The sequence below is a fragment of the Arachis ipaensis genome, chromosome B8 (genome assembly GCF_059453495.1).
Source record: "Arachis ipaensis isolate K30076 ecotype BB chromosome B8, ASM5945349v1, whole genome shotgun sequence".
In the NCBI taxonomy this organism is placed as follows: domain Eukaryota; kingdom Viridiplantae; phylum Streptophyta; class Magnoliopsida; order Fabales; family Fabaceae; genus Arachis; species Arachis ipaensis.
This window is the reverse complement of record NC_142443.1, coordinates 17093603-17165691: the sequence shown is the minus strand read 5'-3', so window position 1 is coordinate 17165691 and position 72089 is coordinate 17093603. Positions and strand designations below refer to the sequence as shown.

The window sequence follows — 72089 nt, the reverse complement described above, 5'->3', positions numbered from 1 at the left end:
GAACATAGAAACATCATATTTGGTTGGAGAGAAACCAAGCTTTTGAAGGGCTGATAAAAGCTTATGATATCAGGCCCTGGGTGCCAGTTTCAGGCCATAGAGTACCTTAGTAAGCTTGCACACCAAGGTACTATCACTTGAGACATATCCTGGTGGCTGCTTCATGTAAACATCCTCTGTGATCTTCCCATGCAGGAATGCATTGTTGACATCCACTTGTCTGATTGACCAACTTCTTGCCAATGCAACAGAGAGTATTATCCGAATTAATGTTGGCTTGAGAACTGGACTATAGGTCTCAGTAAAGTCGAAGCCTGGTCTCTGGGAGAATCCATGAGCAACAAGACGTGCCTAGTATTTCTGCAAGCTTCCATCAGCATTGTATTTGACTCGATAAATCCATTTATTGCCTATAGCTTTTCTACCAAGTGGCAGTGACACTAGTTTCCAGGTGTTGTTTCTTTGCAAAGCCTCAAATTCTACATCCATTGCCTTTTTTCCATTTTAGATCAGTTAGTGCCTGCTTCACACTTCTAGGCTCCATACTCACATGAAAGACTTTTGATTTCAAGGAGCCAGTTTTGCTTCTTGTTACCATATGGTGAGAATTGGTTATTGTATCATGAGGTTTAAGGGAGGTTGAAGTTGAGTCCCAGGGTAGCACAATTTCAAGGTCTGATATGGGGATAGGGATAAGTATGTCAGATGGAGCTATATGTGAGGTGGAGGTGGTGTTGGGTGAGGTTTGATAAGAGTTCTTATTGGAGTTTGAAGAGGGAACACTTGAACAGACAGGTACAATAGGAAGGGGTGAGAGATCTGGCTGATGATGGTTGGTGGGACTATTCATGAGTGATGTATTGTTATGTCTGGCTAGGATGGGAAAGGGTTGAGGTTTTGCAGGAGCCTTAGATATGATTTGTAGTGGTGGTAGAGTTGGATAGAAAGGTTATTCTTGAGGCTGCTGTGTTGTTTTGTTGAATTCTGAGTGTGGATCCTTAAAGGGAAAGTTGGTTTCATCAAACACCATATTTCTAGTGATCATTATCTTGCGTGAGCTGGTGAGACACTTGTACCCTTTATGACTAGTGCTATAGTCGAGGAACACACAGGTTGATGACCTGAACTGGAGCTTATTCTTGTTGTAAGGCCTCAAGTGTGGAAAACATTTGTAGCCAAACACTCTTAGGCTGTCATATGCTGGTTTCTTGTCAAGCAATCTTTCAATAGGTGACACACCATTCAGCACTGGTGTGGGCAAGATATTTATGATTTGTTTAGCTGTTGTAAAAGCATCTCCCCAAAACCTAATAGGCATTAATGCTGCAGCAAGCAATGTGAGTCCCATTTCCAACACATGTATATGCTTCCTCTCAGCCGTGCCATTTTGTTGATGAACGTGTGGACAGAAAAATCAATGAATTATTCTTTGTTCTTGTAGTGACTTAGAAAGGCTAGTGTATTCTGCTGCATTATCACTTTGAAACACTTTCGGTTTAGCATTTAATTGCAATTTAGCCATGTGTTGGAAATGCAAAAATACAGATTTTAACTGAGCTCTACTTCTAATAAGATATATCCAGGTAAATCTAGAGTAAGCATCAATAAAATTGACAAAGTAGTTATGACCATTTGAATTAGAAATTGGGATAGGACCCCAAATGTCAGAATACACAAGTTCTAAAGGCTTATTGTAAATAGATTCAGACTCAATAAAAGGTAAGGCATGTGATTTTTCAATGTAACAAGAGCTACAAGGAGACTTATTTGGTGAAAAGGAAAGATTACATGACTTTAGGAATTTGGAGACAACAGTAACTGAGGCATGTCCAAGTCTGGCATGCCAGAGCATGTACTTATTGGTGTCTGTGTTGAGTGAACTAGTGAGTGCAGAGGGTGAGTGCTCAAGACGAAAGTTGAAAGGCCTATACATGCCTCTTGCAACATCCCCTTGCAGGATTACTTGTTTAGTATCCTGAGATTTGACATAACAGCCGTGAGAATGAAATTTGTAATCTGATTGAGAAACATTCACTTGTACCAAATGATCTAATTCAGGCCTTCTGAACCTCTCTAGCATGCTTTCATGTGCAAACAGAACTGCCTCTAGCTCTCCAACTGTGACCCCTTGAGGCCTTGTTAGGATTGAGGTGAGAACTGGTGCATAATCTTGAATGAGGGCGTGAAGAATCGCATTCATATGTTCACTTTCACTTACCTTTTCTCCTACTGAAGTTAGTGCATCGATTGTGCTCTTGATTGTTAGCACATAATCATTCACTGAGGCACCGATCTTCGTGTTGCTTAGCTTGTTTCTCAGCTGAATTACTTTGGCCTTGACTTATGACGCAAAGTGACTCTCTAATCTATTCCAAATCTAGTAGGTGAAGACACAGCCAACCATTCGAGTTGTGTATGGCTTTGACATTGAGCCAGCAACCAGAATTTTAGCAATGCATCTTGCTTCTTCCATCTTTGAAATTTTGGATTCGCTTCTCCATTTTTAAGAAATCGTAGCAGAATTCCTGCTCCTGTAATGTGATCGAGTAAGTCATTTCCTTCTATCGTGGCTTCTACCTGATCTTTCCATTGTAGAAAGTTATCATTGTCAACCTTCATGTATATTGGATTCGCTGTAAAACTTGGTGCACTCGCCGTTTGAGTTGAGTGTGAATCAGCAGCTGGATTGTGTGGAGCAGCCATGGTTTGTTTGAGAGCCAAGCTCTGATACCATGAAAGGCATCACAAGCTTGTGATTCAATCAGAGAGCAGAAGCTCTGATTAAGTGAGTGAACAAAGAGAGTTGAAGAGAAACGGAAGAGGAATTTGTGATTGTTGTATCTTGATTATTCAAGAGAATACACGTATGAATATATATACAAGAAGTGTGACAGGGGAGTATAAGGGTGGTGAGTGAGTTGATTACTAACAGATTATGCCAACTCAGCACAACAGAAATGGAAGGTAATAACAGAAAAAGAAAAACGTGTATAACTAACTTCACTAACTGACTAACTGAATCCTGAGCTCCTGGGTTTCCATCATAAGCTTCACATGTCTTCTTCATTCCTTCTATCATGCCCCCGCAAACTTAAGGGTGCTGAATTTTCCAAGTTCTACATCTTGAATTTGTCCCTAAAATGAAGGAAGGCTAAGGAGTGGAGAGCTTTTGTGAAGGTGTGTGGGATTTGAATTGAGTTGGAGACATGACTCACCTGAATAATTTTGTTTGTGACAACTAAAAAATAATTAAAAAAATTTAATAATTTTTAGAATTTGAATATTTTATTAAAAAATCATATTTTTCATGAATGAATTTATCGAAATTAATCATTGAATATTTGTAAGTAAAAATAATTGTTTATCCAATTCAATTTTTTATAACTAACTTATATTTAATTTTATTTGTTGTCCATTAGGTTAAAGTTGCAAATTTTCAAACTCATGAAATGGACAAATTTGTCCGTGAGTGAATATATATATATAGTTACTCAAAAATGACCAAGATTGCGGTCATAGACCTACTTCCCGATCGGCAATAACAAAAATTGGGTGCTATCATGTAGCATAGTTTTGTATCGGCTAAGTTCACGAGTTGGAGATAAGCGGACTCGAACCGCTGACATCCGCCACAGGGTAAACCACCGTCTCTCAGGCCCCGCGGGATTATTAACAGTACCCTTTTTAGAGAATGTTAATAAATTTCAAAACCCATTTTGTCGTCCAGTATCAACAACCATCTTTTTGATTGGTACTGCAGTAGCCCTTTGGTTGGGTATATATATATATATATTAGTGATAGCTATAATATCTAAAAGTAGTTATTTAATTTATTAAAAAAATTAAAATTAATATTTAATTTTAAAAATATAAAAATAAGTAATTATTAAATATTTAAAATTTAGGGCAAAAAATCCTAATAAGCCAAGTCAAGAATCCTGTAACGTAAATACGCCAAAGCGAAAATGGTTTCAGCAATGAGCCAAACACTATTTTAATGTAATTCAAACCAGGGTGGTTCGAACTACAATCGTTAATAAATCGAACCAGGGTGGTTCGAATTAGGGTGAGAGAAACATTGAACGTAATTCGAACCAGGGTGGTTCGAACTCAGAATGAATGTAATTCGAACTGGGGTAGTTCGAATTATGCATTTGAAATGAACCCATGTAATTCGAACCAACCTGGTTCGAATTACCCTTGAAGTGGCTCCTTAGTAATTCGAACCAATCTGGTTCGAATTACTCGTGAATTGGCTATATAAGGAGTTCGAATCAGCCTCATTCGAACCATTCTTCCTTTGCCCTACCCCACCAAATCCCAGAGAAAACGACCCAGATTCTCTCCGACGAAGACCTGAACGGAATACTCTGCTGATGGGGGACGATCCGGCACGGTTATATCGCTTGGATGGAGTTGCTCATATAGCCGGGGTCATCAACGAGGAGGTTAGTACATAATTAACTTCGTGCTAGCGGTATATGTGACTTAGTGGTTTTGCATGCGGGTTAGATGGTGGTTTATGTAGGAGATTTATGTTAGTGGTTTATGTTAGTAGTTCATGCTAGTGGTTTAAGTTAGTGGTTTATGTTTGTGGTTTATGTTAGTGGTTTACGTTAGTGGTTTATGTTAGTGGTTTATGTTAGTGGTTTATGTTAGTGGTTTACGTTAGTGGTTTATGTTAGTGGTTTATGTTAGTGATTTATGTTAGTGGTTTACGTTAGTGGTTTATGTTAGTGGTTTATGTTAGTGGTTTGTGTTAGTAGTTTTATGTCAGTGGTTCTACTTAAGCTGTTCTATGTTAGCGGTTTAGTTGTGCGGTCTATTGGTTTGTTTTGCATGTGGTTCTTGTTGATGTATTTTGATGCGGTTTTACTTAGTATAATGTTTTGTTGATGATTTATCGTGTTGGTGGTTTTTGGCGTTGTTTACTAAGCTGGTTCTAACATTGCCGTGCATTTCATGCGCAGCCTCAGCGATGCATCAGGAGCATGCGGCGGCAGCAGGGCATGGGACTGGATGACAGATATGTTCCGTACTTGCAGATGGCCGGTCTATACCATCTTGCAAGGCTGAACGATAGATGGTTCCGGTTAGACGAGGCCCTTGTCAGTGCATTCGTCGAGCGATGGCGTCCGGAGACGCACACGTTTCATATGCCCTTCGGAGAGTGCATGATCACACTCCAGGACGTGGCATACCAGTTGGGTTTGCCAGTGGATGGGCGTTATGTTAGCGGCTGCCTATCAGAGTTCCATATATACATCCAGGGTGGGCGTCCAGCCTGGGAGTGGTTCCAAGAGTTGCTTGGAGTGATACCTCCTCCTAGCCAGGTTCAGAAGTACGCAGTGAACTGCAGCTGGTTTCAGGAGACTTTTGGTGAGTGCCCCGAGGGAGCCGATGACGAGACTGTGCGCCGATACGCCCGTGCGTACATCATGATGTTGTTGGGCACGCAGCTGTTTGCGGACAAGTCCGGCAATCGCATTCACATCAGATGGCTTCCGTTTGTATCTAGGCTGGAGGAGATGGGGACCTACAGTTGGGGTTCTGCAGCACTGACATGATTGTACCGGTGCATGTGCCGAGTGGCGAACAGAAATGTTATCAAGCTAGCGGGCCCACTTCAGTTACTTCAGTCATGGATTTTCTGGCGATTTCCTCGGTTTAGGCCTACAGGGTTTGAGACGTTCAGCTGGCCATTGGCCTCGAGGTACTGTACTAAGCCTTGTCTATTTCAATTTACTATACATAACTACGTGTTCATTTATAATGTATTGGAGGCCCTAAGCACACATTTAAGTAGCGGTAAGACATGTGTATGATGCAGGTGGTCAGGTTACAACCCTTCCAGTAGCGAGAACGGTCCTAGAGTTCAGATGTGGAGGCTCTGGATAGACCGGTTGCAGGATAGAGAGGTCAGTATATAACTTAATAAGTTTCTTTATTTAACCACACCTTACGAGTTGGGTTCATGAGTTGCCCTGACACTGTATAGTTCTTGGTGCAGTTTATCTGGATGCCGTACAGCAGCCCCGACGTTCTTCAGGTTGTGCATCCAGAGGTTTTGGAGCCTCGGCACATGGCGCTGTGGTGGTCTGTTACGTCGCTTATCTACTTTACCGTCATAGAGTGGCATCAGATAGATAGGGTTCTTCCGCAGTTTGGAGGGGTGCAGCCCCGTCCACATCCCGCCCTGAACATCGACTTTCTGATGTCGAAGGATGGCAGAGGCGGCGATCGATGGTTCCCGTACCATTTGCAGAAGTGGCATCTCCATTGGGAGTCCCGTGCGGAAAGCGTGCTGAGGTTTGATGTTGTTGCTAACCCTGGTCCGTCGCATGAGTTCCTGGAGTGGTGGAGTCAGCACGGGAAGAGGTTCTTGTCTCCGGATCCGCAGTTGGGGGATCCGAGAGCCGTTGCTATTCCTGTTGAGGCCTCACAGCGGGGACCTGGGCGAGTTCCTGAGATGGATCGTCCTGACGACGTGCCGGACAGGCGGCGGGTTGAGAGGCGAGCTCGCGTGGCGACACGGCGTAGCCAGCGTGACTGGGGGTGGCTTGAGCGTGCTATGGAGGATGATGACGAGCCCGGCCCCGCTGGGGGTCGACGACGAGGCCAGCGAGGCAGAGGTAGAGGGCGTGCTGCGGTTCATGCCGCTGCACCTGACTCTGAGGACGATGACGACGATCAGCATGGGCCCGAGGGCGGGGATGGTGCAGGGGCGGCTGCAGTTGCTGGTGTTAGTACCCAGGATGGGGGGCACGGAGGTGAGTGGTATGGCTCAGCTTTTGGTGACGGGGCTGAGCCTAGTGACGCTGGACTTGGGTCAGGACCTTTTGGACATTACTTTGTTGGAGTACCCGCCCATGACCAGCCTCAGCAGGACGGTACTCCATGGGTTATTCCGGGATCACAGTGGCAGGACTTCCTTGGCGCAGATACGCTTGATGCGGACTTCGGCAGTCCACGATTTCTAGAGGAGATTACGGCTATCATGCAGGAGGACGTGCCGGGCAGGAGGCGTGGTCAGACCCCCGGCACGCAGACACCCTTAGATGTTGATCTGAACGAGCCTGCTACGACACCTGTTGGTGACCAGTTTGGTTTGGGAGGTACCCCACCTTTCGCCTACACCACTACATCAGAGTCTGTCGCCGGGCCGTCTGCCGCACCCGTCCATTTTACGCCACCCGCACAGCCTGCCCCGCATGAGGACGCGGATGAGATAGAGGATGAGGAGCCGTTTATCCGCAGAGGTCAGAGGCCACGGGTACCCCGTCGCTGTGGGACGGGCTCCCACTTGTTTAGATGATTTACTTTTCATGTATTTTAGACGTTAGGGTTCATTCATGTATGATACCCATGTGGACTACTGTTGTTACTTTAGAGCTGTTTTTCCTTGTTGTTTGTTCATCTTATTGTACTTCAAAATCTGGTATTTACCTAGTGGATCAGTGAATATGTATTATCATTGAATCATATAAGACTTTAATGTTGACAATTAGTTATCAAGTTTTGCATTTATGTGATTTCTAGCTATACTCAAATTCAGAAACAACTTTTTCATTACTAGAAGGTAGAAAGATCAACAGATTACATAAGTCCTCTAACATAACATGTAACAGGAAAAATAAAAATCAATAAGCACTAACAGTAACAACATCGCTACTACCGGCCCCCCGTGTGGGACGATCCTCCAAGCTGTGGGCAACTCCGACGGGTGTGTCCGGGTTGGCGACAGAGGCCACACCTCTTTGGCCGGTTCGGATCTGCCTTGTCCATATTTGTTCGTATCCTAGTGGATCTCGGACGACCCTCTCTCGCACGCCTCTTGGCAGGGTCCGGAATCACGGTGGGCCCGTTGTAAGGTGGCCAGAAGCCCTCCGGTATCGGTGGTGTGAATCCCATCCGGTACACACTGAACACTGAACTAATCTGATACACGCTGTGAACATAAGAGGACCAGGTAACCCGTGAGTAGGCGTAGCATGCAAGTGCGTGCTGGCATGGGAAATGAAGCGCCTGGAAGTACCCGCAGTCACAGGTCTGAGAGGCAAGCGATACTCTGTAGTTACCCAACGAGAAAGAACCAGTAGGAGTGGTCTCTGGACGGTGAACTCGGAGTTATCTCGGTCATACAAAGTCACCGTGAAGCACCTGGCCGTCTTCAAGTTGGCCTCAATGGACTTCACCAAGTGCTGACTGAATTGTTGTCCGGTTCCCATCTGGGCCTCTGCCTCTCTCCCCTTGCGAACAAAGAGTTCCGCAAGCCTACCATATGTTGCCTTCACCAGGGAGGATACAGGGAGATTTCTGACACCCTTGAGGATCGAGTTCACACACTCAGAGATATTCGTCGTCATGTGACCGAATCTCCACCCCTCATCACGATGCTGAGTCCACAAGGAATAATCAATCCGGTTTGCCCACTCACACATCGCCGGGTCCTCAGACCGCAGAATATCAAACCAGTAATTAAACTCAACCTCGGTCTTTGCATACGCCGCATTCACTAGAAGCCTCTGTGCGTCCTTCCCCTTGAAGGTAAGGGCAAAGTTAGCCGCTACGTGTCGAATGCAGAATGCACGGTAGGCAGATGGAGGTAACCACCCTCCATCAGGAGCCTCAAGCGCAGCCTTGATGCCGTTATGCCTGTCCGATATTACCAGCAGACCCGGCTGTGGTGTCACGTGCTGTCGAAGGTGGGAGAGAAAGAATGTCCACGACTCCGCATTCTCACCCTCGACTAGTGCGAACGCAACAGGTAGAATGTTAGAGTTCCCATCCTGTGCAATCGTGATGAGCAACGTTCCCCCGTACTTGCCATACAGATGTGTGCCGTCAATGCTGATTAGGGGCTTGCAAAGACGGAATGCCTCGATGCACGGTGGAAAAGTCCAGAAAATTCTGTGAAAATATGCTTGAGACTCATCTACCTGTCCTCCAACTCGAACGGGGCTCGTCCTTAGGACTGCAATAGTACCAGGCATCGTCAGCTGGACTCCCAACACCCACCTAGGCAGCTCATTGTATGACTCATCCCAATCACCGTAGATAAGGACAACAGCCTTCTGCTTCGCCATCCAGACCCTCCTGTAAGTCGGCCGGAACCTAAAGTGTGCTGCCGTGGCATTCAGGTGCACCTTGATGCTGACGGATGCATCAGCCCTAACCATTGGCATAATGAACGATGAAATCACATGATAATCCAAACTCCTGTGATCACTCGAGATGGATGTGGCCAGACAAGTGTGAGGTCCATTGTACCGTTTGACCTCCCAAATGCCCTTGCGCTGCCGGAGACTCAGTCGAATCAACCATGTGCACCCATTCCCAAACTCAGAACACTTGCCCACATACCGACGATGATCAGACTCCACTACCTTGTACTGTACCCCTCGCCGGATGCTGTAAGTCTTCACACTTAACAGGGCCTCATCTTTATCCTGAAATTGCTGACCAACTTGGAACTCTGTCAGACCAGCAGTCCCTTCCGCATCTCTAGCTCCGAATCCAACAGAGTGCCCTGAAACCCCCTCCTGCCTCATGGCATCTAGGTCCAAAGAGGAAAAATGTGGTGGATACTGTTGTGTGCCAGAACTAGAACCACCGACCGCCAATGCAGGCTCAGTCGCTCCAACCTCGTCGCCGCTGTCATCGTCAATCATATCCGGCTCGACATCGTCCTCCTCTGCATCACCCAACAATCTGTCTCCGACGCCAACCGGTGGAACGCCCTGTAAAGTGTTCGACAGAATATCAAATGATCCTACCTCGTCGCCTACACCGTCATTGAGATCAACAGCAAAAGACGGGGAGGCGACAGGTTGGACTGCTGGCTCGTACACAGGGACGGAGGAAGAAGCAACGGCAGGCCTGGAACTGGAACCGGCCGCCGTGGCTACAGTGGTGGTATTCCGGTTCGAAACCCCTGAGCTGGATACCACATCAACCAGCTTTGCCAACAATTTTGGTGTCCTCACCTCCGGAAACTGCCTCCGACAAAGAAACATGACTTGCAGGTCCTCATCACTGCCAATGGTGAAACAATCATACTTCACGGTATTCTGCAGGACCGTGATTGGAATGCGGTAGAAAAACTTCTTCACCTGCTTCGCACCTTCCAGACCAAGTTTCATCAGAACAGATCTAACAATATCATCATAGCTCGTCGTTGGATTCACGACAATACAGAGAGGATCCTTATCTGTGAACTTCACACCGGAACGAGTTTTCCTCTTAATGGATCCTCTGTGGTGAACCAAAACAATAAAACTCTCCTCACTAGCCATCTTACACCCTCTAATGAGAGCAACTCACGTTTACAACCCTATATATACTGCTCTGTCTACCATTAAATCGAGCCATACTAGTTCGAATTAGTTGTTGTGTAATTCGAACCAGCTTGGTTCGAATTACTTGACGCAGCATCTCTCCCTATAATTCGAACCAGCTTGGTTCGAATTATATGTTGCAGCTTCTCCCTCTGTAATTCGAACCAGCTTGGTTCGAATTACTTGAACCAACTAATCTCCATGTAATTCGAACTGGCTTGGTTCGAATTATTAATGATTCGAGTTCGAACCACATTGGTTCGAATTATATAAATATATGATTTGGCTCATTGCTGAAACGAAATTCACTTTGACTTATTTAGGTAATTTGCAACTTCCCTTGGCTTATTCTAGTTTTTTTATAAAAAATAAATTAGATAAAAATTAAACACCATAGAATCTATATACCATATATATTTATTATATTCATTTCAATTTAAGGGTTGATGTTGCTGATGTTGAAAACTCGAAATAATGTTGAATCAATAATGACGATAATATATTGCACAAAATCAAAAAAGATATATCTGTAATATATTTATTCTTTCACGTGAAAAAAAGATCTTTGCATGTTTTATTAGGGAAATTCTATCTACAACTTTTGCAGGGCCAAGTGAGTGCTTTTGCATTTTTCTTTTTTCTCCTTTTTTGATAAATAATTAATAAATATCCAAATGGTCTTGAAAAGGCAACTCAATGATTGATGAATATAATAATAAATCATAATTCCAAATCAAACTCACAGTTTTCATAATTAATATAATTTGCAAATGAAAAAACTATCCAGGCAACAATTGTTTGAAGGGAAAAGGGCCGAACCAGAAAGGGGATAAAAGAAAGGTAGGGAGGTTTTTTTTTCATATTTTCTTCTGTTTGATTTGAATATACAGAAATTGATTTGAACATAAGAGAGTTTTTAGGGATTTTATTTTTTATTTTAAATGGAAAATAGAAATGTGAGGTCGTGAGTAATATTAAATCGTGTTTTTCTATAATTATTTGTTTGGATCTGATTAATTATTTATTGAGTAACAATTAAGCATTTAGTAGTACTAGTTTACTACTAATTATGTAATAATCTGTGTATTCAATTACAATACAGTTCTTTTCTTCTCTTTTTCTTCCACTTTCCGTTCTCCTTGTTTAATTAGCTCTTTCAATCTGTGATCTTTACTCTACTGTAAGCTACTGATACCTTATAGAGTTAGTAATGAACTAGTACTTATACAAGTTGAGTGAAATGCAAGGTGTGTGTGTGGGTGTGAAGCAGCAAGTTAGTTGAGAGACTAACAGCTGTAACTAACTCCAGCTGAGCTGGCACAAGCAGCTTCTAGAGAGTGAACAAAGAGAACTTCTAGAGAGCGACTACATTAACATACCCCCTCAAAACAAGGGACTATGATGATGCTGCATTGAAAACTCTTAGCAGTTTTTTGAAATTGTCAAAGGTTATAGTTGAGAGAGGTTTGGATAGGGTGTAAGCCAGTTGATCTTGAGTTGGGATATGTTGAACAAATCTTTCTTTTCTGGTTACATAGTCTCAGACAAAGGACTGGTTGAGGACAAAGTGTTTGGACTTGTTGTGCAGAATTGGATTGGCAAAGAGTAGGACTGTACTTTGATTGTCGCAGTATACCACAGGTTTTGTTGAGCACGAGACTCTGATTTCACTAAGAAGGTTTTGAAGCCAGATAATTTCAGTCACAGCATCTGCAATCCCCCAAAATTCAGCTTCAATGCTGCTCTTCGACACTGTCGTTTGCTTTCTGTTGCCATAAAACCAAATTTGAGCTAAGGTAAATGCCATACCCATTGGTTGACTTGCGATCATTAATATCACTGGCCCAATCAGAGTCGCAAAAACCATAGATCCTAAAGTTTGTGAATTTGCTGAACCTGAGAATTCTTTTTATTGCTTTCCCATGGGACTCAAGAGGATTGTAAAGAAACTGGGCTACTTTATTCACTAAAAAGGAGATCTCAGGCTTTGTAATTGTGGCATACTGCAGACCACCCACAATAGACCTGAACAGGGTGGGATTGCTGAAAGAGCCATCTCCAAAGACAGACAGCTTTAGGGAGGAGGTCATGGGAGTAGCTACAGGTTTTGCATGGGTCATTTCTGCCCGTTTCAAAAGGTCCTTAATGTACTTTGATGAGTTTAGAAAATTTCAAATTAAATTGATGATGATCAAACATTATTAATATAATTAATTACAAAATTATTAATTTGAGCCTTAATTTCATATTTGCTAATTAATAATTTTGATTATTTGCAGATTTTGTTTAAGGGCCAAAAAGGAAAGAAAAATTAGCAAACCCAATGTAAATATAATATTCAACCTTAGTTCAAAATTGTTTAAGGTGTTATGGCTAAATTGTCATTATACTTGTTGGGCCAAATTTAAAATATTAGTCCGGATCATTTTTGAAGAAGAGATCCACTAGCTTGGTCCAAATTGAAAAATGAGAAAGAGGGAAACTTGCATGCTTAGTTGGGTCACTCTCTTCCTCTCATCATAAGATGGATTTCAAATTAAATTCAACTCACATTAATTGCATTGGAATTATGAGAGAGAAATAGCAATTGATTTGATTGCTATCATTAATGATACACGCTACTCAACAAAAGGGAAGAAACAAACTCAATTAATTTCATTCTCTTTCCTAATTCAAAGTCTTTCAATTTCTCTCTCTTCTCTCTCTACTCTCTCTTCACTTTCGGTCACTTCACATAAAATATGAAAGCTTTTGCAAGATATCAGAGTAAAGAAGAATAAGCTAGAAGAAGCTAGAAGCCATTGTAATGATGGCATCAAGAAAAAGAAAATATGAAGTATGTTGTGGCTAAGATCTTTACCACAAAAGGCAAGATGTGGTGAAGTAATCTTAAGCTCTCCATACCCTAAAATGGAAGAAGATCCATTCGGTCAGAGGAAGAAGATCCTTGGAGGGATGGCTCGTCTCTACCTTTGCTCAACCACTACAAGAGGTAGCTACTGTAGCTACGTGGTGGATGGGGCAGAGGATAAGAGCAGGAGGAGCTGTCATCATCAAGAACTCATCAAGGGCTAGGAATCCTTCTTGGAGTGCAAGTCAAGATGGAAGGCCCGGATTGATGACGATTGGTGACAAGGGAAGACACAGAGGTAATTGCATGTTGGGTTTTACATTCGGTTTCCTCTCCTCTCTCTGGCCGAACCGGTTTTGGTTTGAAGAAGAAGAAGTTTAGCTCGGTTTAACAGTTTCAACCTTGGAGGCTTCCCCTTCTATAAATAAGGGAGAATAGCCAGGACTTGAGGCAAGGAGTTAAGAGTGAAAATCATAGAGTTCTCATAGCTACCCAAGCTAACAGAAGTTCTTCTCCTCCAATATTTTCTATTTTGTAATTTTTCTGTTTAATTTTGTCTGTCTTGAGTCTCATGGAAAAAGGAAAACAGTGAGGTTTGTAAGAAAAAGCCATAGAGCGAAAAAAGGCAGAGAGTGCAAAATTAAAAGAAAAAGCCATAGATGTCTTTTGAGATCCTTTGTACATCTGTGTTGTGTTTCATGATTCTGTGGGAATCCCCTTGCAAGTTGGGTTAGCACTTAGCAGTTGAAAGCTTGGCAGTGACCAAGTCAAGTTCAGGATTGGGGATTAGATTCTGGACTTGTCCCGGATAGGAAGGGTAGTTCCTAGGGAGAATTGGTGTATGTAATCATGATTATAGTGAAATTCCATCATTGTTGTGATGGAGACTGGATGTAGGCTGCATTGCACTTAGCAGCTGAACCATGATACATCTTGGTGTGATTTTCTCTCTCTTCTACTCCATTTCTGTTTCTGCTGCATAGGAGACAAAACTGAAAAAATATCTCTTAGCTGGTTACGAGACAAAAAGAAAAAGTCTCTTGACTAGGCACGAGACAAAAAGAAAAAGTCTCTTGACTAGGCACGAGACAAAAACAAGAAATATCTCCTCAAGTATTTCAAAGGACAGTAACTGTTATTAAGTGAAAAAGGGACTAATATTCAACCCTCCCCCCTTCTCTTAGCCACTAATAAACCATCATACTTTGTTTGCTTGAGAGTCACTGTGTCATCAGGGATTTTTACTTCAATGCCAAGGAAGTAGTTCATTTCTCCCAATTCTTTCAAGGCAAAAATGTTGTGGAGTTCATTCACGAGTGCCTTAATATCAAATTCAGAGTTACCAGTTACAAGGATGTCGTCTACATACACCAAGATGTATGTAGCTGAGGATGATGTGAACTTTGTGAACAGAAAGACATCTGACTGAGTGCTTGTGAAGCCAAATTTTTGAAGTGCAAAGCTGAACTTTGTGAACCAGGCTCTAGATGCTTGTTTGAGTCCATATAGAGATTTTTGGAGTTTATAGACTTGGAGGGAGTTTGGGGCCTTGAACCCTTCTAGTTGCTACATGTAAACAGTCTCGTGAAGATCCCCATTGAGAAACGCATTGTTGAAGTTGAATTGATGAATTTTCCATCCTTTTGCAAGAGCCACACTGAGCATGACTCGAACTGTAGCAGGCCGCACTACAGGACTGAAAATTTGGTCATAGTCAACTTCTTGGCGTTGGTGAAAACCTTTGGCTACAAGACTCGGTCACCCCTCCAACAATATCACCAAAGCCATCCTCAACAACCAACAAATCCCCTTCTATACCACTAAAATCACTTTTCCTTGCAATTCTTACTTCATCAGCAAAATTCACTAGCTCTCCTTTTCTCCCTCTCAATCTCAGTACACACAGCCCTTAGAACTAGTGTTCTTTAACCTCTGGGGCCCCTCACCACAACCCAGCAGGTCCGGCATCAGATACTATGTGTGCTTCATTGATGCCTACAGCCGATACACCTGCACCTATCTACTAAATACCAAAAATCAAACCTTCACAGCCTTTCTCCAATATAAAATCCTGATGGAAAAATAAATAGGCAACACTATCAAAGCCCTACAGACTGACTATGGTGGAAAATACCTCTCCAACACCTTTCAACAATACCTCAAGAACCAAGGAATTCATCACAGACTTACCTGTCCTCACACACACCAACAAAATGGGTGTGTTGAGCGTAAGCATCGCCACCTAACTGAAACAGCTCTCACTCTTCTCTCCCAAGTAGGGGCGGAGCCACATATAGCAAAAGGGGGGCAATGGCCCCTCCCAAACTTTAAATTTTCTTTATAAATTGTGTATAAATTTTACTTTAGCCTCCCTTAAAAATTTTATTTACTCTTTTTCTATTACAAAATTAATTTTTGGCCCCTCCCTAAACTTCAACCTAGCTTCTCCCCTGCTCCCAAGCCTCTTTGCCTCTCTCCTTTTGGGATGAAGCAATCCTAACCTCCACCTACCTAATCAACAGACTCCCCACCCTAGTACTGAACTTTAAATCCCCACTAGCTAGAAGTACTCTTCAACACCACACCAAACTATACCCTGTTAAAATCATAGTTATCAGAACCGAACCAGTAATCAACCCGGTGAGACTACTGGGTCACTGGGTCACTGGTTCAACCGTTGGGTCACAAGTTAAACCGGTTGACTCGGTTATAATTAAATAATTATATAAAATTTAATTTTTTTATAATAAATTTTTTTATACAAAATTAAATTATTTTAATATTTCAATAATTTATTAATTAATTATATTAATCAAATATATGTTGAAAAAGAGTTAATATTAATAAATATTATATAATTATCAATAACAAAAATATGGTATGATTAATAAAAATATTTTTGTTTATCTTTTAATTTAAAGAATATTTAACAATATTTAATATTTTTAATAATTATGTAAAATTAAAAAATAATTAATTTAAGTGAGTAAAAGAGTTAATAAAATAAAAGAGTTAATAAAATAAAGTTATTAATTAGGATATTGTTAATAAGTTATAATATATTTATAAAAAGGCATTAATAAAATCAAAAAAGCATGGTAGCCTGGTGGTCACAAATCCCTTTATTTTCCAGAAGTGCCAGGTTCGAACCCAGTAGGTGACGCCGTGTCAAACTGAACCTGTTCGTTTGTTTGTGTGGTTTTATTGTTAACCCGGACTGGTTAAAGGTTCGGTTCACCGGTTTTTTGTCAAATCGGACGGTCCTGTCCGGGTTTGATAACTACATACACTTTTCATATTCAAGAAGCGCAAATTTGACCAAGAATTTCCTATCCAACCCTCTTTCTCAATTTTTCCCAACCTAACCATACACAACCCTCAAACACTATCCCTCCAACTACATACACTTTTCATACATACACTTTTCATCCTCCTTACCTGAACATTGCTGAAACAGCTACTTAGAATAGCCACCACATGCAAACCAGGAGCAAAAGTGAAATCTTTAAACCCAAAGTTCTCAATGCAGTAGTGGATTCAGCATCAAGCTCAGTCAATACCCTACCCAAGTCAATCTCTGAAGCACTGGCAACTCCACAATGGAGAAGGGTCATAGAGGAGGAATACTCAGCTCTGATACCATGTAAGGTATCAGGAGTTTACAACAGAATAAGGATCAGAGATTGAAGGAGCTAATTAGATAAGGAGAACGAAAAATAGAAGAGAAAGAGAGAAGAAAGGAACTACATTGTGATTGAACACACAGATTATTATAGAGTCAGTAGTGAGCTAGTATTTATATATATAACTTAAATTTAAAAAAAAAAATAGTTCATAAAGATAGAAGATAAATAATCAGTTGAATTACTTAGTTTATGGATATTTCACATTTGAAATGTTTATATCTAATTAAACGTGAAATGGAGTATTATAATAAGTTTTACATCTATTAAAATTTATAAAATATAATCTCTATAATAATTTTTATAAATACAAGCCAACATTTATTTCTTAAGTTTTTTTTTTTCGATTAAGTTAGATGCACTCAATCCTATGACACATACTAATTAACTATATTGATTATTGAACAAATAAAATATAGAAGATAAACATTGAAAACAAAAATTATAATTAATGATATTTTTAGACATTATATTTGAAGTACAAAGGTAGGAACAATAATACAATATCTTTATTCAATACAAAATAACAGATAATTATTGTATAATTATTCATTATACAAGATTGATGACATTTTCCATATCTTGACCTAGCTAGATTTAGGGCAACTACTATATATAGTTTCACTCCTTATTATTCCAAACACATCTTCAGCATTTTATGTATGATTTATAAAAAACTAGTAAATAGCGATGGGATCTAAAAGTAGTTCAGAAACGCATTCTTTCATAAATTCTCCGTTTGTGAATCTATCTTGAAAGTTTGCATATGTAAACTCAGATATACGTCCCAAATTAACAATACATTCAAGCACTGCCTTTGGAATATGATTATTTGGATTGAGGCACACTTCATTTATATCCTTCCAAAAATCTTTGATTTCCTTTTGAATGAGTTTGTATGTCTCTTCTTATGAAATTCCATATTGCTTCATGCAACATTCAACTGCTGAAGCAACATGATCTCTTTCCCGCTCAAACTATAAAAATAAATTAACCAAACCCAAAATTATAACTTGTAAAACAATTAATATCTTAGAGATTATAATAATAAATTTGGAGGAAAAAGGATATGATATATTATTATTAAAAATTTAATTTTTTATACATTATCAATATAAAATAATTTTACACGTGCATTCAATTATATATTGTCATATTAACAAAAATAACTATTTTTTTATTATTAATAATCATCTATAAGATTAGATGTAATTGAATGACAGTGTAAAACATTTTAGGAGACATTAAAATTAAACTATATTATTAGTGAGAAATAACTCACCCTATGTGAAGCCAGATCATCCTTGAGTCTGCCAACAAGTGATACAGCTTTTATGATTGTTGTTGGATCACTAAAAATCCAATCAAAGACTTCTTTGGTTGCAAATTCACCAAGACCAACAAATGCTACTATGTGAAGTTGCAATGAAGAAGACATAGCTCCATTAACCTTGTACTCATCATAAGTTGGAACATAATCCTCATTGCACCATTTTGCTTCCAACAAGTAAGCTTCAGCCAAATTCAGAAACTGCAAGTATATACAACAATTATAATGACGATTAATTAACTAAAGTGGAGGTTAATTATTGCAAACTAAAGCGTTATTTTTTTTTTTTTTCACTATGGATACAAAATAAGCACTAGTTTTAAACCTACCGCTTGTTTAACATGTTTCGACACTAGGCTTGATTTTTCCGCATCTACTACTGCTGATTCAATTTCATCCACCACTTCTAAAATTGCGTTAAATACCACTTTGAAACATGTTGGAAGAGATTTGATAGGATTAGCATTCCATCTGATGAAAATGAAAATGAAAATAACATAAGAAAGTTAGTGAGGAAGATAGAAGATATATTTATATATGAGAAATTTTTTAAGTCATTCTTTTTTATCAAGTTCAAGATAAGGTTTTTTTTTTTTCTCTTCTCGCTTAACCTTTTGATTGCCTCTGTGAAGAGTTCAAGTTCTTGAAGTGTGCCATAGGCATCATAAGTATCATCAAGAAGACAAATACATGAAATCAATTGGCCAACAATCCTTCTATGAGTGCTATATTTAGGCTCTGAAGACATAGAAAATGGCCAAAGGTATGCCTCAACCACCCTTTCTCTAGCGTAAGGAACCTTAGTTGCAAAATCTGATTCTTTCCACCACCTGCAATTGTAACAATAATAAATTAATAATAATGCAAAGTTAAGTCATAATGTTGGTTGATAGAAAATGGGTTCATGCTTATTTTTATTTTTAGTTATGATATTTCATCTATTTTTTACCCTTTATTTTGTCCAAAATTTCATTGATTATCTTTTAACTTTTTTGTCATTACATTACTCATACACCCATCAACCCACACTATGAGATTTTTAAACCATATTCTAGTCTTAGCTGAGTTTTGTTTTTTTTTTATTTTGGTATAGACTTTTCACCTTCTATATTTCCATGGTATCTGTAAGATAAGTTGCCAAGTTGTTTTGGTTTCTTATTTTTTGGTCTTGGTCTAGTATTGTTATTACTTGTTCCTTTTTTGTCACCCTAAAAGCCCTATAATGATAAAAAAAAAAACCTACTACGCTGTTGGACTTGGGCTTCGTATAATAATAATTTTGCCATTATTCTTTGCTGCCCAGTCCAAGAAAGCAATTGTAAGTAACCAAAAAAAAAAGAGAGAGAAGAAATACTACCACTTGGTTATACCCTATCTTATGTGTAAACTTCAGTCACTTAAGCACGTACCTGGTGATATTTCCAAGTTCTTTTTGATGCATTTTCTGTAAAACATTAAAGTCTAATTTTGCAAAAGTTAGAAGGACTTTGTCATGAGAAGGATCCTCTTCATAGAAAGACATGTAACGTCTTGTCTCTATCCTTGGAACTCCCTTGTGAATTGGTAGCGTTAAGCTTTGATCAATTTGCTTAGCAAGATATGTGCTCAACTTATTATTGGTGATCATGTACTTGAGGTTAGTGTAAGCAAAATCATGTGCTTCATCTAGTGAATCTTCACCATGAGTGCTTAATTGTGTTGCCTCATACAAACTCCATAATCCTTCAACATCTTCCACAATGGTTTCATTGAACTTTCCCTCCTCATTCTTGAATTTGTTGAATATGTCTATATAAATTAATCACAAACAATATTATATATCAACATAGGTGGTGTGTATATAAAAAGAAGCTATAGTAGATTATAAATATATATGTACCTGATGAAATGTGATATCCTTTTTGTCTAAACAATCTAAAGAGTAATCCAATAGAGTGTAAGTCACCTTCTCCTATGTCGAGTGCATTATTGATGGAAATCTTTTGGATTTGTTCTAATGCTTCGTCAATTTCACGTTCAAAATGATAAGATATACCCAAACGTTGCATTGAGTCGATGATGTTTAATTTTTGTGAGATAGTATTGCTAGAAGATAGAAAAATCTTCTTCACTTCCTCTTTACATGTTTCAAGTTGTTGCCTCATATTTTCATTCACGACATCCTGCAAATAGTTTACATGAATCAAATGTTATATATATAAGGGTTTGGATACTTTATATATATATATATATATGAGGGAAAATAATATTTTTTTAAAGCTCTAAATTTCATGTCAAAATAATGTATGAAACTTAATTTGATATTTCCCGAGTGTAAAAAACAAAAACCAAAAAATGTTAAACTCATATTTAATGATCATGAGATATCTTAGCTAAGTAACATATATATACCAATGGTGAATTATGATATTGAAGGAAAATATCCCCCCAAATGTTGGGACGAAAATTTGCACATGGTCGTGCAATGTAAGATGATGCATGTTGATCAGAATTAGCTGTAACAGTCATTATTATATTTTTATTGTAACTGGCTTTGAGATATATGGTAATGTGGAAGCTAAGGTCTTAATTAATGTAAGGATGTGTATATGATTATGTGTGTGTAGCAATGAGAATGATATGATGAAGGATCTTCGTTAACTGGGTCTATTTATAAGTTATTTCTGATTCATGGAGTTGATTGCGTGGCCAAACCGCAAAGTAATAAGATTGATATGGATCATCATTCAACGTGGAATTCCTTTTACGAGTTTTAATTTCTTTTCATCTGTTCAACATGAATAACGAAGGCAATGTTGACATTGTTACGTTCTGGATTTCGTACTTATATGTGAAGAACAATTTCCAATTTGCACGGAGGTTCAACATGGGACAAATTGTTTAATTTTCATTTCTAACGAAACAAAATTGATAGATTAGCTTTTAAGCATTAAGACGTATTAATGTCTAGAACTTAATTTTAATGCGTAATTTTACACATCAGCAAAAATGATTATTTCTAATAAAAAAAATTTAAAAATAATTGTCTTTTTTTAATTTTATTAAAGATTAGTTTGTTGGAAATATATATTGTTTGTCTATGTGTAACATGCAGAGCAATTTCTTGAAATTGAGGAAGAGAATAGGCTTAGAGAGATGAGAAGAATGGAGAAAATTCCAAAAGTGCAAAGTGTTTTACTAATACCATTTAATTGAATTTGAATATTGAATCCACAAAACTTTGGGGGGAGACCGTAGCTGACTATATATTGCTCATGTAGATTTCAAATTTAAGCGCACATTATTGTTGATCAATGTAAGAATATCAGTCGCATAGAGTTAGAGGAATGTTCACATGTATTTTCCTCCAATCTATGCTCCAAATCTCCAAATCATTCACGTTAACTGTTTTTCTTTCTTTCCTTTTTTTTTTTGAAAACTAGTAGTAATAATATAAGAGTTTGATCTATCCTTCGATTAATCACAAGCATCTAAACACTGAAATGGTTATTGAAGGGGCAAAATTAGAAATTCACAAATTTAAATATTTAATCAAGATTGAATTGAGTATAATCCAATAATATATTTTTATATAATAAATATATATTTTCTAAAAAAATATTTTTTAACCAAATTTTCAATAAAAGAATGGACTATTATTTAATCAATTTAGGTTTAATTACTCTGTCGTTTTCTATAGTTTCATTGAATTTTCAATTATGTCCTTATACTTTTTTTCTTTTCAATTAAGTTCCTATATCATATTAGATTTTGTAATTAAATCTCTACCGTGACAAAAATATTAGGATTAACGGAATATTTTATTAAACAAAACGAATATGCCTAACACTTGACTGAATATTCTGTATAGTTAAACAAAATATTCTGTTAATTCCAATATTTTTGTCACATTATGAATTTTATTACAAGATCTGATATAGTATAGGTACCTAATTTAAAAAAAAAAAAAACAAATATAAAAACCTAATTAAAAATTCAATAAAATTATAAAGAGAAACAGAATAATTAAACTATTAATTTACTAGTTTTTGACTAATTTTATCATTTTTGACCTTTTGATTGGCTTTTCCTTTGCTTAAGCTAGATTGGTTAAGTGACTGGTTTAGTCTAATTTTTTAAACTATTGTTAACTAAAAAACAATAATATTAGATATAAAATCGTTTATAATTTTATAATTTTTATAATCAATCAATCTAGAATTCGATTTTTGTCATTGTAAATAAAAAGTCAGAATAGTAAAAATACAAATATAAACCTTTTTCTTTATAGCAAATACTTAACTCAATTTATGTTTATTTTTGTGAAAAACAATGGGCTCTTAACGAAAAAGAAACAACAAAACAAAAAAACCACTACTGATAAAACATTATTATTTGAGAGTTTGTTAAATTAATAACCATAACCACTTTCTGTTTATGGTTTAGTGTGTATTTGGATTACAGTTTACAAACGGAAGTTTGTATAGAATTGATTTTGCAAATTTGATTTTGATGAAAAATAAGTTTGTATTAACGTGATTTATGTTTGGTAATCTTTATGTCAAAATGGATTATAGTAAAGTAAATGTTGTTTAGATTATACTACTCAAAATCACTTTTAGATGAAAAATTACTAAAAGAGACATCAATTAAAATAATTTTTATATTATTCTATTATTTTACTTTAGATATTTGAATAAATCTTATTAATTAATTTTATAATAAAGTTAATATTTACTTACTAAATTAAAGTAACATATAAAAATTGACAAAATATATTTTAATACATAAAAACACTAATAAATATTAAATTAAAAGATAAAATACTAATGAAATACATAAAAAATAATATCTTATATAAAATTAGTACATAAGAACACTATTATTTCTACTGCATGTGATTAATAATTTGATTCCTAATCAAATCTCGAACACGGTCCATTTCTGCAGAAGAGCTGATGGTTAGAGTTTGATCTGAGTTTTCACCAACATAACTATTATCTTCTCCACCAAGAATATTTGCATGTTCATATTGATTAAACTCAGTATCTGTTTCAAAATGTCTTTTAATAAAATTATGAATAGCCATTGTTGCACACACTATCTGCACTTGAGTTTCAATTTTGAACTTGGGCATGTGTCGCAAGATAGTAAATCTATTTTTTCACACTCCAAAAGTTCTTTCTATTGTGCATCTTAAGCTTGAGTGATAATAATTAAATACTTCATTATGATTTGTAAATCCATAAGAACGCCTAAAATCTGCAAGATGATAGCGCTCACATTTATATGCACAAATATATCTTTTCGGTTGGATAATCGGCATCTACCAAATAATATTTACCTAATGAAGAAAAAAATAGTTACATGATAACCAAGTAAATATAGTTTATTTGTAAGAAAATGATAAAAATTAACCTGGAGGAGGATGCGGAAAATTCATGGTAGGAGTTGTAATATCATTATCAAATACATGAGCATCATGCGCAGTAAATGGCCAATATCGTTGGTCATTTTTTATTTTGCTATGAACATTCTGAAACTTAGGATCCGATGGCTTAATATATTTAATAGATAATCTCAAGTAAGCAACCAATACCTCATGAAAATATCTACTTATGGTCTCTCCAGAATGTTGAAACATTTCTTGTATCATCCTATTACCCACTGCATGACCAACAGTATTTAAGAACATTGCAACCATTTTCTGAACTCCCATTTGTCTTGTACATTTTAATCCTTGTTCAACTAGTTCATCACAAAATTGAAAAAAAAAATACGTTTTTCCATCCGAAACATTTCATAACAACGAATGCCATGGCCACATAAAATTTCTTGCACCCATAAATAACCTGTTTGTTCACTAGTTCTGCATGGTTTTTTGCACAGATAATTGACTGCATATTGACTAATTAATGCAGAAATATTTTCCATTTCATCTATTTCTTCTTCTATAATGAAAAGTAATTTTAATTCTTTATATTGTTCCTTTTCATACTCTTCAAACAAATACTCCATATTCATTCCAAATTAATTAACAAAAATTAAGTCCCACATAAGAATATAAATAAATTCTTATCAATACCAAGCTAAGAAATAAATTTTATATAATAAGAACAATAATTAAGTACCACAAACATTATATAAAATGATAAATAACTAAATAAAAATACACAAATTTTTTTATTGTCTTATCCTAGTATAACAAAAAATTCATGGATAAATTAAAATGGAGTACAATAATAACTTAACTAGTTTTACATGAAAATCATAAAAAAATATTAATTTTGCATGAATGGTGGTGAATTATATGTTGCATGTTTGAGCCAATCCAACAATCTTTGCTCATATCCTTGTAAGGATACAAACATTTCTCTAGCAGGTTTAAACATCATTAGTTGACAACAACAACTATAAAAATGTGGACACAATAGTTGACAACAACATCATTAGTGATCGTTTCCATCTTTTGAATCTCAACCATTACTTTCCCAATAGATACACCGGGTACTAGAAATGTGGACACAATAGTTGAGCGTGATTCAGATGCAGAGACAATTTTACTTGTTGCATCGGCAATTTGCTTTGAGGCAGGGACTTTAAAATTTTTCTTCTGTTTTGTTGTTTCAACAAACCACATCTCTCTTTCTTTTTCCCGTACTCTTTTGACTATTATTTTCTTGAGAAGAGTTAATATTTATGTGTTGAAATTCAGAACTAACTCCCACACTACACCTATACCTTCTTCACTATCTCCAGAACCTTCTTCTATATCAACATACCCTTCCTCAAAGTATGGTTGATATCCATCATCATATTCTTCTATGCCACTAGGTAATATCCCAGATGAGGGAGCCCAAGCAAATTTGTCATCGGCCATAATACCTTTAAATAATATAGTTAACTCATCTTTAAAAAGAAATCCTTTATTTCTGAATTTTCCATATAAGGAATTTTCCTGCATGTGTACAACTAATCAACACAAGACTTATTACCAAAATTAAAGTTAAAATTTTTGCTTTAATAATAAGTTACTATGTACCAATTGTTTTCTCTCCCACCATTCATTTGGTGCATCAACAGTATGTTTAGTATAATCCCGTCCTAAACTCATTTCTTTGCCAAAAAACTTGTACCATGCTAATGATTTCTTCTTAAGATTGTCCCACTTATTTTTTAATTGAATCTTATCATATTATTTTCCAGTTTTTTCATTAAATTGAAACAAAGCATCCTTCCAACCTTCTTTTATAAGAGTGGTTCCATTACGTTGCTGTTTTTTTAAACAGATAATAACGTGAGAATGTTAATTTAATATTATTTTTATACCGTACTCTCAATAATTTTATTTTTATAAGACCTTTTTTGGCATCCAACATTCATAATTTTATTAATACTTATGAATAATTTTTTATTTAATTTATATTTTTTAATGGGATCAATTAATCTATATTATAAAAAAAATTACAATAAAATATAATATATGAGAATTATAATTATAAATTTTACATAGTCGAATAAAAAATAAAAAATTTCAGCCGAAACAAAAATCAAGTATAATAAAATATAAAATAAAACGATAAAAATTTTATAAAACCAACCATATATATCATATGAATAAAAGAAATATAATAAAAGATAAAAAAAAATTATATGAACTATATCAACTAAAAAAATAAAATAAACTTCGTATAAGATATAAACATAGTGCATAAAAGAGAAAAAAATAGAATTCATATGAACAAGAAATAATAAGAATACCATAGAAAAAGTAATAACATACCTGAGGGATTAGAACACTGAAAAAAAATAATATAAAAAAAAGTTAATGATAAAAATAAGTAAAAAATAAAAAAGAACAAAGTCAAATAAAAATAAAAAATACACTTTACATATTAAACATAAAAAACAGTAAATAATAAAAAAAATCATATGAACTAAAAAACAATAAGAAATAAAAATATAAAAAAGAGTACTATATATTTTATAATATTAAACAAAAAAATATTTTATAATTTATTTTAGTGTCGTTAGTACTCTTTAATTTAGTATCATTTATATAAACAAAAAATAATAAAAGTATCATAAAAATTAATAAAAATAAAAATTTATATCAACAATAGTTGTCATATAAATAAAAAAATACAATAAAAATATAACAATAGAAAATTAAAAAAATAACATCAGAATACTAAAAAAATGATATGAAAAATATTTATCATATAAATAAAAAATACAATAAAAGAATATAAATATAAAAATCAAAATATGAAAGAAAGAATTAAAAATAATAAAAGAATTAAAATCTTTACCTTGACAGTGATAAAAATAAATCTGAAAAAAAACTATAAAAAAGAACATACAAAGAACTAATGTGAAATGATGTGATTATGTGCATCCTTTTTATAGAAGAAATGAAGGATACAGTTGGTAGATATAGAATAAATTTTTTATATAATTCCTCCAACGGTAATTAATTTTTCCAATGTGAACGTAAAAGTTTAAATTTGTAACTTCACGTGAACGTACATTCAGAGGTAAAAGCACTTCTAGATTAGAGATTCTAAAAAATTGCCAAACATGACAATACGTTTAAAGAGACTTTTCTATTCTCCAACATGATCTCCAAACACACCCATATATCTAATTTATACACATACAATAATCAATAATCGCTTCTTCTTTTTCTCTGAATTCTATTCTCTCTAATCTTCTCTTTGCATAACTCTCAGAGAATTGAGTGCAACCCTTTTAGTTAGAGGATTGTTTAACCATTTTTATTTTGTTAAAGCCGTAAGATCTTTATGAGAGAATTGATTTAAAAGTTCAAAAGTTTAACTAAAGTCAACATGAGTTGAATTGGATATAATAAAATAATATATTTATATATTAAATGTATTTTTTAAAATTAATTTTTTATAATTTATTATTTTAAATTGATTAATTACTAAAAAATTATACTTGATACGTCACCCTTATCCTCGGTTGCACAAAAGCTCGGCACGTGAGCCAATAATCTCGGCCCCGCATCGGTCACCCGAAATACTCGGTGAGCAAATCTCTGAGGCTGGCGACACAGTAAACAAGCTCGGAACAAGAGCAGGTAAGCTCAACCTTACCTGTCCGAATAAAAAGACACGTGCATCATAAAGCTCGGTCCCGTATCAGCCGTCCGCAAATCTCGGCACGTGATCGGGACCAAAACAGCATCACTCAACTGAAAATAGGAAACGTGCTCAACTAGTTTACAGCACCAAAACAGAATATCTCAACCAACCTATAAACTAGGACTTATCCACTAACGGGCAGAAGACAACTTCTATAAAACCTAGCTAATATGCTTGGCTAGGTCTCAGGTTCTATCACTCTTATTCACTCACTCTTTTCTATTAACTCACTCACCGTGAATCACTACTGACTTGAGCGTCGGAGTATCTTGTGCAGGTATTCCCGCCGCGGTGTTTGACTTCCGGCCGACGTCAAGCTCTTCCTCCTCGGTGTCAACTCACTCGGAAGCGCTTAAGCTCGGCCTCCCCAGTGTTCGGACGAATCACTTGGCGCCCACCGTGGGGCCCGGAGTACATCTAACCCCATCTTTTCCTTCGTTTAGTCTTCTACTTTATTTTGCAGGATTCCCAATCCTCGGACATGGCTGACAAGGAAAATCCACAACTCTCACAGGATGACCTCCTGGCTCAGATTACTGAGCTTCAGGCGGAGGTACGGAGGATAGCTGAGCTCTCAACATAAAATAATGGAGAAAACTCCAAAGGCTCGGCTCAAAGTGCGGCGGACCCTTTAAACGTCATCCCGCCAAAGGAGAAGTTCACCCTTGACAACCCTTTCTCAGAGGAAATCACAAACTACCAGATGCCGAAAAACTTCACACTGCCCACCGCGCTAGAACCGTACAAGGGGTTCGGCGACCCTCGGGCCCATGTGAAGAAGTTCCAATCGATGATGTTTTTCAACGGCCCTAACAATGAGCCCGTTCTCTGCCGAGCATTCCCCACGTACCTAGATGGTGCTGCGTTGCTATGGTTTTCCAAACTTTCTGCAGGTTCGATCTCATCCTTTGAAGACCTCGCCAGATCATTCATTGATTACTTTGCCGCATCAAGAATCTATGTTCATGGCTCGGACTACCTCGGCACCATCAAACAAGGTCAGCACGAGAGCCTGAAAGACTACATGACCAGATTCGCGGATGCCACTATGGAAATCCAAGACTTGGACCCGGCCGTTCACCTGCACGCTCTCAAGGCCGGCCTCAGGCCTGGCAAATTTCGGGAGACCATTGCCATAACAAAGCCGAAGACGCTAGAAGAATTCCGAGAAAGGGCGGCAGGTCAAATGGAGATCGAAGAACTCCGAGAAGCTCAAAAGCCAGACAAACAACCACATCGGAGAGACGAAGAAAGGACATTCAGATCGCCAAGCAACAGGGACACTAAGAAACCTTCTAAGCCCGCGTCCAAGTACAACACATACACCAGATTCAACACTAGAAGAGAGAACATCATCAGAGAAATCCTCAACGCCAAAATCATAAAGCCACCAGCCCGAGCAGGGAACTACCATGATCAAAGGTTCGTGGACAAGACGAAGCACTGTGCTTTCCACCGGAAGTTCGGTCATGCTACGGATGACTGCATCGTTGCAAAGGACCTCCTAGAAAGGCTAGCACGCCAAGGGCTGCTGGACAAATACGTCGAGACCCGGAAAGGCAGAGGAGGAAACGCGGACAGAGTAGAACATAAACAACCAAAGGCCGACGACAAAAAAGAGAGGACGACTCCTGATCCACCAAGAGGAGTCATCAACCATATATCAGGGGGATTCGCAGGCGGAGGAGAAACAAGCTCGGCCAGGAAGCGAAGCTATAGAGCAATGCTGGCAATCGAAGGAACTATACAACCAAAAAAGGACAAAGAACCAGATGTCACAATATCCTTCAACCAAGCAGACTTCAAATCGGCAAGCCCTAACCTCGATGATCCCGTGGTAATTTCAATCCAGGTCGGAGAACTGTTGGTAAGAAAGACATTGTTAGATCCAGGTAGTAGCGCAGATGTTTTATTTTACTCTACTTTTACAAAGATGAAATTATCAGAAAAATTAATACAGCCCTCCTCCGGAGAGCTAATTGGGTTCTCCGGAGAGAGAGAGTCCCCATCATGGGACAAATATGGCTAAAGACCACAATGGGAGAAATCCCTATGTCAAAGTCAATCGATATTCAATACCTGATAGTAAACTGTTACAGCCCTTACAATATTATACTTGGGAGACCCGCCCTGAATGTATTCAGGGCAGTGGTGTCCACATTACATTTGTGTGTCAAGTTTCCAGTGCAGGGAAACAAGATCGCTACGGTGCATGCCGACCATCAAGAAGCTCGGCAATGCTACAATGCTGGCCTAAAATCAATACAAACAAAACAGGAAGCTCGGTCCCAGGTTCAAGCAATCCACACGTCCACCACCACAGCAACACTAGCCGATCTAGACCCGAGAGAAGACCTCGGCGAAAGACCTCGGCCAATGGACAATCTTCAACAAATAACACTAACGGCAGACGACAAACAATGCACATATGTCGGAGAGGCATTAGAAGGGGCAGACCGAGCAAGACTCATTCACATACTGCGCCAGAACGCCGACCTTTTTGCATGGACACCAGATGACATGCCCGGAATCAACCCAGAAGTCATCTGCCACAAGCTAGCAACCGACAAAACAATCCGACCAGTTGCACAGAAGAAAAGGACCCTCGGAGAGGAGAAAAAACAAGCAGCACTCGAAGAAACTCAGAAGCTCCTCAATGCAGGTTTCATCAAAGAAATTCGCTTCACCACATGGTTGTCCAACGTGGTAATGGTAAGGAAGAGCTCAGGTAAATGGCGCATGTGCGTCGACTTTACAAATTTAAATAAAGCTTGCCCTAAAGATGCATACCCATTGCCTTGCATTGATAAATTAGTTGATAACGCCTCTGGCTTCAAAGCTTTGAGTTTTATGGATGCATACTCTGGCTATAACCAGATTCTAATGCACCCAGAAGACCAAAGCAAAACAGCTTTTATAACAGAGCATGGGAACTTTTGTTACAAGGTAATGCCCTTTGGCCTAAAGAATGCAGGTGCAACATACCAGAGGCTGATGGACAAAGTATTCCAACAGTAGATAGGCCGCAATATGGAGGTCTATGTAGACGACATGGTAGCAAAAACACCTATGCAGGGGTCACACTGCGACGACCTAGTAGAAATCTTCAAACAACTCCGAGCATATAACATGAGACTCAATCCAGACAAATGCGCGTTCGGAGTACAAGGAGGGAAGTTCCTCGGGTTCATGTTGACATCTCGAGGCATCGAGGCCAACCCGGAAAAATGCAAAGCCATACTAAACATGACAAGCCCAAAAACGGTAAAGGAAGTCCAACAACTTGCAGGAAGAATAGCTGCTCTATCACGCTTCCTACCAGCAGTAGCAAGCCGATCTTATAACTTTTTCCAGACATTTTCTAAAGGCAGAAAATTCACCTGGACTGACGAATGTGAGAACGCTTTTACCGAACTTAAACAACACCTCACATCACCACCAATCCTCCAAAGGCCAGAGACAGGTAAGCCACTATATTTATACCTATCAATATCTAACCATGCTATAAGCTCGGTCTTAGTAACAGAAACAGGAAAAAAGTAAAGCCCGGTATACTTCATCAGTAGGGTACTACAACCAACAGAAACAAGGTACCCGAAGATAGAACAACTGGCGCTGGCACTAATCACCACAGCAAGGAGATTACGGCACTACTTCCAAAGCCACACAATCATAGTGCGAACAGACCAACCGCTAAGACAAATACTAACCAGACCCGAGCTCGCCGACAGATTAATAAAATGGTCGGTCGAGCTCTCCGAGTTCGACATTCAATACGAATCAAGAAAAACACTGAAGTCACAAATGCTAGCCGACTTCATATCAGAAATGACCAATGACACACATAATACAGAGGTCAGGTGGAGCATACATGTAGATGGAGCATCCAACAAGGAAGGCAGCGGAGCGGGGATACTACTCAAGGAAGGAAACAAAGTGGTGGCCGAGCAATCACTGCAGTTCCGCTTCAACGCAAGCAACAATCAGGCGGAGTACGAAGCCCTACTCGCTGGACTAAAGCTCGCCTTACAACTACAAATACCTCGGATAACAGCCTACTGCGACTCTTCATTAGTGGTACATCAAATAAAGGGCGAATTCCAGGTAAAAGATCCTTTGTTAGAGAAATATTGGCTCGTAACAAAGGATCTAATTTCAAAATTTAAAGAATTTAATATTATCCATGTAAACCGAGAACAAAACACCAGGGCCGATGTGTTATCTAAGTTAGCCACAACTCGGCAAGCCGAAAACACATCGGCACTGTCCCAGCTAACACTCGACAAACCAAGTTTTGAGCAGGATACAATTTTGAGCATTACACAGGTCCCAGATTGGCGAATACCTTTCCTCAATTATATAAACACAGGCACCATACCAAATAACGAACCAAACTTGCCCCTCTTTCGAAGAAGATCAAGCTTCTATACAGTGCTCCGAAACACCCTATACAGGCGAGGATATTCACAACCACTGCTCAAGTGCATCAGCAAAGAGGAAGCCGAGGAGGTTATGGCCGAAACACATGAAGGAGCCTGTGGCAACCATATTGGCGGCCGAGCACTAGCAGCAAAAATCTTGCGAACAGGTTACTATTGGCCGACGATAAAACAGGACTGCATCACAAAGGTCAAAGCATGTGATAATTGTCAAAAGCACGCCACCCTCTCAGAGACTCCGGCCGAGGAGCTCCATACCACAGAGGTAAGCTGGCCTTTCGATAGGTGGGGATTAGACATCCTCGGACCCTTTCCGAAAGCGCCAGGCCAGGTAAAGTTCCTCTTAGTGTCAATTGACTATTTCTCTAAGTGGATAGAGGCACAACCACTAGCCCACATAACAGCAGAAAAAGTGCGATCTTTTCTATGGAAAAATATCATATGCAGATTCGGTATTCCAAGAGAAGTAATCTCGGATAACGGAAGACAATTTACAGACCATAAGCTCGCCACTTTTCTGACACACTTCAACATCAAACATCACTTCAGCTCAGTTGAGCACCCACAAACTAACGGACAAGTTGAATCAGCTAACAGAATTATCTTGCAGGGATTAAAGAAAAAGCTCGGGCAAGCTAAAGGAGAATGGGCCGACCTCATCCCCGAAATCCTATGGGGCTACAACACCAGCATTCAATCTGCCACAGGGGAAACTCCCTTCAAATTGGTATATGGCGCAGAAGCGCTCATTCCAGTAGAAGTCAGCGTCCCAACGTTAAGAACCGAGCTCTATGATCAACCAAATAATCAACAAGCTCGGTTAGCCGAATTGGACCTCATAGAAGAAGACAGAGACATCTCCACCATAAAGCAGCGGGCCAGAAAACGATACCTAGAGCAAAGACACCACAAAAGAGTAGCTCACAGGTCATTCAACAATGGAGACCTTGTACTCAGACGAACAGAAGATGCACGGAAACCACCAGCACATGGCAAATTAGCAGCAAATTGGGAGGGACCCTTCCGAGTCCTTCAAAACCTCGGAAAGGGGGCTTACAAACTAGAAACCCTTAGAGGAGAACAACTTCCAGGAACATGGAACGTCTCTTCTCTAAAGAAATATCAGTCTTGACATAGCCTGTATAATAGCGAATGATGGTACTCTTTTTCCCTCCGAAGGTTTTTCCCAAAACGCAAGGGTTTTACTCGGAAAGGGTTTTAATGAGGCCGGACGCAACAAATCATTGTACCCATACAACTTATGTGCAATCAAAACAGTTCCCGTTTTGACAGTTAGCATACGTTTCAGTCAGTAAACATTTCAAGTATCCGAGCATAATCCTCGGAACCCTGACATCACAAGCCAAGTTTTTTTCCAATGAACAAACTAATCTGAGCTTCATACTCGGAATTCAACATACGCATACCGAGCATAATACTCGGACAAGTAAAAAACTAACACCTTTTTCTCTACTATGCATTCCAATAAATGAACATTTAAAAATTAATCCGAGCTCTATAATCGGAGAGAAACGCGCACGTTCCGAGCATGATTCTCGGAGAAGAAGAAGATAAACAAAATATTTCGAGCGAATCCTAAGGGATTACTTTACCATAACCCTTATATTTGAGCTACTGCTCTCTTTACCAACAATCATCAAACGCAAACACACATATAATTGCAATCACGGCACAACATATGATTCTCATTACGATTGTAGGAGCACCATATTTTATAAAGCCAAAGTTATAAATCACAACATTAGAGCGCCCGCTCTTATTTTTAAACAACTTCGTTCAAAAGAAATGGCTTATACATACATTTCATCATCATACTCAAAATACCAGAGAGCCATCATTAAGCTAAGCTATAAGCTCGGAAGCCAGAGTATCATCAAAATATTCAGGAAACACCCAAAAAGACAAAACAAGAAAATTCTACAAAACAATACTACACACAAAGTTCACAAACTTAACACCTATTCAATTTTGTCACCAATACTAGATCCCTCGCCCTCATCAGCAGCGGCGGCCTCATCGTCCACAAGTTGCCCACCCACAACCACTTTCGTCGCATCAAGTTTATCAACGTCTGACTCAGGAAATAATACACGGACTTGAGAAGCGGCACGCTCAAATCCCTGTGCAAAAGCCTCATAGACTTCGGCTTGCAACTCTTTAATCCGCAACCCTAAACGATCATTTTCAACCTTAGCAGCTTTCACCTCCTCTGCAGATGAAAGCCGAAGGCGTTTCTCCTCAGACAAATCAGCAGACAGCTCTGCGATGGTCCTCTCTTTCTCCTTCAAAGCCAGGGAGAGCTTGGTAACATCCATAGCAGACTTATTTTCCTTCTCAAGGGCAAGCTCCTCAGCACGACCAACAGCCACTATGCGCGCACCGATCACCTGAGAAAAGAGAAAACAAATCATAACAGCATCAACAACATTAACATACAAAAACAAGCTACAACTCTTACCTGTAGAAAACGGCTGACTCCTACATGCCCGATGTCCTCAATCATCTTCATATCGTCCGGAAAGCAGCAGAGCTCATCCGCCATAACAGAAAAAGGATACAACTTACCCCATAAAGACCGACTATGTACATCCTCTGAATACCCATGCAGTTTCTTCTGAGACTCATAAGCAGACTCCACTCGCTGAAGCTCCATAGAAGACTCTCCCTCCTTCAGATAAGCCTCAGCAATCTTCTCTTTCGCAAGACCCCTCTTTCGTTTAGACTTAAGGGCAGGCTCCGGCTGAGTCACAAGACCTTTATCAGCATTGGTAGCCGAACTTTCTTTTTCAGCTTTCCTCCGCTGACTAAAGAATGACTTCAGACCAGCAGTAGTAATCGTAGGCGCCTTGTCACCTGCACAGAGAACCAACAGAGTAAGAACAAACTAGGGCAAAACAGATGAACAAAGCAAAAACTACTAATTTACCTAGATATCTCAGAACCGCCTCTCTATCAAGATCCCATTTTAACAACTCGGACACAGATAGTAACCCCCTTGGGCCCAACTTCTCAAACAGAAATTCCATCACAAGTTGATCCTCAACAGACCTATCATCCACGTCTAAGGCTTGCACAGGTTCGGAACACCAGTATAGAGGGAACTTCTCAACAAGAAACTCATTTAGATAGAATGGAAACTCCTCGGGTACACTCCTCACTTTAACATACATGGTTTTGAAATCCTTAAAAGAAGATTTATAAAGACCAAAGATAGCGCGGCGGGGGTAGCTACTAAGATTGACCCAAAGACCCCGATTAACCCCTTTAGCTTGAAACAAAGAGAAGAACAAACGAAGAGAGGGCGGCTGCTCAAGGAATTCCATCAAAATCTCAAACGCCCTGACAAATCCCCAGGAATTAGGGTGAAGCTGGCTCGGAGCACAATTTAACCAATATAAGACGCCACATTCAAACTCAGTGAAGGGAAGTCTAACTCCTAGTTCGGTAAATAAGCAACTATACATATAGAAAAAAGCCCAATCACTACGACAATGGAAGACACGATCATCAGCATCACAGGGCAGTATCTCTATCTTAATCTCACCTCCACTTTTAACCCAAACATTAGAACCCAGCACTTCAACAGACTCCTTATCACTAAACTGAGAAACATAACCCCTAACCTTAGTATCAACCCAACTATAGCGATCACCCCCAACAGCCTCAACCTTCTCTTCTTCCATGGAAAGAGCACAAAACAAAAATGAGATAGGGAGAGGGAAGGAAAACGCAAATCAGCACTCACCTTTTTTGCTCATACTCTCCAAATTGCAGAAATCACCAACACAGAAAAAGAGACAATGAGAAACAAAGGCAACCAAGCTTATTGCAAGGAAGCAGTTACATATGAAACGTTGCCCTTTAATCAAAACCATCAAAAACCCACGATCAGCAATCTGCAAATCAGACGGTCAGGGATTCCTTGGAACGCGCGAGCACAATCAAATCAATCACTCATGAGGGCGCGAAAAATCAGAGTAACCATTTAATGCATTTAATGCTACAAAAAACGCTTCAAAACCAACACCCCACTAAGACAAGCTCGGGGGCTCCAGGGACCACATAAGAGACATAGTCAGCAACCGAGGATTCAGCACTCTTGGTCCAAAAGCTCGCCTTAGTCTTGTCCGTACCAAGGCAAGCTTGGGGGCTATGATACGTCACCCTTATCCTCGGTTGCACAAAAGCTCGGCACGTGAGCCAATAATCTCGGCCCCGCATCGGTCACCCGAAATACTCGGTGAGCAAATCTCTGAGGCTGGCGACACAGTAAACAAGCTCGGAACAAGAGCAGGTAAGCTCAACCTTACCTGTCCGAATAAAAAGACACGTGCATCATAAAGCTCGGTCCCGTATCAGCCGTCCGCAAATCTCGGCACGTGATCGGGACCAAAACAGCATCACTCAACTGAAAATAGGAAACGTGCTCAACTAGTTTACAGCACCAAAACAGAATATCTCAACCAACCTATAAACTAGGACTTATCCACTAACGGGCAGAAGACAACTTCTATAAAACCTAGCTAATATGCTTGGCTAGGTCTCAGGTTCTATCACTCTTATTCACTCACTCTTTTCTATTAACTCACTCACCGTGAATCACTACTGACTTGAGCGTCGGAGTATCTTGTGCAGGTATTCCCGCCGCGGTGTTTGACTTCCGGCCGACGTCAAGCTCTTCCTCCTCGGTGTCAACTCACTCGGAAGCGCTTAAGCTCGGCCTCCCCAGTGTTCGGACGAATCAATACTAATTCAAATGATTAACTAATTCTTTTCCTGATTTTTTTATTCTTTAACTAGTTCACGGTCAAATAATATTTTCATTGAATTAGACCGGTCTAATTCTTGATTTATCAAGTTAAATCGACCAATTCGATTTGATTTTTAGAACTATGATCAATACTATTTTTTTTTCTTATAAAAATTTTTTTGTATTGGTATTGGTATACGTATTGGTATTCATTTACAAGTATATATATATATATATATAGGAATACGAGAGGACGTAATAAATTATACTAGGTATAATAGAATTCACAACAAAATAAAAAATAGAAAAATGGTATGAAATAAAGTTTATTATTTTTTACATGTTGAAAATAATAACAAATGTAATTCGAGAATAATAATTATATTGTCGTTCATAAATCATAATGCATCGATCTAGTAAAATTATTGATGATCTTATGCTTAAAATTCAGAAAACTAGTTTTCTTTAATTCATCTTAGTAAAAAAATCCTAAGTTTTGTTTCCAATATAATGTTTTAAATTTTAGTCTTTTAACATTTTTTAATATATTAACAATTATTTCTATCGGATTTTCATGGAAAGACAAAAAGTAAAATATCGAATATAATTAAATTGTAATATATCTATCATGACAATGAAAAATATACAATGATGAGAATTGAAATAGTATTTGGAACAAAATGATATGGATAAAGAAAGGTGAGAATATAAAATAAAGATTTACTTTTATGATATAATAAAAGATATCGAATAATAACAACAAATGCTAGAATATTTTAAAAAAATTCTCTCAGACCAAATAAATTGTAACCACAACCTTATCCAGATTTTAGTTCCCAATAGATATCTATCTATTATGTGTGTATGATCAAATGATGTCAGATTCATTTCCATCAAAAAATGACTGGCCAAGTGATATGCATATCTGATACAGTACCATCAAAATGAATGGCTCAATTATTTCATAGTGCTTTTGGCACCTGATGATGATGATCTGGATAAGGTTCTTGAGAACGGTTTTAGCCGTTTAGGTAATCATTGATTATTGAACTTTACATCTGTCTCGAAAGATGTGATGTAGTTTACCCAAAAAAGAGTGAGAAATAGTGAAATACAGAAATAACTCGAGGAATGAGAGGGAGGTATGGGGTGATACAGCATTATAGAAAATAGGGGTATTTTTTCTGTACGTGGTGTTAGCAGGCTGAAATCGGACCGAGAATTTAGAGTAAGGAACTCGGACGGTCCGATTAGAAGAGATCTACAAAAAAATATTTTTTTAATAAAATTCGGAGAGTCCGTTTTAATTTTAAATAAAAAAAATAAAAAAGAGGGTCCGTTTTCATTTAAAGGAAAAATTAAAAAAAAAAAACAAAAATGATAAACGGATGGTCCGTTTTGAATTTTTTAAAAAAAAATAAAATAAAAAATATAAACGAAGGGTCCGATTTCATTTTAAATAAAAAAACAAAAAATAAAAATTAATTGGATGGTCCGATTTTGGGTCAACGAATTTTTTAACAAAGAACTCGGACGGTCCGATTTCTCCCTGTCTCACACCTGTGTCTAGCACCTGTATACATTATAACCAAACATAACTCATACACTCCTCCAATATAAAAAAAAATTAGCCGCTCATAAGGGAGAAAATTTTTCAAAATACTATCCTCACCAAAAAAAATTATTATTAAATTAATTATTATATATTTGTGTATAAATATATATTATTTAATTTATTTTAAATATATATTTTAATGACATAAAGTACTTACGAAAGCCCATAACAACAACAATAATAATCCATGTCATTCTCTATTACATGGTTTATCATTCTCTGTTGCTCCAGGAACAATTCTTTTGCTTGGTGCTCTTCCTATTTTTAATTAAAACTCATAATTCATCTATAAAACAAGAAGTTACAATAAATTATTATTTATAGTAAAACATTTACATAACAGACAGTTCTATCATAGAAAGTTATAAAATAAATTACTATTTATTAAAAAGTAAATCAATTTAACATAATTTATTAACATCATTTTAAATAATTGTTAGGTATTTTATTTTTTTATGAATATAATTTAATGTATATCTTTTATAGAGAGATTTTTTATCATTATTTGACCAGTACAAATATTAAATAATATTTAATAAATATATTTTATCAATTCATGTGTATAAACTCTAAAAAATATAAATATAAATTGTATTAATTTGTGTGTACAAATTTTAATAAATATAAGTATAAATTATATGTCTTTTGTGTACAAACCCTTTATAAAATATAGATACAAATTTTTACTAACAAAATATTAATCCAAAATAATAATATTTATTAATTATATAGCATTATTCTTTTTTAAATGATTTGACTGATTTGACTACATTTTCATCTAACAGTCAAATATCAACTTCACGTAAAATCTGACTACATCTGAGGTTTTACTTTTTTATAAATAGAACTATTAAAGTGTTTAAATGTTCTATGATTGAAAACAATAGTTTACTTTTTAAACTAGGTTTGTAGAACAAAAGACATGATAAAGAAAATCCAAACAAAAGTACTAAATATGGAAAGAAAAAATATTCTTTTCTTGGAGTACCCACTAGAACATTATAATTTAGTCTCTGCGTCTCACCGTATTATTGTCTCTCTTTACGTTTTTTGTTAAACCAATCATTAACTCATTTATATCCATTCATATCTTCATATTTTGTGATCTTAGACCTTATTCAGCTTCACAAACCCTCTAGATATAGCGTTATGAATAGCAATTACTATTCAGTCAAAAATGGCAAATTCAACGAAAAAAGCTATGTAGTTGAGTTACCATTTTCCCGATGCAAGTACCAACATCAACTTGAAGAGAACAACTGCCATAACCTAAAACATTCTATAAAAGAATGGTATTAAATAAAGCATGACTAGTAAATGAGACTTTTATGGACAAAAATTTAATTTAAGAACCTAATAAGGATACATGGCATTGGAAATCTAAAACCTCAATCAACAACATATATAATTTTCCTAATACTACAGCAATTATTTCCTATATATATATAATCCTTTTATCAGTGCCATGCTGAAGCTGATATCAAATTTCTGTTCTTCCAGGCCAACAACATGGCTCCGTCCTTCTCCACCAAGGAATAGTGCTCAGAATAGCACCTGAGAAGGCCTCTTATAACAGAATTCACATAGGAGCTCAAAGGACACTGCCGGAATCCGGCCATAGTCAACCTCGACTTCCACTTGCCGAAGAGTTCGTGGCGCTCGACCCTCTCCTTCCCTTCACAAGCCACAATGTTGACAATGTCCCTGGCCAGACAATGCTGCTCCACATTGATCCTCTCCTTGCTGTTTCTTGGGAGTGTGACATCAATAGACTCGAAGATCGCCAAGTAGTAGTCCAAGGTCTCCATGAATCTGTTGAAAAATGGTGTTGTGTTTGTGTTTGATTCCTGCTCCACCAATGTTACCACCTTGGGCGAAAGCGACTTCACCAGTCTAAGGATTCCATCTCTTGGGTTATTCACATCAACACTCTCATCGGCGGTATGGTGAAGTTGCAAAGGAAAGTTCACAGCCAAAGCCTCTCCGGACCTGATATTTAACATCTCTCTGGTCACATCCGGAGCATAAACCGGCACTCCATGAAACTCCACCGGGATGCGAAATTTCTCAGACATCATGGCCAGCCTTTTCCCAACTACCTCTAGTCCTTCGCCACGAGCATACCTGGAAACAGGGTCATCAATCCCTGTGATCCTCACATGGGGCGGTCCACGAGGTCTTGCCGCCAGAGCTTGGAGGAGAGTCATCCATTGAGTTCCTTGAGCAATCTGAAAGTCTATTATGTGTATGTGATCCTCATCTCGGCATGCTTCGGCTATGGCTCCATTGGCTGCCATGTAACCAAATTTCAGATAGGGACAGATTTCAAACAGCATTTGCATGTATGAAAGTAAGTCTTTGCCTTCCGGCTCTCTGCACTTAAGGGCGCGATAGATGCCGGTCCCTGATGCTTCCTTCCTTGCAACAAGCCCTTCTACCATGTAAGCACCGAGCCGTTGCAATGGCTCACCGGTTATAGATACAGCACCTTTAGCCTTTGATATCAATTGATCAAAATCATTCATGTTGCCATCAGCCATGGCCTCTGCACAAGCAACCAGCAATTGTTTCAAATTTCCCGATGGGAAACCTGGGGGCGATGATGCTTCCACTATCGATTTCTGGCGCTTCATAACATGTTCAAACTCACTTGTTTGCCTGCTTCCAGTTACATATGATCCCTGGCTCTGAACAAATTGCGAGCCGTAGTGATCATGACTCCATGACCTGTTTCTTTGGCCAGATGTTGTTGGTCCACTGCTCTCAACCATCGAAGCATTCGATGTAGTGACTTCTTCTTCGTCCGGGGCCATCAGAGCAGATTCTAATTCCAGCAACACGTTTCGAATTTTCTGGTTACAATTTGCATTCTGCAGAAGAGAGCTCCTGGCAGAATAGAGTTGAAAACTGCCCCTATTACTGTCTGCAGACGAGACTGATGTATGCAAGTAATGATTGGTTTCGAAAGGCGAGTTGCACGAGGTGCTGACGCCGGATAGGATTTCTCCAGGGCTGTGCTGCTGGTCCTGGCTATCACTAAAAGCTGAAAGAGTATCAGAATCAAAATGAGTCGAAAAGGGGGAATTGGGCGAGTTCCCAGTGTCAAATTTCAAGGATCCAAGAAGCCTGTTGGGTTGCGACGACGGAATTGCGGGGAAGGATGGAATATAAGGTAGTCCTGCACTTGTCACACCAAAACTATATAGCTGTTGTGAATCCATACTCTGATGATGGCATCACCAGTTACACCAAATTTCTGCAATTATAGAGAGGAATTTGTTAATATTTATGGAAGAATCAGGACACAAGCATAAGGAATAAAGAAACTAACCATAAACTGGAACATCCAAGCTGATCAAACCATACACTTACCATAATAAGCTAACAACAACATGTGCAGGAAACTTTAAACTTGTGTATAAATTTTCAGAAACAAATAAGGAAACACAATCTTTAAGAGTGTGATGTGTTATTTATACACATCTTTTCCGCTTACAGCAAAACGAGCACACTGTCCACAACTAGATAAAGTGGATAAAGATGAGACATATGTAACGGCATCATTCATGTGACCTCTTCCTAAATTTATGGGTAGAACAAAACATTTCACCCTTCAAAAAGAAAATACAGGTAAAGATGTAATACTAATTGATCTCATGTGGATGAGAACAAAAAAACAAAAAAACAAGCACACATTTCTAAAAGATTGTGACTGGCAAGAATAATAAGGAAGCAAACAAATTCAACAGAAGAAAAGATTAACACAAAACAAGGGCAAAAAAGTCAAGATTCTCTCATTGAATCCCCAGTTCATTTGCTCAAAAGTTCAACAACGTGATGTAGCTGAATCACATAGTCAAAGTAATCATCTTTATTATTATTATTCCAATTAGTCAACAAATATACATATTTTTTTACCCCTGGAAATTTCTTACTTTTTCTGTTTTTCATTAAGAAACAGAATACAACTCTTCTATACCAATCAAAGCGACAAGAAGAAAGAGTTGAACTCAAAATTCACCATCACAATATTGATAGGAATAAGCAGTGAAAATGGATCAAAGTTGAAGAGGAGAGAAAAGTTTGTTACCTCAAGGAAGCTGCAAACGCACACAGCTTGAAGACTTTGAGAGCTAGACTGGGTTCCTTGGGATTCGTGTTGAATACGAAATTGGTTTTCCTTTTTCTGGGGGTTTTCTATTTTATGAACGTTTCCTTGTGTGGTGGTTTTGATGAGTTTCCTGAATGTGTGTTTTGGTGTGGATGGTTATATATAGGGAACACGCAAGTGTGTTATGTTCTGTGTTTTGTGGTGCGGATATAAATAAAGAAAAAGAAGCCGCAAGCCCGCAACAACTTGCAACAGTAACATAATGATGATGACGGTAACGATGACGGAAGAAAAGGCGTGTGTTTTGTATTGGAAATTTGGAATATTGGGGGATACTGGAAACTTAACGGAGCCGACCACACACACATTGGGTTCGGACTTGAAAGAACATTCGTGGCATTTTCTACTCTTGACTGAAACGCGGAACTCATACTGGTATAGTCGTATTTATATATTTACGTGGTATTTGGATTAAAATTTACAAACAAGTATTTATATCAAATTAATTTTTTAAATTTAATTTTAATAAAAAAATCAGTTAGTATTAATATAATATATCTTTAATTTTTATCTTTTATTATTATAAAGAATACGGGATAAATAATATAAATCAAATATTTTAATATTTTTTATATATATTTAAATAAATTAGTGAATAGGAATATAGGATATTAATAAATATAAATTCTGTTGTCATCTTTAATACTACAAAAATAGCTAATAAAAATATTTAAATTTATGATATATAATTCATTTAAAATAGAGAGAGCCGTTAACTAAAATAGAACTAGATCGATTTTATAAGGAATGCATAAAGAATAACTATGCTACATGTTTATATGAAAATTAATTATCAATATAAACTAACAGTTATAATTTAAATGACATAATTTTTTATTCTCACTTAAAAGTTGGGTTGGAATCTCACTCTTAATTTAAAAAAAAAAATTATCAATTGATTTGATTTTTTTTTGTGTTTATATAGTTTTATATTTTTTTTTAAGAAATCAATGAAGTTGCTCAACTACAACTCAAAATTAAAACTTAGATTTTACTTTTTATACATTGAAGGCATGAAATTTAAACATATATATGCTAAGAGATGCCAATGAGTTATAGCTCAAATGACATAATCTTCCCATACTCAATTAAAATGTTATAGGTTCGAGTCTTCTATCTTTAGTAAAATATATATATATATATATGCTAAGGGATTCAAATTCTTATCAGTATCACCGTATTGTTGTGTGAGAGAATTACTTTACTTAAATATTGTAAAATAATTATTACAACTAAAACAAAAACATAAGGCTACTTTAACTACTTATATATATAATGACATCCTAATATAAAACATTTTAGAGATGTTGGATTATAAACTGAGTTTTTTTGGGAATCACATTCTTTGAGAGTTGCGTTTTTTTAATACTAGCCCATATTTTTATAATTCAAATTCATTTATACTTTCAATACAAATTATTATCTGTTCTTTTTAAACAATTATTTTTAAGGAGTTTTAATCTATGATTTTAACAGATAAAAAAGAGTAGCACATTGTTAGACAAAGACACAAGAATAGTTTATTATGTAACTAAAAAGTAAGCATGATGTTCAATAATTTCAGGAGAGGAAGTATGTTTTTTAGCATCTGAAAGAAAAAGAGTCTAATTAACTTATCTAATTTGTAACGGGTTGCGGATGATTAGTGTATCGAATTTCGGCTTAAGTTTTAAACTTTATCTATGACAAAACAAAAAATTATTTTTTCAGTGGATCTATAACGTCCCTACATATTCAGCACACTAATGTTACTGTTCTTTATCCTTTATAAGTTTGAATATCTAAATCCTAGTCACATCCTTGTTGCCAAAGTTAAAAAAAAAAATTAATTAACATTTTCTAATATTTTAGTCTTCAATTATGTTTGTCCAACCTAAATAACTGATAAATTACATTTGTATCTTTTTTATTATAACTAATTTTAAGTAATTGATAAATTACATTTGTGTTTCTTTTATTATGACTAATTTTAAGCGATAAGTGAATGATAATAAGAGAAAATTATTAGAAAAGAATAAAAAATAAAATAAAATATTAGAAAAGATAAATTCTATGAAATATGTTAAATAAAAAAATTAATTACATCAATAAAAAAGAGAATATTTATGAAAAAATAATTTTAAGGTTAATAAAAAATTAAATTTGATTTAAATTAATAAAAAAATTAAGTTAAATCAAACTAATTTTAAATAAGAACAAATTACTTATTAATTATTTATAAAAGTAATAAATTAGTTTTTAAATAATTAAAAAAAATAATTTTTTAATTAATTTTATTTAAAAATCAATTTAAAAATCAATTTTATATAAAATAAATTTTAAGAGAATTGACAATTGATATTGTTGATGTGTTTGACGGTGTAACTCACAATTTGTCGGTGAAGATTCTTATTGTGTTTTTTAGTTCAAAGAGCGTACGAGAGTATTAACATATCACTGATACTACTGTTTCTCCTACACAACATATCACTAATACTACTGTATTTTTTTAATTTAAAGTGTTTGAGAGTACTAATATAATATTAATCTGTCTCGAAGTCGCATAGGTGTCCCTTCCATATCATATCACTCATACTACTGTGTTTTTTAGTTCAAGAAGCGTGAAAGTACCAACATAAAGCTAATCTATTCTTAGAACCAAGAAACGTCTAGGAGTATCAAGTGATCAAGATAATAACAATCTGTCCTGAGAGTCGCACAAGTAACCTCCTACGACATACCTTAGATTCTTTTTACTTTTGGTGGTAACACATGTCTCTCCCACAAATACTTTAGACTCTTGTAATTTTATATAGTAATTATTTACACATGTCTCTGGCAATTTTTTCTTCTATTATTTTCTATGATATATGAACACGTTAATTTATTATTTATATTTATTTTTATTTGATTAAATTATTTGTAATTCTATTAATTTAACATGAAATTTACATTTTTATGAAATAAAAATTAATAAAATAATAAAATAAACGAGCAATTATTATTAAAAAAAACGGTTTTTTCGAATTTTTAATTGGTTGTTGTAAAATTTGGTTCGGTTCTGCGATAATTTTCGGTTCGGTTCGGTGACTTACACGGTACACCCCTATTGTAAGGGATTCCCACAGAATCATGAAACACAACACAGATGTACAAAGGACCTTTAGGACATCTATGGTTTTTTCTTTTAATTTTGTATACTCTGCCTTTTTCTACTGTATGGCTTTTTCATACAAACCTCACTGTTTGCCTTTTTCCATGAGACTTAAGACAGACAAAACTAAACAGAAAAATTACAAAATGAAGAACATTGAAGAAGAAGAATTTCTGTTAGCTTTGGTAGCTATGAGAACTCTGTGCTTTGCACTCCTAACTCCTTGCCTCAATCCCTAGCTGTTCTCCCTTATTTATAGAAGGGGAAGCCTCAAGGTTGAAACTGTTGAACCGAGCCAAGTTCTTCTTCTTCATGCAAAAACTGGTTCGGTCAGAGAGAGAGGAGAAGAAACCGAATGTAAAACCCAACATGCAATTACCTCTGTGTCTTCCCTTTACACCAAGCTTCATCAATCCGGGCCTTCCATCTTGACTTGCTCCCCAAGACGGATTCCTAGCCCTTGATGCGTCCTTGATGCTTGACAGCTCCTCCTGCCCTTATCCTCTGCCTCATTCTCCACGTAACTATAGTAGCTACCTCCTGTAGTGGTTGAGCAAAGGTAGAGACGAGCCATGCTTTCAAGAGATCTTCCTCTGACCGAAATGGATTTTCACCATTTTTGGGTATGGAAAGCTTGAGATTACTTCACTACATCTTGCCTTTTTTGGTAAAAATCTCAGCCACACCATACTTTTGATTTTCTTTTTCTCGATACCATCATTACAATGGCCTTGCTACTAGCTTCTTCTTCTTTCTGATAACTTGCCTTAGCTTCTATATTTCCTCTGTGAAGTGACCGAAAGTTTGAGAGAGAAGAGAGAAAACTTTCGATGCAAATGAAGAATGAAATTAAAAATGAATTAATTTCCTACTTCCCTTACTTAGTAACGTGTGAAGCAATAAAAGCAATCAAATCAATTTCAAACTTTTTCTTTCATTTTTCCAATGCTATTAATGCTAGTTGAATAAATTTGAAATCCACTAAATGATGAAGATGGATATCCGTTGCAAGCATTCCTTGCTTTCTCTCTTAATTTTTAGACCATGCTAGTTGGTTTCTAACCAAAATTAATTTGGGCTAACAATAGTGATTAAATCTGGCCCAACATCATAGCAATAATTCAACCACTCATCATATATAATTTTGCATCAAGGCTGATCACTATCATATTGGACTTATTTCAACAATATACTGATCCAACTAACCAAGCATTTTCAGCCATAATAAATAAAACATTTTGTTTCAAGGCTGAATTTTAACTTCACATTGGGCTTGCTCCTTTTCTTTTCGGCCTAAAACAAAATTTACAAGAAACAAAATTATTAATTAGCAAATATAATTTGAAGGTCAAATTAATAATTTTGTAATTTATTATTTTAATAATGTTTGATCATCATCAATTTAATTTGGAATTTTTCAAATTCATCATATGTAATAGATAATAAATTTATTTTTTATATTACTCTATTTATGTGATTAAAATGTTTAGTATTTTAACTCATCTCAATTAATATCTTTTTTAGGAAATTGTAATAATGTTCAAATAAAAAAATTGTGATTTTTTTATAGTAATTGTAATTTCAGTTTTTTTATTCAACACGTTTTGTTCCTTTTATTATGAGTTATTTTAAGTTACCAGTCGACGATAATGGGAGAAAATAATTAGAATAAAAGAAAAAAAATAGAAAATATATATATATATATATATATATATATAGTAAAGATAGATTCTATTAAATGTGTTGAATGAAAAAGTTAATTACATCAACAAAGAAAAGAATATTTATAAAAAAATATTATTGTGTTTTTTAGTTTAAGAAGAGTATCAGAGCCACACAAGTGTACTCTCTCTCACACACGACATATTACTGATACTATTGTATTTTCAGTTAAGAAATTTATAAAATTACCAACATAATAATAATTTATTCCAGAGCCATGTATAGGTGTTTCTCTCACAATATATATCACTGATACCACTGTGTTTTTTAGTTAAAAAACGTGAGAGTACTAAAATAACATTAACCTATTATGAGAACTAAAAAATATCTAAAAATACCAAGATAACACTAATCTGTCCGAAAGCCGTATAAGAATCACTCACACCACATACTATGGATTCTTTTAACTTTAAGTGATAACACGTATCTCTCTCATAACATACTTTATATTATTTTAATTTTATACAGCAACATATCTTCAGCATTTTTTTTCTATTATTTTTTATGATCTATGAATAATGGACACATTAATTTATTATTTATATTTATTTTTATTTAATTAAATTATTTGTAATTTTATTAATTTAACCTGAAATTTATATTTTTTAAATAAAAAATTAATAAAATAAAAAATAAATAAATATTATTAAATTTATAATTTTTATTATTTTAATTAAAAAGAATTAAATATTTATTTTCTAATTTTATTGGAAATAAAATATTCTTTTAAGTCTTTTTTAGGTTTAGTAAAAAAATTTTTAAAAAAATAAATAAATAATATTAATATTTTAATTAATTAATTTTTTTATTTTTTTTATATTACTCTATTTATGTGATTAAAATATAAACTATTTTAATAAACTGATTTTTCAAATAATTGATTTTTCAATGTTTAAAACTTAGTTTATGAAAAATCAATTTCATATAAAAATAAACTTTAATTTATGAACTAACTTTTTATACTTTAAACAAATAAGTTTAGTCTTTTTGTCTATCTATTATAAAATTAGTTTAAGTTTATAACAAATTTATATTAAAATAATTAATTTTAAAATTTCAAATCGTGAAACCGATTTTGGTTTAGTTAATCGATTTACAAATTAATTTTTATCAATTTGATTAATTATTTTTTAAAACTAGTTATAGCTTATAAACTATTTTAAATTTGGTTAAGATTTTTTTTATAGCAAAATAAATTATAATAAATAAATTTTATTTTAAAAATTATTTTTAAATAAAAAATTATTAAAAAATATAAATTTAAATTATTTTTTATATTATTTTATTATTTTATTTTAAATATATACATAAAAATATTAATTTTGTATTTTTTTTTAATGTATTTTTTATTATATTTTTTCAGTATTCTCAATGCTCTTATTTTTTAATATGTTTTAGACTATTTTTTATTAATTATAATTTTATTATTATTTATAATTAATTTTTTATTTAATTTATTTTTTATTAGAATCAATAATATATATTATAAAAAATATAACAATAAACCGTAAAAAAAATTATAATTACAAATTTTATAATAAAAATAAATTATATCTTTTTAGTATTCTTAATATTTTTTATTTTATTTTATTTTTTATTATAATTTTATTATTATTTTATGATTAATTTTTTATTTTTATCTTTTTTTTTTTATTTATAACACTTGAAGGTGAGAACAAAGACTAGATCCATATAGTAAGAGATCCGTCTAAGAAATAATGATGGAGTTCACGTGGGTTTCTATTGAAAGGGTTGACAATTGACACCGTTAGTGTGTTTGATGGTGACAATCACGTGATTCAGTCATGATGTTATACTATATTATTACTGAAAATATTATTGTGTTTTTCAATTCAAGAAGAACGTGAGAGTATTACTAACAATATTATTATACTACTATATTTTTCAAAGAAATAAACGTGAGAGTACCAATGTAACACTAATCTGTCTTAGAGCCGCACACATGTTCCTCTCACAGTATGTCATTGATAGAACTGTGTTTTTCAATTCAAGAAGAGTAAGAGTACCAATATAATACTAATTTATCGAGAGAATCGAGGAGCTTGTGAGAATTCCAAACATAACATTAATCTATATCAAAAACTAAAAAACAATCGGTCCCAAAAATCGTTCAAGTGTGCTTCTCATGATATACTTTAAATTCTTTTGACTCTACCTGATAATCATGTGTCTCTCCCAAAATATATTTTAGACTCTTAACCTTTCATGCAAGTGCTCACACATATCTCCAACAATTTTTTCTTTTATTATTTTTTATAATATGTGAATAAATTTTTTATTTATATTTATTTTCATTTGATTATATTATTTACAACTCTACTAATTTAATATAAAATTTTTATTTTTTAAAATAAAAATTAATAAAATAATAAAATAAATGAGTAATTATTATTCAATTTATAATTTTTATTTAATTTATAAATAATTAAATATTCACTTTCTAGCTTTATCAATCTTTTCATTTTAAAAGAATTTTTTTTATATTACTCTACTCATGTAATTAAAATATTTAGTATTTTGACTAATTTTAATTAATATGAGAATTTAATTTTAATGTATTAATAATATAAAATATTTTATATAGCTATTTAATTATATTTATTTTTTTATATAATTATTTATGTGATTAATATTAAAAATAATTATTTTTTAATATGATATTATATAATTACATAGATATACAAAATTATTTTATACGAATCATTGTATTAAAATTAAATTAGATTTAATTATTTTATTGGTCTTTATAGTTTCACCAAATTTTTATTTAGGTTCCTGTACTTTTTTTCGTTTCAGTTGGGTCTCTACACTACTTTTAATTTTATAATTACGTCCTTTTCATGTTAAAAATGTTAAAATTAACATAATATTTTTACCAAAATATATTCGGTCAAAGATTTAATTAAGTTTTTAATTATAAAATACCTTTAATTTGCAAAAAAATATTCCGTTAACTCTAATATTTTTTACACTAAGAAGGACTTAATTACAAAATTAAAAAAAAATACAAAGACCTAATTAAAAATTTGATAAAATTATATACATAATAATTAAATAATTAAATTATTGATATAATATTTATTTATTTGTTAAGGTCATAAAAATTCTATACTCTGTGGACCGTAGGTAATTTAGTCATTTTTTAAAGTAATTTTAATGATTTTTTTTTAAAGTTAGGAATAAAATTTGAATCCATTACCTTTAAACGAGTATAAGGATACTATATAATAATCTTATATAACTGTTAGTTTTAATTTAATTTATATTTTTAATAATATTTATAATTGTTTGAATCTTAAGTTTTAATTTTATATGCTAAATTTAAATATTATAAAAATAAAACAAAATTCACAAAAATGAATTAAGATATAAATTTTTACTAATCATAAATAATAACAAAATAATTTATATATAATAAAATAGGATAATACAAAATTCTGCTCCTATTCATTCTGTTATTATGACTATTTTTAAGTGTTGCTGTAAATAAAAGCAATTACTTTGGATTTAAAAAGATAAAAAATTGAAGTGAAGAAAAGTTAAACAATTAATATTGTTAGTGTGTTTGACGGTATTAGTTAATATATATGCTGAAAATAATATTTTCAAATGTAAAAGATTTGTTAGTATATTTTGTTTGTTTGTTAGATTGTTCAGCTGACTAGTTTGTTAGGGCTAGCTAATATATAGTTTGTTATTCCTTTTTGTTTTCATACTTTTTGCACAGCTATATAAACCATATAGCATAGTGTGAAGTTCTTATGATGTATTATTCAATTGGAATCAGAAACTTCATCATCACAACACTCCTTTTTCTCTCTTTCTCAGTTTCTTCTCAATCATTCTTTTCTTCCTCATTCTGCTGCAGCCATTTCACTAGCTGCTAGTAACTCTTTTTTACTTTCTCCATTTATTGTAAATTTGCTACTTAAGATTGATACCATTTTACATGGTATCAGAGCTAGGTTACATCAATGGCGAGAAGCGAAGAAAACAGCTCAAATGCCAATATTCAAGTAGATTCCGCTGCAGTTTTCGAACGATTCACAGCGTTTATGCGCCAGTTCTCGCAATTTCAAGTTCAGCTCAACAAATCAAACTCTTCTTCTACAATCTCTGACCCCATCAGCACGTATTATCTGCATCCAAGTGAAAGCTCAGGTACGGCTTTGATTCCGCTTCAACTTACTTCTCAAAACTACTACCAATAGTCACATGATATGTGGAGAGCACTCAGATCGAAGAACAATGTGAAGTTCTTGGATAGTTCAATTCCAAAACCAGTTGAGAATCAACCTTTGTTTGAAGTTTGGGATCGCTGCAATAACATCTTGCTTTCATGGCTCAACCTCTCGCTCTCCCCAGAAATTGCTAAGAGTGTGATGTGGATTAGCAATGCTTCAGATCTGTGGAAGGACTTAAAGAATCGTTACTCACATGGAGATGTCTTCAGAGTTGGAGAATTGAAAGAGGAATTCTACACTATCAGGCAAGGTGATTTAACTGTTACTTCCTACTTTGCCAAATTGAAATCTGTTTGGGAAGAATTAGAGAACCTTCGTACAATCCCTAGCTGTATAGCTTGTGTTAATGGCTGCAACTGTGGATTAAAAATTATTAGGGATTATGCTTCTGAGAAATACGTTGTGAAATTTCTTAGAGGTCTGAATGAGCAATATTCTACTGTGAAATCTTAGATTATGTTACTAAAACCTTTGCCTGATATCAATGCTGTTTTGGCAATGCTAACTCAACAAGAGAGGAAACTAAGTTCAGATTTCTTGGATACAAAGATAATCACAAATTCTATGGAAGTACAACATCAACAAAGAGGTAGTTATTCCTCGAGAGGCAGAGGAAGAGGTCAAAGTGGTGGCAAGGGAAATACTTCTCAGAAGACTTTTGGTAAAGGATACACTTCCAAATTATGCACTTACTGGAACAAATTGGGCATTTGGTTGAGAATTGCTACAAGAAAAATGGTTTTCCTGCACAGTGGAAGCAGAAAAGTGCAAATCACATCAGCACTGAAGGTGAAATTGAAGATTCAGGTGCTGGTGGTGACATTACTGATTCTGGTCAAGAAGAAGGTGGTAATGAAACTGCTCTTGTTTTGACTCCAAACCAGAAGGAAACTTTAATTGCACTTCTCCAGCAACCACCCATGACAGCTTCAAGTAGTGTGAATCATATCACTTCCTCAGCCACCTTAACTCAACCAAAAGGTAGACATATTTTGACTGCATATTTTACTAAAACCTCTTGGATACTAGACAGTGGTGCTACTGATCATGCCTGTTATCTTCAAAAAAATTTTAAAACTTTTTATCATATAAAGCCTGTTTTGGTTAATCTACCTGATGGATCTAAGACCTCTACGAATATTTGTGGAACTGTGCAATTGTCAACTTTTTTAATCCTTACCAATGTTTTATTCATACCTAACTTTAAATATAATTTAATTTCTGTTTCCAAGCTTACTAAATCATTACATTGTGAATTTAAATTCACTGATTCTTACTGTGAGATACAGGCACTTCCTTCATTGAAAATGATTGGACAAGCTGAGATGCAAGGAGACTTATATGTGATGAATGTTGAACCTATGAAACTGCCTTCATTAGATTTTAGGATACAATCTATAGCTCTTAGTGTGCAGCAAGACCTAGGAACTCTTTGGCATGCTAGACTAGGTCATTTACCTTACAGCAGAATGATTACTATGCAAAAAAGCTTTCCTTTTATTGATTGCATTACTTCTTCACATGTTTGTGATTCTTGTCAATATGCTAGACAGAGAAAATTACCTTTCACAACAAGCAATACAAATTCTGAAAATGCTTTTGATTTATTGCATATTGATATTTGGGGACCTCTTTCTCTTCAATCAACTTCAGGTCATAAATATTTTCTAACTATAGTTGAGGACAAAACTCAGTTCACATGGATTTATTGCATGAAATTGAAATCTGAAACTAGAAAATTGGTTCAAGACTTTGTCCAACTTGTGCAAACACAATTCAGCAAAAGAATTAAGCGAATTCGAATTGATAATGGTATGGAATTCAAAATGGACTCATTTTATAGTTCAAAAGGCATAGAACATCAAACTTCTTGTGTTGAAACCCCACAACAAAATGGTGTTGTGGAGAAAAAGCATCAACACCTACTGACAGTTGCAAGAGCATTATTATTTCATTTAAATGTTCCCAAATGTTTTTGGCATTATGCTGTGCAACATTCAGTTCATTTAGTTAATAGGTTACCTAGTACCTTTTTGAACAATACAACTCCATATGAGGCTTTATTTCATTCAAAACTTGATCTAAATGAGCTTAAAATTTTGTGTTGTCTTGTGTTTGCTTCAATACTTACAGCTGGTAGGACAAAACTAGATCCTAGAGCTCGAAAGTGTATTTTTTTAGGATCCAAGTCAGGAACCAAAGGTTCTATTTTATTTGATTTAAAGACAAAAGAAATTTTTATCTCACGAAATACAGAATTTTTTGAACATCATTTTCCTTTTAGATCTGTTCAAACAACAATTGGGACTCATGCAAAATCAAATTCTCACCCACAACACTCTTTTAATCCAACAGATTTTGATCCTTTTCCTGAATTACAATTGCCTTCTGCATCACATTATGAAGATATTATTCATACATCATCACATCCTAGAATTACTTCTGATGTCTCTAATAACAATAGCTCTCTTTCATCTTTGAATAATGACATTAGTAAGAATTCTACATCATCTGCATCTGCATCATCCATTCATGAAAATAGTGATAATGCTACTATTCTTATGCCTCATGTTGATCATATTCAATCTGAACCAACTCAGCCTGCCCTGAGAAGGTCTGAGAGGGATAGAAAACTACCCTCATACCTTAAGGACTTTCATTGTTTCAGTATGGCATCACATGAGGATCCCATCAATGCTGTTCGTTCTTCTTCAAACTGTAAGTACCCTTTATCACACCATTTGTCATATGAATCTTTCTCTCCAAAACACCTAGCCTTCACTTTTGCACTTATAAATAACCCTGACCCGAAGCACTACTCTGAGGCTGTTATGCATGATTGCTGGAGAAAGGCTATTGATGCAGAACTTGCTGCTCTTGAGCAAAACAAGACCTGGATCATCACTTCTCTTCCTCATGGCAAGAATGCAATAGGTTGTAAATGGGTTTTTCGCACGAAATTCAACCCAGATGGGACAATTGAAAGACATAAGGCTCGGTTAGTCGCTCAGGGGTTCACTCAAATTTCAGGCGTTGATTATATTGACACATTCAACCCGGTTGTTAAAATGAGCACAGTGAGAGTTCTCTTAGCAATTGCAGCATCAAAGAATTGGCATCTTCATCAACTTGATGTCAATACTGCCTTACTTCATGGGGATCTCCATGAAGATGTTTATATGAAGTTACCAAAAGGGCTGAAGTGTGATAATCCCAAGTTAGTTTGTAAATTAAAAAGATCTCTTTATGGTTTGAAACAGGCGAGCCGTCAATGGAACATCAAACTATCCAATACTCTAATTGATTTGGGATATATTCAGTCAGAAAATGATCACTCTTTATTCATCAAGTCCACTAATATTAGCTTCACTGCTATTTTGGTCTATGTCGATGATCTTGTATTAGCTGGTGATGATCTCTCGGAAATTAAAGCTGTCAAACGCTTCTTGGACAGCAAATTCAAGATAAAGGATCTTGGTATTTTAAAATTCTTCATTGGCATGGAAGTAGCAAGGAGTAAAACAGGGATTGCTCTTTATCAAAGAAAATACGCTTTAGATTTGATCAATGATTGTGGCTTACTTGGAGCCAAATCTGTCACTACACCCATAGATTATACTACATCTTTGTCAAGAAATTATGGCTCTCCTCTACCCGATGCTACTCTTTATAGAAGGCTGGTTGGTCGTCTTCTTTATCTCATCAATACCAGACCCGACTTGAGCTACCATGTAGGCTGTCTTACTCAATTCATGGTTTGTCCCACTAATGTTCATCTCAAGGCAGTTTATAGAGTGATTTGATACTTGAAACAATCACCAGCATCAGGTCTTTTCTTTTCTGCCTCTAATTCTTTTATTCTCTCTGGATATACTGATTCTGATTGGGGGGCTTGTAAGGATACTAGAAAATCTATTACTGGTTATTGCTTCTTTCTTGACCAAACTCTTATATCTTGGAAAAGCAAGAAGCAAACAACAGTCTTTAGATCCTCTTCTGAAGCTGAATATCGAGCTCTAGCAAATGGAACTTGTGAACTTGTATGGTTGCTAAAACTTCTAAAAGAATTCAAGATTTCTCCTCCCCTGCCTGTTGATATATTCTGCGACAATAAATCTACTATATATATTGCCTCAAATCCAGTTTTTCATGAACGGACAAAGCATGTTGAAATTGACTGTCATGTAGCTCGTAACAAATATAAAGAAGGAGTTTCAAATCTTCAACATATTGCCTCTAGTGAGCAGCTGGCTGATCTGTTTACAAAGCCTCTTGCACCGGGACCCTTTTCCTACTTGCTATCCAAGCTAGGATTCCTTGATCTACACAAGCCAAGTAATACCAACTTGTGGGGGATGTTAGTTAATATATATGCTGAAAATAATATTTTCAAATGTAAAAAATTTGTTAGTATATTTTGTTTGTTTGTTAGATTGTTCAGCTGACTAGTTTGTTAGGGCTAGCTAATATATAGTTTGTTATTCCTTTTTGTTTTCATACCTTTTGCACAGCTATATAAACCATATAGTATAGTGTGAAGTTCTTATGATGTATTATTCAATTGGAATCAGAAACTTCATCATCACAACACTCCTCTTTCTCTCTTTCTCGGTTTCTTCTCAATCATTCTTTTCTTCCTCATTCTGCTGCAGCCATTTCACTAACTGCTAGTAACTCTTTTTCACTTTCTCTATTTATTGTTAATTTGCTACTTAAGATTGATACCATTTTACAGTTTTACTCATGATGTTATATTACATTATCACAGAGAATATTATTGTGCTTTTTAATTAAGAAAAGTATGAGAGTACTAATATATATTATTATATTTTTCAATGAAAGAAGTATGTGAGAGTATTAAGATAATATTAATATATTTTAGAGTGGTATACGTATCTCTCCTACACCATATAATTGATACTACTATATTTTTCAGTTCAAGAAAAAGAAGCGTGTACTAACAACATAGTACAGGGAGTAGATATTCTTAATTTTTTTCAATTATTTGGTAAAATATAATCTCTCATCATTTAATATTTTCTCTCACATATTTTCTCTTGGTCTTACGAAGGATATTATTGTGTTTTTTAATTCAAAAAAAAAAGTGTAAGAGTACTAGTATATACTATTATATTTTTAGTAAAAGAAGCATATGAGAATATTAAGATAACATTAATCTATCTCAAGATGGCACATGTATTTCTCTCACACCATATCACTGATACTATTGTATTTTTCAGGTCAAGAAGTCTGAGAGCACCAATATGCACCAATATAATATAGAAGTGGATTTTTTCAATTTTTTTCAGTTTTTTAGTATCATTCAATATATTCTCTCTCTTTTTTATCTCATTTAAAAAATATAAGGTGAGATATCACACTTAACTAAATAATTAATAAGAAAAAATAATAGAGAGAATTTATTTTCACTTAACACTAATCTATTCTAGTTTCTAAGAATTAAAAAAGGTATAAAAATACTAGCATAACATTAATTTATCCTAAAACTGCACAGACATCCATCCCACAACATACTTTATATTCTTTTAATTTTATGTGACAACCATTTACAAGTGTTTTAGTCATTTTTCTTTCTATTATTTTCTATAATTTGTCAATATATTAATTTATTATTTATATTTATTTTTATTTGATCAAATTATTTTACATTCTGCTAATTTAACATGAAATTTATATTTTTTAAATAAAAATTTAATAAAATTATAAAATAAACTAATAATTATTATTAAATTTATAATTTTTATTATTTTAATTAAAAAATAGTTAAATATTCACTTTATAATTTTATTATTTTTTTTCATTTTAAAAGAGATTAAAGTATTGAGAATAAAATATTTTTATAAGTCTTTTTTACATTTGGTAAGAAATTTCTTAAAAAAATAAATAAAAAATATAAATGTTTTAATTGATTAATTTTTTAGCATTTTTTAGAATACTCTTTATTTTTTATATTACTCTATTCATGTGATTAAAATATTTAGTATTTTAACTAATTTCAATTAATATAAAAATTTAATTTTAATATATTAATATTATAAAATATTTTATATAATATTTAATTATATTTATTTTTTTAATAATTATTTATACAATCAATATTAAAAATAATTATTTTTATTAATATGATATTATGTTGATTATGATATTAAAATTAAATATTGTTTAATATTTATTTATTTGTTAAGGTCATGAAAATTCTATGCTTTGTGGACTGTGGGTAATAGGGGTGTGCATGGGCCGGGTGAAACCGGGTTTGATGTGATCCAGACCCGACCCGAAATATATACCGGGCCTATTTGTTAGACCCGAACCCGATCCTAGACCCGATGAAACCTATACACTTTCGGGCCACGATTATACCGGGTAAAAACCGGACCGTTAACATTATATTACCTTGATACCTTCTTGTAAGTTAGCATGTAAAAATATCCAAATTTCCAAGACTCCAACCATTATTTGACATGGTAAAATTCACTTAGAAAAATATAATAAGAAGTAACTCTTCTCTAAAATTAAAGTATAACCATAATCAATACTAATATTGCCTAATAACACCAAATATTTAAATCAATACAAATAACACAAAATTATGCATTAGTCTAAAGTCTTATGCATTTTAAACATAAAACATTAACTTATAGTCTTATATATAATGACTAATAACACAAAATATTAAGGTTTACAATACTTAAATTTCACATAATAATAGCCATCATCCATCACTAATAACACAAAATATTAATTGTGTATGATGACCGGGCCACCGGGCCGATTTCGGGTAACCCGAGCTATGGCCAGGACCCGACCCGAAATAATGACCGGGTCTACTTTTGAGACCCATACCCGACCCTAGACCCGATGAAATCACATCAAATTAGCCCTTAAAGTGTTCGGGACCGGACCGGATCTTCAGATCGGACCGGGCCATGCACACCCCTAGTGGGTAACTAGGTCAATTGAGCCTGCCGTTTTATTATTTTCGGATCCCAACACTGACCCGGACCGGACCCACTTGTTCCTTTCTAATATGATATATGAGCACACACATTTGAGAGTAATCTACATTATCCACTTACATCTTAGTCCTAGTTTATGTAATACGATCACATGCTTAATATGAAAGTGGTAGCTTAGTTAATTAAAGGCAGCCATAGATAGCAATTGATCTTGGGTTCAAACTTCAAAATTAAATATAAGTAGGATTTATTAATTGAATTATAATTTGGATGAAAGAGGTTTGACTACGAATTGGAGGAATCTAGCTGGATTTGTTGAACAAAATTATATTATTTTAGTAAGAGGATATTTATTCAAAGTTCCCCTAAAAATGCTTGTTAATATGTTATTATAAAAAGTTATTCAAAACAAAAAATTATTTTTCAAATACTTTATTGAACAGAAGATTTTTTTTCATTTTAAGAATGTTAGTTAGCCAAACTCTTTAATATATAGTTTTGATAAATTAAAAAAAAAAAACAAAAAATAAGAAAAGACAAGAAATAAGATTAAATAAGTTCTTGTAGATTTGGAAGCTGGGGATTTTGAAAAGAAAAACATGATGGTTTATGGCTAATCGTTAGTTAATCAATGCAATTAATCATAAAATTATGTCTCTGTTCATACTTCATTTGAGATATTTTTCTATTTAAATAAAATCTTATGTAAATTGTGGAAAATTGATCTGTACACACCTTAAGTGATGTCATTATATACATCGTACCATCTATTACCAAGTATGATTTAATTAGTTGTTGGTGATTAAAAAATAGATTAGACTGACGTGTTTCATGATCCCATTTATTTCTCGGAATATTATATTAATTTTTAGATTCTGGTTATATTACAAAAGATATATAGACTATATGCGCATCAATTCATGTATTATATTTACACCTAGGACAAAGGATATGTGTATTATATTTACTTGGCTTCGTTCATTTCACATTATATATATATATATATATATATATATATATATATATATAAAATACTATTTGTATACTAGAATTAGTTACTAAAATCAGCCATTAATATATTTACGTATACATATATGTATAGCTTAATTTATTTTTAATATTTATTTATATTTCAACATGTATTTTATACTAATGACTGATTTTAGTACACACGTAGCATAATCCATTTCTTTTAAAAATTATTGTATGCGTTATTCTAATTACGTGTAACATTCATATGTTATTCTTTTTTAGCCACTTGAAGATTTCACATTTCGATGTAGTCTAAAATATAATTTGTCAATAAGTAATTTTAAAAATGATTAAAAAATACCAAAAGAATCTATCTTAAAAAAATTTGAAAATTTCAACCTAGGACATAAAAAAATTATTATTTTGGGGAAACCTTAATATCGGTAATTTTATATGGAGAATAATATATATAAAGTTGAAGAATCAATAATTTTAATTATATTAATTAGGGTAAAAAATGTATATGAGCCAAGGGAAGTTTAAAATTACTTAAATCCGCCAAACAAAATTCTGATACATCATTCTACCAAAGAACAAATTAATGTAATTCGAATCAATACAATTCGAATTAGATTTGTATGTAATTCAAATTGATATAATTCGAATTACTTGAAAGTATTGACAAATTCAAATCAATATGTCACGAATTATAAACATAAAGTCCGAATTGTATCAATTCGAATTATTAGGGAGACGTGCTTTGAAGAGAGTTCGAATCAAGTAGATTCGAATTACTCTATTTTCGAAACTAGTAGTAATTCGAAACGATATAATTCGAATTACTCCCTTTTCGTAACAAATTCTAATAAATTTTTTTAATGAATTTATTTAAATTATACTACAAAAAATATTTTATTCTATGCAAAATAATTTTAAAAAAATAGCTTAAAAAATATTTTTTAAATTATTTTGCATACAATAAAATATTTTTTTGTGGTATAATTTAAATAAATTTATTAAAATATTTTTTTGTAATTAAATTTTTTGTTAACTTTTTTTAATGCATATATGCTGATCACGAGATTTCTTTAAAATATTAATGAGCTATCAATTCGAATTTCATATAATACACTTTTGTCCATTTTTAATAGCTCATAAATATTTTTTAATAATTTTTTTTAATAAATTTATTTAAATTATACTACAAAAAATATTTCATTCTATGCAAAACAATTTAAAAAAAATGGCTTAAAAAATGTTAGGAGTACTATAAAAATTTGTAATGTTCTGATGACTTAGGTACTCAAATTTTAAATAAAGTACTCTACATAGTCAATAATAATTTAGAAATTAAAGAAAATATTTTATTCCATACAAAAAATTGAAAATATATTTTATTTATTTTTCCACACATATTTCCTGTCATTATATTGCCGTTGGAATTCTCATATATTTCTAATTTCTCAACCTAACCTTCACAAATTCTAATACAATCTTCATATAATTTTACTTGAGATATGTGTCTCATTTTTTGTAATTTGTATAAGTGAGTCAATATATATAAATGGGTAATAGACGTATCAGTACAAGTTTTATTATTGACTAATGATAACTCTATTTATATTAATATAGAGAGTAAATCAAATAAATATTTAAATTATTGGTCTCTAAAATTTGAAAAAAAATATTATTCTTCGTTATAAATATGTTTATTATATTTTTTTTTAATTTTTAAAAGCTGTTTTACCAAACACAATTATAGAACTTGTGCTTATTAAAAACTATTTTTAATGTAATTTTACCAAACGCAAGTGCTGTAGCCTTTAAAAAGTCATCTTTTAAAAGACAGCTTTCATAAGCTACTCTTAAAAAGTAAAAGCTTTACCAAACCAAGTCTTATTCAAATTATACGGTGAGCAATTCGAATTATATACAATACTCTTCTGCTCATTCTTGATAGCTCATGAATATTTTTTAATAAATTTATTTAAATTATACCACAAAAAAATATTTTATTGTATGCAAAATAATTTAAAAAATATTTTTTAAGCTATTTTTTAAAAACTATTTTGCATAGAATTAAATATTTTTTGTAGTATAATTTAAATAAATTCATTAAAAAAATTTATTAGAATTTGTTACGAAAAGGGAGTAATTCGAATTATATCGTTTCGAATTACTACTAGTTTCGAAAATAGAGTAATTCGAGTCAACTTGATTCGAACTCCCTTCAAAGCACGTCTTCCTACTAATTCGAATTGATACAATTCGAACTCTATGTTTATAATTCGTGACATATTGATTCGAATTACGTGTTGTCAATGCTTTCAAGTAATTCGAATTATATCAATTCGAATTACATACAAATCTAATTCGAATTGTATTGATTCGAATTACATTAATTTGTTCTTTGGTAGAATGATGTATCAGAATTCTATTTGGCGGATTTAGGTAATTTTAAACTCCCCTTGGCTCATATACGTTTTTTACCCTATTAATTAATACTTTTAGTTAATATTTTTAAATATTATTGATTAATTATGAGACAAAAAAATCTGTAATATCATTCTATATATATTAAATTTGTAAAAGTTAAATAGAAAAGAATTATAAACAATAAATATATATTTCACAATAAAACGCACATACACACAGAATATTTCATTAATTTTGTTTAACAGAAGAATATTTCATTAAGGAAAAGTCTAGGGGCCAGCAACTTTGTTAAATTCTGGCCAGCATGTAATCAGCAAAAAAATGAGCTATTAAATAAAATCTCACATCAATCTCACACCATTAAAACCATCATTAATAGCTATTTGATGGTTACAAATCACAAAAATTACTGGCCTCCTAGCATTCCTCATTCATTAAATTGAATGTTCATAAGAACTAGCCAGGTTTAGAGGGGATATGTTTATAAAAGCTGATTCTTAGAGCAGACAAGCCCCCCAAAAAATAGTAAAATAATTTATGAGGAAAAGTGGAAAACTTTAAATTAGTGAGGCTACCACCCCCTTTTAGTCCTTCTTGTCTTCAACAAATTAACAAGAAGTGCTCTTAAATTATTCATTAAATAAATTAAACTCTAATATAATGTTATCAAAGTTGCGAAAACTATAGAGGGATTAAGCTTATGAGTCATACTATGAAGTTGTGGGAAAGAGTGATAGAACGGAGGTTGAGAAAAGAGACACAAGTAACAGAGAACCAATTTGGATTTATGCCAAACAGATCTACCACTGAAGCGATATACCTATTAAGAAGGATGATGGAGAGGTATCGTAGTAATAAAAGGGATCTACATATGGTGTTTATTGATTTGGAAAAAGCTTATGATAGGGTACCAAGGGAGGTCTTATGGAAGGTTTTAGAAAAGAGAAGTGTAAGGATCGCATATATTCGGGCAATTAAAGACATGTATGATGGGGCCACAACTAGTGTGAAGACCCAAGGTGGTGTGACAGAGGAATTCCCTATTGGTATAGAATTACACCAGGGATCATCCTTAAGTCCATACCTTTTCACATTAGTCTTGGAAGTACTCACAGAGCACATCCAAGAGCCTGTGCCATGGTGCATGCTTTTTGCCGATGATATCGTCCTTATGGGAGAGTCAAGGGAAGACCTAAATAAGAAGTTGGAGTTATGGAGAGAAGCTCTAGAAGTGTATGGTCAGCGCATAAGCCGTAGCAAGACGGAATATATGGAATGTAAGTTCAGTCTGAGAAGGGAAAACCCCAATATAGAGGTGAAGATTGGAGAAAACACCCTACGAAAAGTTAAAAGTTTTAAGTATCTTGGGTGCATCATACAGGACAATGGAGAGATTGAACATGATGTAAATCATAAGATCCAAGCAGGTTGGTCAAAATGGCGGAGTGCATCTGGTTTTATATGCGACAAAAAAGTGCCTTTAAAACTTAAAGGTAAATTCTATCGCACTGCTATAAGACCGGCTATGCTGTATGGTACGGAGTGTTGGGCGGCTAAAGGGGAGCACGAACATAAGCTGAGTGTGGCAGAGATGAAGATGTTGAGATGGATGAGTGGTCATACGCGATTGGATAAAATAAGGAATGAAGATATAAGGGAGAGAATTGGAGTAGCACCCATTGTGGAAAAGATGGTTGAATCGCGTCTCAGGTGGTTTAGACATGTGAGAAGAAGACCGATAGAACATCCAGTCAGGAGGGTGGATGAGATGGAAGATGGACAAAGGGCGAAAGGCAGAGGAAGACCTAAGAAGACTATCCATGAGGTGGTCAAACGAGACCTACATGTAAACGGTCTCTCTGTAGACATGATACATGACAGAGTACAATAGCGTCGTTTGATTCATGTAGCCGACCCCATTTAGTGGGACAACGTTTTGTTGTTGTTGTTGTTGTAATATAATGTTATCAAACCTAATAATTTAAAACAACATATTTATATATATAGCCAATGTAAATGAAATTTTAGAATTTGATATTGGAACTCTTATCCATTTAAGTTTTGTAATTAATAGAGTGATTGTTGTAAATCAATTTTGTCATTTGTTGTTTATCTTTTTTTTTTTTTTCAGAAAGAGAAAAGAAATAAAAAAATTGGGTGCTCTAAATTCGTTTTCAGGTTCATTTGCAGTGAAGATTTTCGAAAGAGTAACGTTTTTCACCTTTGACGTACTCTTGAACAAGAATGACAACACAATCTCTATATGGATATCCAATTTGTCGTTATTCAATGATATATAATATAACTTTACAAAAAAATTAATTTAAAAATATATAAAAATGAAACAAAATTCACAAAAACATGCAAAATCATACTGTTACGGCCTAGTCCAAATTCTTCACGGGTTGGCCCGACCCGAGTGCCACCCGACCCGGACAGTCACGGGTGAGGCGCCCCGCAACCAACCCGGACACGCGTCCCAAACAGCTCATTCACGGCTGTGGGAGAACGTCCCAGAGAAAGTGGGCCTGTCCTTGTAGGGCCCACCCCTGGCATAATATATAAGGGGAAAGATTTACCCTTCTTCCAAGATACGTCACATATCACATCACCCCTTTTCGCCTGCACATTTTACTGACAAGAGCGTCGGAGTGTCTTTGCAGGTGACACCCCCCTTCTCTACACGAAGTACTCGGGACCTCGCATACACCAGCCCGGCAGTCCACGACCTGACGAGCCCCTGCCATTTTCCAGAAGTCCGAACCCGAATCGTCCGGTAACCGACCAACCGAACATTGGCGCCGTCTGTGGGGACTCGTTCATGGACTTCGTGCTAGTCCAAACTGGGACAGGCTGCGAGGCCGTGCCCGGAGGCGACGCCGCCGCGACGGAAATCCGACAACATCCCAGGTCGCCTCTGAGGAACGCAGCACAGTCACACGAGGGACGCCCCTTTGGGGGACTGGCGACAACCACGCCAGAACAATGCAAGAGCTACGCCATAGAATGCAAGACCTGGAACGCCGGCTAGCAAATAGGGAACGCGACCAACATACCCCAGAGCAGAGTCACTCCCGCTCTCGCTCCAGGAGTCGCTCCAGACGCATGCCTACCCCCCAAGCTGAGTCCGAAAGCACCGGGGAGAGAGGGCGCGCGAGAAGACGTCATGACCCCGTCATTTACGCCAGACGTGAGAGGCGGTGTACCGCGAACCGCGGGGACGAGGACACTCGTCGGGAGAACGACAAGGGAAGAACGACGGGAACACGGGGACCCGTAATAATGGGAGCGACCCCATTCCACCGTTCCATACTCGAGGTCTGGCTGCCAAATTACTTTGACAAGCCAACGGACATGAGGTACGATGGAACGCAAGACCCGCTGGAACACCTCACAGCCTTCGAGGCCAGGATGAACCTAGAGGGAGTGGGAGACGAGGTAAGGTGCCACGCTTTTTCGGTCACCCCGGCGGGACCTGCAATACATTGGTTCAATAACCTCTTGCAGGGCTCGGTAACCCGCTTCTCCGACATCAGCCATGCCTTCCTGGCTCAGTTCACGACCAGGATTGCCAAAGCCAAGCACCCGATCAATTTGCTGGGGGTGACCCAGAGAGCCGGGGAGCCGACCAGAAAATACCTAGATCGCTTCAACGACGAATGCTTGGAAATCGACGGGTTGACGGACTTAGTGGCGAGCTTGTGCTTGACGAACGGGCTCCTGAACGAGGACTTCAGGAAGCACCTTACCACAAAGCCAGTATGGACAATGCAGGAGATCCAATGCGTCGCTAAGGAGTATATAAACGATGAAGAAGTCAGCTGGGTCGTGGCTGCCAACAAACGGCAACCCCCTACAACCAAACCCGCCACTACGAGGGTGGAGAAAGACAAAAGGAACACGCCAGGGACGGCGGTCCAAGTAAGACGCCAAAGCCATTTCCCCGAGTAGGGAAATTCACCAACTACACCCCCCTCACGGCACCAATCACGGAAGTTTATCAACAGATAGCCGAGAAGGGGATACTGTCGAGACCCCGACCTCTGAAGGACAGAACGGAGGGAAACAAAAGCCTTTACTGCGAATATCACAAGGGGTACGGGCACAAGACCCAAGACTGTTTCGACCTGAAGGATGCCCTGGAGCAAGCAATTAGGGACGGAAAGCTTGCCGAATTCTCCCACCTCATAAGGGAGCCGAGGAGACGGAATCGCGATCACGAGGGCGAGGACAGGCCCCGGGCGACAAGACGACGCCAAGAACCAGAGAGGGACGACCACGGTCTCACGGTAGTGAACGTGGTAACAGCGAGGAATTCCGCCCCGAGGTCGAGATCGGCACAGAAGAAAGACGCCAAAGTCCTGGCTGTCTCCTCCTAACCCGCGAGAAGTTCCCGGGGACTCCCATCCATCTCCTTCGGCCCCGAGGACCAATGGTTCGACGAGGTACCGGAAAGTCCCCCCATGGTCATCACGGCCAGAGTCAGAACCGGCCTCGTCAAACGAATCCTAGTGGATACAGGGGCGGACTCAAACATCATGTTTCGCAACGTTTTTTATGCCTTGGGACTGCGTGACGCCGACCTAGCGACCCACCAGCACGGTGTGGTAGGGTTGGGTGACCACTTCATCAAGCCGGATGGGATCATCTCCCTCCCGACCTCCATGGGACAAGGACAGAGGCGAAGGACAGTAATGGCCAATTTTGTAGTCTTGCGAGACTCCACAGCCTACAACGTCATCCTGGGGAGAAAAACCATCAACGACCTTGGGGCAGCGATTAGTACGAAGCTGCTCGTAATGAAGTTCATTACGGATGACGGATCCGTAGGATCCATCAGAGCGGACTTGGAAACGGCAGTCGCTTGCAACCACGCCAGCCTCTCTCTCAGAAAAAAGTCCAAAGAAGCATCAGGGGTTTTCCTTGCCGACCTGGATGCCAGAATAGACGACAAGCCCAGGCCCGAGCCAGAGGGAGACTTGGAAAAATTTAGGGTCGGTGATGGGGAGGAGAAGTTCACATTCATAAATAGAAATCTCCCCCATGAACTAAAGGAACCTTTGATGGAGATGATCAGAGCGAATGCCGACCTCTTTCCTTGGACGCCAGCCGACATGCCAGGGATAGATCCCCAGCTCATGTCACACTATCTGGCCGTCAAGCCGGAGGCTAAGCCAGTGGCCCAGAGGAGGAGGAAGATGTCGCAGGAAAGGGCAGAGGAGGTGGCCAGGCAGACGGCCAGCCTCCTTGAAGCAGGGTTCATCCGAGAACTGGACTACTCGACTTGGCTATCGAACGTGGTCTTGGTGAAAAAACACAATGGGAGGTGGAGAATGTGTGTAGACTATTCCGACCTCAACAAGGCATGTCCCAAGGACTGCTATCCCCTTCCCAACATTGACGTGCTCGTCGACGCGGCGGCGGGGTACCGATATCTGAGCTTCATGGACGCCTACTCCGGGTACAATCAGATACCGATGCACCGACCCGACGAGGACAAAACAGCGTTCATAACACTGGGAGGGATCTACTGGTACAAGGTAATGCCATTTGGTCTGAAAAATGCTGGCGCCACGTACCAGAGACTGATGAACAAGATATTCAGCGAGCTCATAGGCAAGACAGTAGAAGTCTACGTGGACGACATCCTCGCGAAAATCACACGGCCCGACGATCTCCTAAACGACCTGGCGGGCGTGTTCGCGTCCCTCCGGCAACACAGCATGAGGCTCAACCCGCTCAAATGCGCCTTTGCCATGGAGGCTGGGAAGTTCTTAGGGTTCATGATCACCCAAAGAGGAGTAGAAGCCAACCCTGAGAAGTGCCAAGCCATTCTCCAGATGAAGAGCCCGGGTTGTATCAAAGACGTCCAACGATTGGCAGGAAGGCTGACTGCATTATCCCGTTTCCTCGGCGCATCGGCAGCAAAAGCTTTGCCCTTTTTCAATCTGATGAAAAAGGGGATAGCATTCGAATGGACCCCAGCGTGTGAGGAAGCATTCAACCACTTCAAGGAGATCCTAGCAGCACCTCCGGTGCTCGGGAAGTCCAAGGCCGGAGAGCCACTCTACCTCTACCTGGCAGTAACAGAGGAAGCCCTTGCAGCAGTGCTCGTACGAGAAGAAGGGAAGGCTCAACAACCGATTTACTTCGTAAGCAGAGCTCTACAAGGAGCAGAGCTAAGGTACAGCAAACTGGAAAAGCTGGCGCTGGCACTCCTAACCTCCTCCCGAAGGTTGAGGCAGTACTTCCAGGGCCATCGCGTAATCGTGAGAACGGACCAAGCAATTCGCCAAGTACTCCAAAAACCTGATTTGGCTGGAAGGATGATGACCTGCGCCATCGAACTCTCCCAATACGACTTGCAGTATGAGCCCCGACATGCAATCAAGGCGCAGGCGATGGCAGATTTCTTGGTAGAGGTAACCGGTGACCCCCACGAGGAAACGGGCACACGGTGGAGGCTCCACGAGCGATGGCAGATTTCCACGAGCGGCCGACCTAACAATGATAAATGAAACGCAAAGTAACACGCCACTGATAGCTCCCACGACTATCACTGGCGCGTGGGAGCACTGTTACGGCCTGGCCCAAATCCTCCACGGGTTGGCCCGACCCGAACGCCACCCGACCCGGACGGTCACGGGTGAGGCGCCCCGCAACCAACCCGGACACGCGTCCCAAACAGCTCATTCACGGCTGTGGGAGAACGTCCCAGAGAAAGTGGGCCTGTCCTTGTAGGCCCACCCCTAGCACAATATATAAGGGGAAGGATTTACCCTTCCCCCAAGGTACGTCACATATCACATCACCCCTTTTCGCCTGCACATTTTACTGACAAGAGCATTGGAGTGTCTTTGCAGGTGACACTCCCCTTCTCTACACGAAGTACTCGGGACCTCGCATACACCAGCCCGGCAGTCCACGACCTGACGAGCCCCTGCCATTTCCCAGAAGTCCAAACCCGAATCGTCCGGTAACCGACCAACCGAACACATACTCTCATCTTTTTTTTTTACTAAAAATAGAGAGACGTGAACCGAATACTTCTTAGAAGAATATAGAAAGACTATGTCATTTAAGCTATAATTCATTGGCACTTCTCTTTCACCTATCTTAATAATTATCAAGAAAAAAAATGTTATTACTAACAAATAATTTAAAATCATCATTCGTTACAAATATTAGAAATAAAAACTTTAATACCAAAATATTAGTTAATTTTTGTTTAACAAAATATGCATTAAAAGAACTAATTTCTTTATATTTACTGTTATTTTTTTTACATATTGTTTTTAAGACATTTTAAGTTAAATAAAAATTAAAAAGGAAAGTAGAAAAAACGTACATAGTGGCTAACTCAGATTGTGACCATTTTTGTTTCATTTGTGAGTGTCTTGCTGTATTGTACCATATAGCGGTGGATAATGTGACACGTAAAATTAAAGTTTCTTTTCGAATTGGAGATATTCTTACTTATCTAAATCTGAATACCTTTTGTATATAGTGTAAAGTAATATGTATGTGGATATTGATTCTAATCTTTATAGTTTTTCGAGAAAAATGAAACACACCAGCATGCACCTTTGTAATCTTTGAATAAGCAATTATTATCCAAATTCTTATTAAAAATATATTATTTGTGTATAATTCTTTTATTGATATGCAATTTTTGAAATAGATAATAACAATTGAAATGGGTCATAATGTAAAAAACATAATTAAAGGGTAAAAATTTATAAACGCAGAATACTATATAGCTGTCGATTTTTGGTGATATATATAGATGTACTCATCCATATTATATTCTTGTTCGACCAAGTATGTGGAAGTGACAAGCATAGAGGAGATCTCCGCATGCGATATGATTTATTTGATAGCGACTTAATTCAAGGGAAGAAAAAATTGCAAAATTATAGTGCAAGAGTAATGCTATTTGTGGAACTACGTACTGTGGTCAAAGGACTGCCGAGCAAATTCTCTTTGTAGTTTGTATATATAAATGAAAAAAGTTTAAAAACAAAAAAAAAATTGTTGTTTTTTGTTTAATATTTTAGTCATTAGTTTAATTTTTATTTTATATTTAAAAAATTAATAACTAATTATTAATAAAAAATAATAATTTTTATTAATTCTTTAGTATTTTTTTTATATAAATCTCAAATAAAATAGAAAAGACACATAATGGCCGGTGGTAGGTAGAGGTATAGTAATCTCCTTTGAAATTTTGTGTAATTATACTTGGTAGCTTTCTTATCGATGATCAACTTACACAAATTTCTACTGTTTATATACCCTCATATTAACATTTAAATATTATATAATTGCTTGTCCCCTTTCATTAAGAAGGTTGATAGAATACGGTAAAATTTTCATTCTTGACCATTTTTAGAATTCTTTAACTCTAAAATTATTTACGTTAAATTATTAAAAAAAATTTGAATACAAAAATATATTTAGATTTGTAAGTATAATTGAAAGAGTTTGATTTTTTTTTTTATCTTCTTTAACTAAAGTCTTTTATATTCTTAATAGGACGAATCGCAACTCCTCTAATAAAAAAAGAACTGCAGAAATGACTTTGATATATTGGAGACCAAAATCCTAAAGTCACTATTTATATTTGAGTATGGTACTCATTAAACCCTAAAACCCAAATAAAATAGTATCTCTGGTTTTATTTTCATTTAATTCCAAATAAAAAATAATTATGACTTACTCAATTCAACATTTATGACTATAAATAAGATCACTATTATATAAGTCATTTAATATAAAATAGCATAATTTATGATTTTTTTATTGGTGATAAAGGGAGATCGAAGACCCCAAAAAGGAGAAAAACTAACTAAAGCCCTTATGAAGGGATACCAGACATATCTCGAACAAGAAATAGAACAGTATCTTGGAAACAACATAAAAAATGTGAGGACCAAAGGAAATATTATGGTTTTTTTAAGCCAGGTAATCAACAGCAAAATTTGCTTTTCTAAGGGAGGGTGACCAAGTAATATTTTGTATCTGGTTAGCTAGTATAGTAATGTTATCAAGGAGAAAAGCATAGAGGTGAAAAGAGCTATATCCCTTCTTGATGAAATTGATGGCTGAAGCAGAATTAGATTCGACCTCTAAAGAAGCGATATTATTAGCAATTGCAATTTGAAGACCACGAATAATGTCCCAGACCTCAACGTGCATAATCGAGCAGCTTCCAAGGTTGCAAGTAAATTCTTTTATTAAATGATCTAAGTGATCCCGGAGAAACACCACAGGTTGCGCTGTTCGATTGAGCAAAAAAGGATCCATCCACATTAAGTTTAGTAACATTCTATAACGATGGTTTCCAAGTAATGAGAAGCTCTTCCGGGTTTCTTGGCATATCTTGAGCAGAATAACTCTCGTTACTTTGTTAATCTCTTCAAAGCAAGCTTTGATCAATTCCCATCTAGATCGGATAGGAGTGTTGTCTCCCTCAAAGATGAATCATGTTCCAGAAATACCAAATAGAAAAGACCGTGACACCAAAGAGACAAGGCTACTTACCTTTTGAAGTCAGATTATGGAAAAGCCAATCATGCAAGTTAAGATGGAAAAAAATTTTTAGTCCTGCTGTGCTTATTAGGGGAAGGTAGATACCTACAACAAAGGGACAATCACGAAAAATATGGAGAGTAATTTTGTCATAAACAGAACATCTCGAAAAGGTTGCATCAAGAGTCATGTATTTTCTTTTTCTTTTAAAATTAGCGAAGATAGCATTATGTGATATAAGCCAAAGAAAGGTTCGAATGCGTTTAAGGCCCTTTCATTGTCATATCAACTTGTGAAGTCTGTTACTATTACCTTCTTCACCATTTATATTTTGGTGAGCTATTCTGAGCTCGAAGGAACCATGAGATGAGAGATTTCAAGCAATGTGATCATCCCTTTTTCACGGGAAAGGAGGCGATATAGCCAAAATTCTTTGGATTAGCTCGTCCAACATCCAAGTAGTAAGTTTGTTGTAATCTCTACTTCCTAAAATAATTAAAAATTTATTTAAATTATCTTCTAAATTAATTGGCATACTCACCTAGTTAGCATACATCACAAGAGAATCCATGTTAGGCACCCAATTGTCCTTTCAAAAATTAATTTTGGAACTATTTCCTATATGCGCCATATATGGTTTTACTGAAAATTAACCCAAGACTTGCGGACACCTTTTCAAAGGTTAGACTCCTTCTTTCTTCTCTCAACAA

The 72089-nt window shown here is 35.6% G+C and overlaps 5 protein-coding genes and 2 pseudogenes across 5 annotated transcripts; 3 read left to right on the top strand and 4 right to left on the bottom strand.

Moving 5' to 3' along the window:
• The first annotated feature begins 6019 nt into the window (after positions 1-6019).
• Positions 6020-6980, top strand: LOC148547332 (uncharacterized; annotated as a pseudogene).
• A 10380-nt stretch (positions 6981-17360) lies between these two features.
• LOC107610590 (putative terpene synthase 2) lies at positions 17361-20805 on the bottom strand. Its single transcript, XM_021108972.2, has 7 exons — positions 20593-20805; positions 20081-20363; positions 19611-19989; positions 18813-19031; positions 18531-18672; positions 18154-18402; positions 17361-17848 (listed from the first exon to the last, which is right to left on the bottom strand). The coding sequence occupies exons 1-7, from the start codon at positions 20707-20709 to the stop codon at positions 17780-17782; spliced, it is 1458 nt and encodes a 485-aa protein (XP_020964631.1). The 5' UTR covers positions 20710-20805; the 3' UTR covers positions 17361-17779.
• A 3656-nt stretch (positions 20806-24461) lies between these two features.
• Positions 24462-27764, bottom strand: LOC148547331 (uncharacterized; annotated as a pseudogene).
• Positions 27765-28050: 286 nt separating this feature from the next.
• Positions 28051-29376, top strand: LOC107610589 (uncharacterized). Its single transcript, XM_016312625.1, has one exon. The coding sequence runs from the start codon at positions 28051-28053 to the stop codon at positions 29374-29376; it is 1326 nt and encodes a 441-aa protein (XP_016168111.1).
• Positions 29377-29384: 8 nt separating this feature from the next.
• On the top strand, positions 29385-30365 carry LOC148547330 (uncharacterized). The gene is made up of 2 exons (XM_088495390.1): positions 29385-30059; positions 30225-30365. The coding sequence occupies exons 1-2, from the start codon at positions 29385-29387 to the stop codon at positions 30363-30365; spliced, it is 816 nt and encodes a 271-aa protein (XP_088351516.1).
• Positions 30366-33765: 3400 nt separating this feature from the next.
• Positions 33766-34460, bottom strand: LOC148547329 (uncharacterized). Its single transcript, XM_088496272.1, has 2 exons — positions 34266-34460; positions 33766-34194 (listed from the first exon to the last, which is right to left on the bottom strand). Exons 1-2 carry the CDS (start codon positions 34458-34460, stop codon positions 33766-33768), a joined length of 624 nt encoding a protein of 207 aa, XP_088352398.1.
• A 5036-nt stretch (positions 34461-39496) lies between these two features.
• On the bottom strand, positions 39497-42703 carry LOC107613315 (chitin-inducible gibberellin-responsive protein 1). Its single transcript, XM_016315262.3, has 2 exons — positions 42263-42703; positions 39497-41428 (listed from the first exon to the last, which is right to left on the bottom strand). The coding sequence occupies exon 2, from the start codon at positions 41391-41393 to the stop codon at positions 39630-39632; it is 1764 nt and encodes a 587-aa protein (XP_016170748.1). The 5' UTR covers positions 41394-41428; positions 42263-42703; the 3' UTR covers positions 39497-39629.
• Positions 42704-72089: the final 29386 nt, after the last annotated feature.

Bases quoted from the DNA above. Each gene is read 5' to 3' on its own strand.
- LOC148547329 (XM_088496272.1), bottom strand. From the start codon at position 34,460: ATGGAGCTTCAGCGAGTGGAGTCTGCTTATGAGTCTCAGAAGAAACTG. The intron at 34,195-34,265 runs GTAAGAGTTGTA...CTCTTTTCTCAG, and splicing joins GAGTCAGCCGTTTTCTACAG to GTGATCGGTGCGCGCATAGT.
- LOC107610590 (XM_021108972.2), bottom strand. From the start codon at position 20,709: ATGACTGTTACAGCTAATTCTGATCAACATGCATCATCTTACATTGCA. The intron at 19,032-19,610 runs GTACGTGCTTAA...TTACAATTGCAG, and splicing joins GAACTTGGAAATATCACCAG to GTGGTGGAAAGAATCAGATT. The intron at 18,673-18,812 runs GTTAAGCGAGAA...CATTTTCATCAG, and splicing joins TTCACAGAGGCAATCAAAAG to ATGGAATGCTAATCCTATCA.
- LOC107613315 (XM_016315262.3), bottom strand. From the start codon at position 41,393: ATGGATTCACAACAGCTATATAGTTTTGGTGTGACAAGTGCAGGACTA.
- LOC107610589 (XM_016312625.1), top strand. From the start codon at position 28,051: ATGCCGAAAAACTTCACACTGCCCACCGCGCTAGAACCGTACAAGGGG.
- LOC148547330 (XM_088495390.1), top strand. From the start codon at position 29,385: ATGGGAGAAATCCCTATGTCAAAGTCAATCGATATTCAATACCTGATA. The intron at 30,060-30,224 runs GTAAGGAAGAGC...GGCTATAACCAG, and splicing joins GGTTGTCCAACGTGGTAATG to ATTCTAATGCACCCAGAAGA.